The sequence below is a fragment of the Balaenoptera physalus genome (assembly GCF_965194825.1).
Source record: "Balaenoptera physalus genome assembly, chromosome: 18".
NCBI classification, from domain to species: Eukaryota; Metazoa; Chordata; class Mammalia; order Artiodactyla; family Balaenopteridae; genus Balaenoptera; species Balaenoptera physalus.
Window position 1 is genome coordinate 33,596,455 of NC_138899.1, and position 72,089 is coordinate 33,668,543.

Below are 72,089 nucleotides of genomic sequence, written 5' to 3' on the forward strand. Positions count from 1 at the left end.
TTGGCTGGACTTCAGACAGAGTTTTAGACTAGAAAATGGCCATTCCTTTTCATTCAAAACTGAAAATTCATACTTGTTTTCCCCTTAGTAAAGTCTACTGATTTTTGGGGGGAGCCACTGACTTCACACAGCATTGTCAGTGACTACTGGGGAATTGATTTTTTATTCCTCAGATTATTTTTATTCTACTTTATTTACGATGCTCCAAAAATGGGGGTGTGCTTTCCAAAAAGCAACTTGAGTAATCTGGGATAGGTTCTAGTATGGAAATGTATCATTAAATGAATTCAATTTCAGAAAGAAAGCTAGACCTTGGGCAAGTCCAGAAGGCAAGAAGAGAAACAAAAGAAACCAGATGAATTTAACATTAAGGTCCTATGGTCTGATGTAGTTGCAGAATGTTACAGCAATTAGAAAAAACTCTTTTTGTCTTTTCAAAAATCTCCCTTTAAATTTTGCTTCTGGAAATTTGGAGACATTAGGTTGCAGATGAATATTTCATGATTCAATTTTTTGTTAAAAAATGTATATGTCCTGGTTCACATATATGTCTGTATAAGTTTAGGATTGGATTAATGGTATTTTTTTTTTTACATATGTGTGTTTTTCTATAATATTTTCTATAATATTTTCAAATAATAAAATGAATACTTTATTATAAAACAAAAAATAAAAAAACAAATCCACACAAAGAAAAATCCTTTTGGTTCTTGCCACTGCAAACCACCACTAAAGTGTATAAAATGTGAATTTATTTTTGTGAAAATATACTTACATAAAAGTTAAAAATTTTTTAAATTGAAAGTGTTTAATGTATTTTTAAAAACTTCTTTTCTTCTAGCTATTTAAAATTGATTAAAATTAAAAGTAAGAATACAAATTATTAAGGGATCAAAAGTATATAAACAAAGCTGAAATTTTCGATTTAATATTTTTAAAAATTGGTTTAAATCTTATAATTGATATTTTTATTCAAATAAAATAATTCCCAATTGTAGTGTTCATGACCATCTAATAGCCAGTGTAAATAGTTGGTATTTAGTGCAAGTGCCATCTAGACATACATCTATACAAATTTAAAGATAATATAAATTTCTTAATATGGCAAAAATATTTCAACTTCCATGTGCCAACTATTGCAAATACAACACTAATTCATGGAAGTCATTAACTTTAATACAAAGAGAAACAAGAAAATGGCTGATGGGCACTGCTAGGAAACAATACTTCTCATGTAAGGATCTAGTATATTCATGTTCTCTGAGAGGAAGAATTTATAATAATTAGTATGTCTTCTCTGTAACTTAAGTGCTTTTGCTGCAGGTTGCAGCACAACCTACAAAGCTCAGGGCATTGTAACACAGTTGTCTTGTTTTGAGGACATTGGGCAGAGAGACACAGTGAAGCATTTCTGTATTAGGTACAAAGCAGATGTTTAAGACTGTGAGTTGTGCTGTGCCAATGCTAAGTGATGGATCCACATGATTACTAACATGCCCAGGTGTTTTTTTTTTTAATACATTTAATTTTGCATGTGTGTTTGTGGTATGCAAGACCCCATAAAACGTGAGGTCCACCCAGGGCAGAGGTCCCTCTTACTTGGATCTAACAGCAGTACTGTCTTTTATTTCAAATCTGTAAATATTTACTGAGTGTGACACTACAGAAAAAACCTAAGAATATATTTCAAATTATGCTCCTATTGAACAGATTTTTAACATCCTAGGAATGATGTGAAGTAAGAAGTAAGCACTCACATAAATTGCACCAGTGGAAGGTAGACTGGAAACAGAGCCACACTGACGATCCGAAGATGAATTCCAGTTGGGGATACCGTGGACTAATTTTCATTGAAATGGACTTTGAAGAACTGGTAGGATTTAAATAAATAAGGTGAAGAAGGCATTCTAGGAATAGCCAGCTGCTTTTGAAAGGATAAATGTAGCTAACTATACAGTGTGTATTTAAGGGATGGTGGATGGGCCAGCACATTAGGCTGAGGAATTTGTATTTTATTCTATATGCTGTGAGAAGTATAGTGGGTTTTTGAGCAGAGGTATGGTATAATCACTTGACTAATTTGGGTATACACTTAATTGAAACATTCCTGCTTGTTTAAATAATACCCATCTAGTGATGGGCTTGTCAAAGCACAGAATATGGATGGATTTGGAGGAAATTAAATATTTAGTGGCCTCAAGTTCTTGTCTAACGCCATACTCATTTAAGTATAGGCATTTCCCAGAACAAAAGATGGAGTATAAAAGCCAGGTATTTTATTCCTTAATTGCTGTAGAAGCTAGTCTCCAGTTAAAGCTCTGAGCTTTAGCTGATGTAAGAGTGTTTCAGCAAAAGTTAAATTTAATAGAATGCATTAATTCTTCCCCATAACAACCAGAACCTAGCACAAATTTTAGAATGCATTTACAGCATGTTAAAAGGGCAGACATTTATAAGGGTATAACAAACTACCTTGCTAAGTTTTAGCTAGAATATAGGAATATAGGCTACTGTACTGTAAAATAATTGACTTCATAGCTCTTTTCAAGAAATAAATGGCATATGCATTTATGAAGTAACCAATTTTATGGAGAAAATTTCAAAAAGCATTGGCTATTGGGAATTGAGTCATTTTTAGGATATTAGTCTTTAACAAGTTTTATTTTTCAAGTGAAGAACGGAAGATAGAATCCTGGCAAGAACTTTTTTTTTTTTCCTGCTAGGAGAAGCATTAAATACCGGGGTAAAGCGATTAGGTGATAAACATCGGCAGAAAAATAACCATGAAGGTCTAAATAGCACAAAATAAGAAACTGGACAAACTCAGGTAACAGAATATGAGTTATATTTTTGCTGGTTTATTTTTCGTTGAGACCTGTTTGTTTTCTTTCTATGTTCAAGAAATACCTAGAAAGTCACCAAACATTTGTCATTCTTCCAATTTACCTTCAATATTCAAATTAGCTATCTGGTTGATTCTTTTCAGATAAACTACCACTCAGAGTGTTTACAAGTTTAATTTCAAGGAGTTTGGAGACAGAGTAGTCTCAGATGGGAATGAGAGACACTGGGATTAAGCAGCTTTAAAATATTGGGATTAAGAGACATTTCTATGGCAGTAGTCTCCCCAAACCCACAGAAGTCACTCTGTTTTGCATTGAAAATAAGATCTTTTCTCCAACATCTGTCAGAAGGAAAATTCTCATATGGAGTGTGGATCCAGCCATGAGTTTAATCTTGTATGTGGATTGAAAAGGATTTAGTAGGGACATCTGTGATGTATCTTGGGTAGAAACATATGGCAATAATAAATATTATTATACAGTGTATAATCATACTTTAATATAATTTTAGTAATCTGCTTTCCTTATCCAATATTTGTCATTCTGAAGTGAACTCTTACTACTCTGCCCCTTATTTTTCTTTAAAAAGATTAATTTTCTTAATTGCTTATTGCTGTGGTATTTAGTCCCTTGTCATAGCTTTTTAACTAGAGTATATAAAACTATATTGCATTCAGAACCGGGAAATATTAAATGAGATCCAGACCTCAACAAATCAGAAGACTAATTAGGAATTTATTTAATTCTATGAAGAAAAACCACATCTCATTTTTATCGTTCTCATTAAATGAATAATTCTTTAAAGAAGCTTTCATTTTAAGGCATTCGTAAACACAGAAACAGTGGAATTTTAAGCAAAGCAGTGATTGCATTGATTATCTTAAGTTTCTCAAATTCCTGTCTAAATAAAAATTCAAAAATGATTTTACAAATAGTCTAGATAAAATAATTACATCATATAAAGAAGAAATGTATGACTATGGGAATATACTGCTTCATCTTGGATATGGGTGTTACCAGAAAACATACAAAATCTATTTTGTGTAACATAACCTAACTAGAACAAAACCTACATAAAGCATTAAATGAGTGGTTAATATCAAAGCCCCATTTATAACAAGAACTATATTATAAACCAATAAACCCTAATTTATAAGTCAATTTATATAATCACTGGCTATGTACAAATGATTTAAGAACATATATCCTGGTTCTTACTGTGTTCTAGTAGTACATGATCATATGGACATGCATTATATACATATGAAACTCCAAACAGTAGGATGAACAGAGTTTAAACCAGATTGAAAAAGACCAAGGGCTGATACGAGACTGTGCTGCTATGTCATCAGAGATCTTAAAAAGTAATTGAAAACATTCACCTTGTCTTGCTACCTTTGAGGTATACTTGCAGATTATATAGCCATCACTGGTACATAAAACCAAGGTATGAAAGCCCAACATATGCCTTTGTTAGAAGGTGTTAACAGTTTAGCATAATATCTCATGGTGAGTCAAGTAAGTCTCTGGCTCTGAAGCATGGCTTTGCTCCCTGTGTTACCCTGCTGTTTTCTTAGTGGTGTTACCAAAAATCTCTATATTGATTGAGAAGGTTCCATAAAGTTTGAATGTATAAGATCTTCCAGCCTTAGGTCACTGATATTTCTTACCCTAACTCTAAGATACAAAAATACCATAAAAACAGTAGAGTGGGAGATCATAGTTATAGTAGGAGAAAAGAGTAGCTTCTGAAAAAGTTTATGCAACAAAGTTTAAACATTAATTCATTGACTGATTGATTAATAGTAATAGAGATAGATCAATCAGTCAGCATCCACTGGACAATGGCATGGTGGTTTACTCTACATGATCGTGATTGTTCCCTCCCTGAATTTTTATTCATTTTTCTAACACACAAACCACACAAGTTTTAAACATATCATTCTTTAATAACGCATCTGAGGGATTAGAGCCCTTTTACTCTATGGTATTTGTTTGGTATGTTGGCAGTTTATTGAACTGCTACTTGTCTCTTGTAATATATCTAGTCTTTCTTCTGTTTTTTGTTTTTCTTTTCTATTCTGGAAACTTCAAAAGGACAGAAAAAAAATTCCTCTATCAGCAGAGAAAATGTTGAATAAATAATCTCATTGTATCTCAAAATAATTTTGAGATAAACTCTCACTGTCATTCAATGATGACTATTTGTGATATAGCCCTGAGAGAATACTTATATCCTTTTCTGGAAAATATATATGCTGTTTTCTAATTATTATAGACAAGTATACTTTATGCTATCTTAGAGGGATTTTTCTATCATTTAACAACTCTATCAGAAAATCATCACAGTTAATAAAAAATCATATTTTAATCTTATTTTTCCTTCTTCTTTCTTTCCTTTTTCCTTCCTTCCTACCTTATTTTTGCTCATTTGTGTTAGAAAGAGAAGTCATATTTTCACTTTTCCATGTGAAAACTTTTGAAGTAATATAGGTGTTTCTTTGGGGGATCTAAATGAATAATTCTGTGAAATATAGACTAAAGAACTCTGTTAGGATTTTCAATTTCTCTGTTGGAGATTTCCTAAGATCCTCAAGAAGCCGAAGGACAAGAATGTCACACAGGTTAATCTAGAGTGGTCTGAATGGAAAAAGGCTTAAAGAGATTCTATTGGGTCAAATAAGCATCTTAGCTTTTTTTCTTTTTTTTTTCAAGGATAAAATGTTAGATTTTTTTCAAGACTGAAATTAGTTGAAACTCTCCTCCATAATTAAGTAATAATATGTGACACAGCATGAGTTATTGCATAATAATTCATACCTTTTTGCTTTGCTAAGAATGAGGCCATAGGATGAGTGCTTGTTCAAATGCAGAAGTTATGAGTTATTACATCATAATTCACACCTTGAAGTACCATATTGTGATTATAAAATAGCCCTGTGCAAATATTACTAATTTTTAAAGTTCAGAAATAAATTATTAAAAAATAACACATTATGACTTCCAAAGAACCTCTCTAATGTGAATTCATTAAAAATGGAATGAAAACTAAATTAGTGTACATGGAAGCAGAATTATATATAACCTTTCTTGATGAACTATTTTCATTGACATACTGTTGTGAAGTATCCGCTCTATAATTTGTAGCTGTTGTGTAGATGTTTCTTTTCTTTAGCATCCCAGCAAGTAATGTATTCTTACTTGATTTTTTCTCTCAAGGACATATGGTAAGTGGTAAGTCAGTCTTTACAGTCACTTTCAGTATTGTTCATTTTTTTTTAGCAGGGGTGCATGTACAAATCGTGCAGGGCAACTCTCTTCAGCATTTGAGGATTGACCTCCAGTCTTTGAAGCCCATGTTGGCTTCTAGAACAGTGCCTTTTGCTGGTCTCCCTCTACCTTCTCTTTTCCCATATCGTTCACCACTTTCCCTTTATCTTTCTTCCCACTGGCTTTGGGTAGTCTCCAAAATTCTCACCACATTTTATTTTCTTCTTTGTTTAGTCCTACTCCACCAAGATACTATTTCAATGATCCCCTCTATGCAGATAGCTCCCTAACATAGCTCAATTTCTAAATTTTTACTCATAGCCCAAATTACCAATATTTCCTATTATTATTTTAGTTATTCTAGTTATTATTCTGTATCTTGAAATCCAGCATATCAAGAATGGACCCTTGTTACCTCCTCTCTAAAGCAGCCCCTCTGCCCACTATGGCTTTCAGTCCCTGAGGTTAGAAGCCTTTCAGCCATTGTTTACCCTTTTGTGTTTTTAAACTATTAAGCACCTACTCTGTGCCCGCTACTCAGTGAAGAATAACTTAAGGAGAATGTCCTTAAAGAAGTTACATTGTAATAAAAGAACCAATTATGCAAATAAATACATTTTATTTGAGGAAGGATGTGATATGCATAGTAGGGCAAAAAAGCACATTCGACTGTTTCTACCTGCATTTCTCATGACAAGCTTTGTTGAGAAGTTATTCTGGAGGTGGTCTTGAAGGATGAATGGAATTTCTAAGAATAGGTGGGTTACTCCAGGGCAATCAAAACCACAAGCATGCATCTGTAGGTGAGGATACCAGAAGTCCTCACTGTATTTTCGTGTTAAAATACCTTCCCTTTCAGGAAAACATGGCATGGTAGATGTTGTTTTATTATCTTAATGCTCTTACTTGGCAAAATAAAATTTGACAAAAACTGTGTCAGTCCTGCAAAAGTTTTTACAGGATAATAATAAATTTGAAGCTCATGAAATCACAGCTCTGTCTGTATCCAGAGTCAAGAAGTCCTTATCTCATATTCCATTTATCTTTTTTGTTTCAGACTCTTCTCCAAACTCTCCACTTATGTGACTGTAACCTTAATTTAGAAATTCACTGTTTCATTTTTAATTACTCTAACACTCTTTCAACTGATGTCATCCAATCTATTCTTTTTCTGTTCTATGCAGTACTCTGCTATCAGATTAAGCTTCCAAAAATCTTAATTTCTTTCTAGCTCTCCTCTGATCATGAGATTATGGTATCTTTCAATCTCCTCCCTATTCAAAGCTCTGTGTTCAGCTATCAGGCTCCTCTGATATTTACCTCCTAACCATATTTTGGTGACTTTTCATGTAACGTTGCATGATGCTGGCCTTCCAATGTTTTGTCAAAATACCCTCCTGCTTTCATGCTTTTCCAAATCTTGTTTATTATTCTTCAAGTCACCTCTGTATATCCTCTACTCTTCCTCCAATTCCACCTGAAGTTGGACTTTCTCTATGAAATGATCTTTAATCATTGCAACTCCCATCTTTCTCTTTCATTCTACTTTTCAAACTTCTATCGTAACCAATGTAAGTATAATACTATATTGTTACCAAGTCCAAGCTCGCTCTGCTTGCTGCATGACAGGCCAATAAATTGGAGACGAGGTGTTGAGGCAAGGAATACGACTTTATTCGGAAGCCGGCAGACCGAGAACACGGCAGACTAAAGTCTCAAAAAACCATCTTATCGGGGTTTGGATGCCAGTTTCTTTTACAGCACAGAGAGTGGGAGGAGATGAGGAAGTAAAGTAAAAAGGCCATAAGTTTTGCAAATATCACCTGGAATGGCCAGCCTCGGGGAAGGGATGTGTTAATTTTTTTCTTTCTTGTAGCCGTCCACGGGTGGACAGGGTCCGGATGTTTCCGTGAACAAAGGTTTAACATTCAGGCAGAGGGGCAGGGTTCCGGGAAGCAGGCCATTAAGTATAGACAGTACCCTTTTAGTGAACAAAAGCAGCGGAAAGCAAAGGTTAAAGTAAAAGAAACAGATCCAACATGTAGTCAAATTTGGCTCTTTCCCGTTACAATGTCATTCAATATAAATTATTTTAAAATACCTACTAAGTTTAAGGAGTAAAGTAAAGAAACAAGAAAGGGAGAAGGATAAAAAAATTATTATTGTTTTTTATGTATTGACACTGTGGAGTAATTTTAAATGCCTAAGTTCTGATCTTTAAGGAACTTTCAGTCTAGATACAAAGAGCCAATTGCAAATCAGAGATGTAAAGGAGATTATGCTAAGTGTGGGTTGCAGGTCAAAGAGTAGTGACATCATGGAGAAAGGACTTGGTGACTCTTAGCAGTGTGATGAGAAATGCCTTCAAGAACAAGGTGGCATGAACTGAGCCTAGGAGGGAGAGTAGACTTTGGAATGTGCAGAAATGGGTACAAGGCAATCCAGGCACAGAGAATATCCTACATAATTGCAGAGATGTAGAAAAATGTTGAATATATTTAGAGAAGAGTGATTAGTCCCATTTGGCTATAGCTGAGTTTAATTGTTCATTGATCTCTAATTGTTTCATTAGACTGTTTCCTTCTAGCTACATTAAAAGCCTCTAGAAACATGGAATGCTACATCACTTTTTAACAATGTCCTGAAGAAGGTAGCACAGGCTAAGGCTATAGTAGTCACTCAATAAATGTGTATTTAATTAGTTCAATTTTATTAAGCACAAAGCTTTTCCTAATAAATTTTTTTGCACTTTCATTCTTCAGATCTTTATATAAAGTCACTTGCCTATTTGATCTTTCACAGGGCTTGCTTGCTGAAGTTAGGAATCTTTTTAATTCTACTTTCATAGAGTGTTTAAATAATTAGCTGAATGGGCAACAATTAAAATTTCATGCTTCAAATGAAGATGGATTTTACATTGTACAATTCTCCAATACTCTAATTTTTCAGACTTCTGATCCTTTATGGTTACAAAATGTTTCATATTTATTCTTCTTTGCTTAGTAAACAATTATCTAGTGCCTATTTTATGCTGAGTTCTGGCATAGTATTGGAAGATCTGGGGAGAACCAATTTCCAGATGTCTAATGGCAGAGAACAATTCAGAATGTTGAATGTGCATTTGGAATTTAAGAAGCACTAGGGAAAACCATTTATTACCTAAAATAGGTTTCTCAAAGTTTAGTCATTCCTGTCCCATATACATACCTTCAAAATCAACTAAGAACCAACCACTATAATGCATGAGGCCTAACTCCTTGATCTCAAGCAATTCACATCCTTGAAAAGTGTATAATGTAGGTATAATTCTCTCAATATAGATTTGGGACTGCTCTTACCGGGTTCAATTATACATCTTATTATAAATAAGACCTGAAGCTTCTCATGACATAAAAACCATAATGGTGTACATTAAAATGATTTTCTTCTCAAGGACAAAAGGTAAACTTTTATAACTCTTGACGTGTTTTAGTTGGGCTTAATGCACAAGAGGCCACCAGCGGCAACATTATTGGAATCAGCTGGGGTTCATTTCTATAGTTGGACTCCTGTGACAGTAATCTACAGCTTCCAAAACACATGCCTAATTTTGCCTGAAAAATTAACTGTTTTATTGTCAAACTTGTGTCAGATAGCAGATGACAAAGTCAGTCCATGATATGGGAAAAAAAATACCCTGGCTCTTGGAACTGCATTTATGGTTGAGTGAAATGTATCTAACAAGACTTTTTATTTCAGCCACTAAAATTGGATCCTTGCTGAATTACTTTTCCTGCCTTTAAACTCTTACTCTAGATAAGATGATGGAGGAAGGGTGAGAGAAAATCAAAAAACAAACTTAATAACACCATACCTTCGAAGCGGCTTGATTTATAATGAGTTTGTGGGAACATTCTGAACCTATTTCATGTTGAATTACGGTCCACCTTTACAAGTGGCTGCTAAAGAAAGAGTTCATCAACATACTCCTTGCACTACTTTAATCCTCTTCCTGCTCAGGCCCTAAAATTTAAAATGCAATACAAACAAAATGCGTCTATAAATTTATATAGTAACTACACAAACAAATGCAAACTCATTCTTAGTAACCATAAAATTACCTTCTGTTATCTATCACTTTGTGAGTTATAGTTTCATTGGAAGAGCCAACAGCACAGAATAACACTGCTTCTCTTCCTACCCCTGTGTCACGGCTGCTCTCCTGGATAGAGCAGCAATCAATACTCTTGAGGATAAACAAATGATTAAAGGCCAAGATGGACTACTGTAAATAGGGATCACAATATCTGTTTTTGCTCTGAATATAATTTTCAAAAAAAATCAGTGTCGACTTTTGGGCACCTGGTTCGAATCATAATCTAATCAATGTTCTTTTGTTTCTCTGATTTCACATTCTTAAAATCTTCTTTAGAAAGAGTAAGCTTGTAAACAAGTACAAAGTAAACAGTACAATAGAGGTAAGTTTGAATGGATTTATTATTGTAACGTGTAAATTGGATACACATAACTACAGAATAAAACATCATGGGAATTTTAGCTGCAAAGTCACAAGAATTTTAAAACTTTTTCTTACTTAATACTAGTTCAATATCCAAACAGGGTCACTGGTTTGGTGCATATGAGATTCACAAAGTTTCAGAAGCTTGGTATTGTATAATAATGTAGTTCAAGTGGAATAAAGATGAGGAAATATTTTTTTTAATCTTTAATTCCTCATAAATATAAATAAATTAATTTTTCCATAAATTATGTTCTATGTAATATTCAATTTTTATTTTTAGATGAAGAAAATAAATCAGAGAGTAGAAACAGATTCCCAGTGTATTTTATGCATTAAAACTCTGATTACAAGGCTAAACTATTGTGATTTTAGTTTTACTTTGTTAGTTTATTGCTGTTTGGTAATATCAATGAGTAGTCAGTGTGGTTGATGATCATTCTACTTATACTTGAAGTTGAGAAATTTTTTTATGCAATATAAAATATTATAATATCTCATTACACTTGCATGGTAACACTTAACTAGATTCATTTTTTGATTATTTATTATTTAGTCAAACTGGTGGATCTAAATGAAGATACCTTGGGAATGCAATACAACTGCAGAAATTAGAATTTTAATACAAGCTTCAACAAATAAAGGCAAGGAAATTGCTCAGGAAGTAGATTAAAAGGGCAAAGAGAGGAAAGATATTAAATAAGAGATAAAATATATATAAAATCAATACAGGTGGGCTGACATCCAACTAATAGCACCATCAAAGATATAATAAAAGACAGTTTCCTTTAACAGAAGGCTCAATGCCCAGCATAATGTGTGGGGAAAAAAAACTAGGCCCATAATTGTGAAGTTTTCATAACACCAAGGATAATGTAATGACTTCAAAAGCTTCTTAAAAGAAACAAATAGTTCATCTCTAAAGCAACAAAAAACAGATTAACATCAACTGCACATCTGTATAATTGTATGCTAGAAATTAATACAGCAATACCTTTGAAGATTTGAGAAATAATGATTTAAATCTAGAATTACATACCCAGCTTATTTCTTGATCAAACTTGAAGCTAGAAGAGATATATTTTCATATTTGGAAGGCATGCAGATTTACCTCCCTTTCTTTAGAAGCTATTGGGGGATAGACTCCTGGTATTTAAACCAAGGAAGAGGAAGACATAGAATATAGGAGTGTGTTGAAGTGTTGACTCAAGATATCAGTGGTGCAGTGGCCTTGGAGAGCAATGAGTCCAAGTGGGACCAGGACTGGAGAGGGGGTTCTGGGAAAAAAGGAGAGTCCCAGAGATTTAATAGTATCCTTGGGAATTTGGAACAATTTAAGGAAACAATGAAGGCAGTCAATACAAGAAAAAGATGGCAAGTAGAAACTCCAGAATAAAACAAAACAACACAGAATCCAACAAAACAGTAAATCTGTACACAAAAGGAAATGCAATTATAGTACATTATTGTTATACAACATATAATATTTGTATAGTCATAACAATATAACCATTGATATTCTGTACACAAAAAATGCTGAGGGGCATAATTATGCTTTACAGTACAGAACAGAAATTCCACTACTCTCATTAAAAGGGAAGCACATATGGCAGAATTTGAGAGTTGAAATAAGGAAAGGAAAGATACAGGTAAAAAAAGCGAGTTGGTCATCCTTATTTTTCACTGCAGGGAGTTGTTAAGAATTTGGTTTACTTATGAATCAAAAAGTAAAGGTATTTGCACCTTATTTAAAGTTATAAAAGTAACCACTTGAAAGACTAGACAGTAGTGCTACGGGGGAAGGGATGTAAAGTGGTATTAGAGGGTTATTTAATTTAATCCATCAATTATAGAAGAAATTAATATTCTTCATAAAATTTCACTCAATATGTATTTGTTGACTGAAGGAAAAAAGGAAGTAAGAACAATGACTTGGCAGCAGAGCGCCTGGTCTACAAATGATGCTGGCCTGCCAGATCCCTACCTTCCACCGAGAGTTGACTGGCTATTCCAGACCATGCACTGCTGAAGCAGTATACAAAAAATGACTTAATAGAGATCATGATAAAATATGAGAGAACAACATGTTGAATAAGGGAAATCAAAAATACGAGTAACAAAATAGAAGTATGTACACATTGCTGTGGGCTTACAAAGAGTGGAGGAACTGCACCTTGTGAGGAAGAATCATTAAAGTAGCCGACAGCTAGTGACCTTTGAGTAGACTCTTTAAGCAAATCTATATAAATTAATTATAAAAATCATGGTGTGATTGGTGAGGGTGGAGTTTAGGGAGGTTATTCCATGTGTAGGAAACAGCATGTGGAAATATGGCCTGGGGTGCTCATAATTAAAAGTGGCTACGAAGAGTAAACTACAGAAATGAAGATGCAAAGAGAAATGATTGTTCAACGCAAGTCAGGAGTGATAACAGGTCATGCTTTGAATGGCCTTACATTTTATAGTAACAAGCTTGCTGCTCTATTCAAAGCATAACAGGGAGTCACTGAAAGCGCCTAGGTGGAGGAGCAGCAGGGTCAATCTTGTTGTAACATCACGCTCTGGCCGTAGTGTCAGCAACAGGTTGACTAGGGTCCATCGTGGCATGGCAGGCATTTTGGAAGTGATTTAAAGAGAATATCCTTAAATGTTCCCCAGATAACATTTGCGTTCCTAAAGGGAAGTCTTCATGGAGGATTTGACAACAAACTTTGGAAATTCAGAGAGTGAATGAAAATAATTTTGGAAGAGTGGGCAACAAGAAAGGATAGAGAGAGCAAGGCCTTCAAGATGGCAGAGGAGTAAAACATGGAGATGACCTTCCTCCCCACAAATACATCAAAACTACATCTACATGTGGAACAACTCCTACAGAACACCTACTGAACGCTGGCAGAAGACCTCAGAGGTCCCAAAAGGCAAGAAACTTCCCCACATACCTGGGTAGGGCAAAAGAAAAAGAAAAAACAGAGACAAAAGAATAGGGATGGGTCCTGCACCTCAGGGAGAGAGCTGTGAAGGAGGAAAAGTTTCCACACACTAGGAAGCCCCTTCATAGGTGGAGATGGGGGGTGGGGGGGGGAAGCTTTGGAGCCATGGAGGAGAGCACAGCAACAGGGGTGCAGAGGGCAAAGTGGAGAGAGTTCAACAAAGAGGATCAGAGCTGACCAGCACTCACCAGCCTGAGAGGCTTGGCTGCTCACCCACCAGGGCGGGTGGGGCCTGCGAGATGAGGCTTGGGTTTCGGAGGTCAGACCCCAGGGAGAGGACTGGGTTTGGCTGCATGAACATAGCCTGAAGGGGGCTAGTGCACCACGGCTAGCCAGGAGGGAGTCTGGGAAAGAGTCTGGACCTGCCTAAGAGGCAAGAGATCATTGTTTGCGGGTGCGTGAGGAGAGGGGATTCAGAGCACTGCCTAAACGAGCTCCAGAGATGGGTGCAAGCCACGGCTATCAGCGCAGACACCAGAGAAGGGCATAAAATGCTAACACTGCTGTGGCAGCCACCAAGAAACCTATGTGCAAGCACAGGTCACTAGCCACACCTCCCCTCACGGGAGCCTGGGAAGCCCTCCACTGCCAGGGTCCCATGATCCAGGGACGACTTCCCCGGGAGAACACACAGCACGCTTCAGGCTCTTGCAATGTCACACTGGTCTCTGCCACCACAGGCTCGCCCTGCATTCCATACCCCTCCCTGCCCCTGGCCTGAGTGAGCCAGAGCCCCCTAATCAGCTACTACTTTAACCCCGTCCTGTGTGGGCGGGGAACAGACGCCCTCAGGCGACCTACACGCAGAGGCGAGCCAAATCTAAAGCTGAACCCCAGGAGCTGTGCAAACAAAGAAGCGAAAGGGAAGTTTCTCCCAGGAGCCTCAGGAGCAGCGGATTAAATCTCCATAGTCAACTTGATGTACCTGCATCTGTGGAATACCTGAATAGACAATGAATCATCCCAAAATTGAGGCGGTGGACTTTGGGAGCAACTGTAGACTTAGGGTTTGCTTTCTGCCTCTAATTTGTTTTTGGTTTTATGTTTACCTTAGTTTAGTATTTAGAGCTTATTACCATTGGTAGAATTGTTTGGTGATTTGGTTGCTCTCTTCCTTTTTTTTTTATATATATTTTTTTCCTTTTTCTCTTTTGGTGAGTGTGTATGTGTATGCTCCTTTGTGTGATTTTGTCTGTATAGCTTTGCTTTTGCCATTTGTCCTAGGGTTCTGTCATTTCTTTTTTTTTTTTTTTTTTTTAGTATAGTTTTTAGCACTTGTTATCACTGGTAGATTTGTTTTTTGGTTTGGTTGTTCTCTTCTTTCTGTCTGTCTTTATATTTTTTAAATTACTTTTTTATTTTTAATAATATTTTTCTATTTTAATAACTTTATTTTATTTATTTATTTTTTCTTTCTTTCTTTCTTTTCTCCCTTTTCTTCTGAGCCGTGTGGCTGACAGGCTTTTGGTGCTCTGGCCGGGTGTCAGGCCTGAGCCTCTGACGTGGGAGAGCCGAGTTCAGGACATTGGTCTACCAGAGACCTCTCGGCCCCAAGTAACATCAAATGGTGAAAGGTCTCCCAGAGATCTCCATTTCAAGGCTAAGACCTCCACTCAACAACCAGCAAGCTACAGTGCTGGACACCGTATGCCAAACAACTAGCAAGATAGGAACACAACCCCACTCATTAGCAGAGAGGCTGCCTAAAATCATAATAAGTTCACAGACACCCCAAAACACACCACTGGACGTGGTCCTGCCCAACAGAAAGACAAGATCCAGCCTCATCCACCAGAACACAGGCACTAGTCCCCTCCACTAGGAAGCCTACATAACCCACTGAACCAACCTTACCCACTGGGAGCAGACACCAAAAACAATGGGAACTACGATCTTGCAGCCTGAGAAAAGGAGACCCCAAATACAGTAAGTTAAGCAAAAGAGAAGACAGAGAAATACATAGCAGATGAAGGAGCAAGGTGAAAACGTACCAGACCAAACAAATGAAGAGGAAATAGGCAATCGACCTGAAAAAGAATTCAGAGAAATGATACTAAAGATGATCCAAAATCTTGGAAATAGAATGGAGAAAATACAAGAAACATTTAACAAGGACCTAGAAGAACAAAGAGCAAATAAACAATGATGAACAGCACAATAAGTGAAATTAAAAATTCTCCAGAAGGAATCAATAGCAGAATAACTGAGGTAGAAGAACGGATAAGGGACCAGGAAGATAAAATTGTGAAAATAACTACCGCAGAGCAGAATAAAGAAACAGAAATGAAAAGAATTGAGAACAATCTTAGAGATCTCTGGGATGGCACTAAACACACCAACATTTGAATTATAGAGGTCCCAGAAGAAGAAGAGTAAAAAAAAAGTGACTGAGAAAATATTTGAAGAGATTATAGCTGAAAACTTCCCTAATATGGGTAAGAAAATAGTAAATCAAGTCCAGGAAAAGCAGAGAGCCCCATACAGGATAAGTCCAAGGAAAACAGGCCAAGACACATATAGATCAAACTATCAAAAATTAAATACAAAGAAAAAATATTAAAAGCAGCAAGGAAAAAGCAACAAATAACATACAAGGGAATCCCCACAAGGTTAACAGCTGATCTTTCAGCAGAAACTCTGCAAGCCAGAAGGGAGTAGCAGGACATATTTAAAGTGATGAAAGGGAAAAACCTACAACCAAGATTACTCTACCCAGCAAGGATATCATTCAGATTCAACAGAGAAATTAAAAACTTTACAGACAAGCAAGAGCTAAGAGAATTCAGTGCCACCAAACCACCTTTACAACAAATGCTAAAGAAACTTCTCTAAGCAGGAAACACAAGAGAAGGGAAAGACCTACAATAACAAACCCAAAACAATTAAGAAAATGGTAATAGGAACATACATATTGATAATTACCTTAAATGTAAATGGATTAAAGGCTCCAACCAAAAGACACAGACTGGCTGAAAGGATACAAAAACAAGACCTGTATATATGCAGTCTACAAGAGACCCAGTTCAGACCTAGGGACACATACAGACTGAAAGTGAGAGGATGGAAAAAGATATTCCATGCAAATGGAAATCAAAAGAAAGCTGCAGTTGCAATTCTCATATTAGACAAAATGGACTTTAAAATAAAGACTATTACAAGAGACAAAGAAGGACACTACATAAAGATCAAGGCATCAATCCAAGAAGAAGATATAACAATTGTAAATATTTATGCACCCAACATAAGAGCACCTCAATACATAAGGCAAATACTAACAGCCATAAAAGGGGATATCAACAGTAACACAATCATAGTAGGGGATGTTAACACACCCCACTTTCACCAGTGGACATATCATCCAAAATGAAAATAAATAAGGAAACACAAGTTTTAAATGATACATTAAACAAGATGGACTTAATTGATATTTATAGGACATTCCATCCAAAAACAACAGAATGCACTTTTTTCTCAAGTGCTCATGGAACATTCTCCAGGATACATCATATCTTGGGTCACAAATCAAGCTTTGGTAAATTTAAGAAAATTGAAATTATATCAAGTATCTTTTCCACAACACTATGAGACTAGATATGAATTACAGGAAAATATCAGCAAAAAATACAAACACATGGAGGCTAAACAATACACTACTAAATAACCAAGATATCACTGAAGAAATCAAAGAAGAAATCAAAAAATACCTAGAAACAAATGACAGTGAAAACACGATGACCCAAAACCTATGAGATGCAGCAAAAGCAGTTCTAAGATGGAAGTTTAAAGCAATACAATCCTACCTCAAGAAACAAGAAACATCTCAAATAAACAACCTAACCTTACACCTAAAGCAATTAGAGAAAGAAGAACAAAAAAACCCCAAAGTTAGCAGAAGGCAAGAAATCATAAAGATCAGATCAGAAATAAATGAAAAAGAAATGAAGGAAACAATAGCAAAGATCAATAAAACTAAAAGTTGGTTTTTGAGAAGATAAATAAAATTGATAAACCATTAGCCAGACTCATCAAGAAAAAAAGGTAGAAGACTCAAATCAATATAATTAGAAATGAAAAAGGAGAAGTAACAACTAACACTGCAGAAATACAAAGGATCATGAGAGATTACCACAAGCAACTATATGCCAATAAAATGGACAACCTGGAAGAAATGGACAAATTCTTAGAAAAGCACAACCTTCTGAGACTGAACCAGGAAGAAATAGAAAATATAAACAGACCAATCACAAACACTGAAATTGAAACTGTGATTAAAAATCTTCCAACAAAGAAAAGCTCAGGACCAGTTGGCTTCACAGGCAAATTCTATCAAACATTTAAAGAAGAGCTAACAGTTATCCTTCTCAAACTCTTCCAAAATATAGCAGAGGGAGGAACACTCCCAAACTCATTCTACGAGGCCACCATCACCGTGATACTCAAACCAGACAAAGATGCCACAAAAAAACAAAACTATAGGCCAATATCACTGATGAACATAGATGCAAAAATCCTCAACAAAATACTAGCAAATAAAATCCAACAGCACACGAACAGGATCATACACCATGATCAAGTGGGGTTTATCCCAGGGACGCAAAGATTCTTCAATATACACAAATCAATCAATGTGATACACCATATTAACAAATTGAAGGATAAAACCATATGATCATCTCAATAGATGCAGGAAAAGATGTCAACAAAATTCAACACCCATTTTTTCTGATAAAAACCCTCCAGAAAGTAGGCATAGAGGGAACTTACCTCAACATAATAAAGGCCATATATGACAAACCCACAGCCAACATCGTTCTCAATAGTGAAAAACTGAAACCATTTCCACTAAGATCAGGAACAAGACAAGGTTGCCCACAAGGTTGCCCACTCTCACCACTATTATTCAACATAGTTTTGGAAGTTTTAACCACAGCAACCAGAGAAGAAAAAGAAATAAAAGGAATCCAAATCAGAAAAGGAGAAGTAAAACTGTCACTGTTTGCAGACGACATGATACTATACATAGAGAATCCTAAAGATGCTACCAGAAAACTACTAGAGCTAATCAATGAATTTGGTAAAGTAGGAAGATACAAAATTAATGCACAGAAATCTCTTGCATTCCTATACACTCATGATGAAAAATCTGAAAGAGAAATTAAGGAAACTCTCCCATTCACCACTGCAACAAAAAGAAGAAAATACCAAGGAATAAACCTACCTAAGGAGACAAAAGACCTGTATGCAGAAAAGTATAAGATACTGATGAAAGAAATTAAAAATGATACAGATGGAGAGATATATCATGTTCTTGGATTGGAAGAATCAACAGTCTGAAAATGACTATTCTACCCAAAGCAATCTACAGATTCAATGCTATCCTTATCAAACTACCTGTGGCATTTTTCACAGAACCAGAACAAAAAATTTCACAATTTGTATAGAAACACAAAAGACCCCAAATAGCCAAAGCAATCTTGAGAAAGAAAAAGAAAAAGCTGGAAGACTCAGGCTCCCTGACTTCAGACTATACTACAAAGCTACAGTAATCAAGATAGTATGGTACCAGCACAAAAACAGAAATATAGATCAGTGGAACAGGATAGAAAGCCCAGAGATAAATCCACGTACTTATGGTCACCTTATCTTTGATAGAGGAGGCAAGAACATATAATGGAGAAAAGACAGCCTCTTAAATAATTGGTGCTGGGAAAACTGGACAGCTACATGTAAAAGAATGAAATTAGAACACTCCCTAACGGCATACACAATAATAAACTCAAAATGGATTAAAGACCCAAATGTAAGGCCAGACACTATAAATGTCTTAGAGGAAAACATAGGGCTAACAAACACTGCATGACATAAATAACAGCAAGACCTTTTTGATCCACCTCCTAGAGAAATGGAAATGAAAACAAAAATAAACAAATGGGACCTAATGAAACTTAAAAGCTTTTGCACAGCAAAGGAAACCATAAACAAGACAAAAAGACAACCCTCAGAATGGGAGAAAATATTTGCAAGTGAAGCAACTGACAAAGGATTAATCTCCAAAATATACAGGCAGCTCATGCAGCTCAATATCAAAAAAACAAACAACCCAATCCAAAAACGGGCAGAAGACCTAAATAGACATTTCTCCAAAGAAGATATACAGATTGCCAACAAACACATGAAACGATGCTCAACATCACTAATCATTAGAGAAATGCAAGTCAAAACTACAATGAAGTATCACCTCACACTGGTCAGAATGGCCATCATGAAAAAATCTACAAACAATAAATGCTGGAGAGGGTGTGGAGAAAAGGGAACCCTCTTGCACTGTTGGTGGGAAAGTAAATTGATACAGCCACTATGGAGAACAGTATGGAGGTTCCTTAAGAAACTAAAAATAGAACTACCATACGACCCAGCAATCCCACTACTGGTCATTACCCTGAGAAAACCATAATTCAAAAAGAGTCATGTGGGCTTCCCTGGTGGCGCAGTGGTTGAGAGTCTGCCTGCCAATGCAGGGGACGCGGGTTCGGGCCCTGCTCTGGGAGGATCCCACATGCCGCGGAGCGACTGGGCCCGTGAGCCGCAATTACTGAGCCTGCGCGTCTGGAGCCTGTGCTGCGTGGCGGGGGAGACCGCAATAGTGAGAGGCCCGCGCGATAATGAGAGGCCCGCGCACGGCGATGGGGGGTGGCCCCCGCTTGCCGCAACTGGAGAGGGCCCTTGCACGGAGGCGAAGACCCAACACAGCCATAAATAAATAAGTAAATAAATAAATAAACCAAAAGTTAAAAAAAAAAAAAAAGAGTCATGTGCCACAATGTTCATTGCAGCTGTATTTACAATAGCCAAGACATGGAAGCAACCTAAGTGTCCATCAACAGATGAATAGATAAAGAAGATGTGGCACATATATACAATGAAATATTACTCAGCCATATAAAGAAACGAAATTGAGTTATTTGTAGTGAGGTGGATGGACCTAGAGACTGCCATACAGAGTGAATAAGTCAGAAAGAGAAAAACAAATACTGTATGCTAACACATATATATGGAGTCTAAAAAAAAAAAAAGAAATTGTTCTGATGAACCTAGGGGCAGGACAGGAATAAAGACGCAGGTGTAGAGAATGGACTTGAGAACACGGGTAGGGGGAAGGGTAAACTGGGACGAAGTGAGAGAGTGGCATGGACATATATACACTACCAAATGTAAAATAGATAGCTAGTGTGAAGCAGCCGCATAGCACAGGGAGATCAGCTCGGTGCTTTGTGTCCACCTAGAGGGGTGGGGTCAGGAGTGTGGGAGGGAGACGCAAGAGGGAGGACATATGGGGATATATGTATACATATATAGCTGATTCACATTGTTATAAAGCAAAAACTAACACACCATTGTAAACAATTATACTCCAATAAAGATGTTAAAAAAAAAAAAAGAAAGGATAAAGAATAATAAAAAAAATGTCCTGGTGGAAACTAATAACTCAACACAGAATGATTTGCCAGCAGCAGGCAGGCACATTGTCAGGGCCAAGTAAATTAATGTAAAATAATGGTTAGTGAAGTGGTTTCCATTAGAACAAAGTTTTCTCATAACTGAGATTCTCACATACAAAGGACCAAAATAAAAGGGCCTCAGAGGAAGTTTAGTGGGTGAAGTCAATATCAGCATACAGTTAGTGAAATGGGGAGAGGTAAGAAAGAACATTTCATTTTCATTCCTAATGTAGTAATCTGAGATCTTTTCCTTTTTAAAAAAGAAAATGAAGAAAAATAACTTATACATAGGGTAGTAGTAAAGAATTTGAATAAACTTTTGAGTCATTTAAGGTTTTTCAAGTCAAAATCTCAAGGTAAGGAGCAATAATCATCATTTCATACTATTCACAGATGTTTTTTAGGTCCATCCTCTGAAAGATGAGCCACTGTTAGTCTATTTTAGGGATTTGCATAGTACAACCATTTGCTAATATCACTAATTTTTCTTAGTAACTTAGATTCACAGTCAATAAAAACTCTATTCAGCAACTCTGCCAAGGAAATTGATATTGCTACTTCCAAAATTGATTTTTTTGACCCAAGGCTTCTTAATTTTTTTTTAAACTAGAGCCAGCTATTAGACTATGCTTAAGAGACTTTCACAAGAGAGGAGAGGAAACATACAATTCTGTATTTAAAATATGTTATTTTTATTATTGTTATGAAAATGTTAATTTCCTAAGGGAATGGAGTTTAAATGAACACTCTGGAGTCCATTTCCTAGGCCAATCAATAATGACCTCATGTGCATGAAAAAGAGAGTACCTGTGCATTTCAAGGTAAAATTTATGGCACCCATATAAGTAAAAGGATAAGACTTTCTAACATTAGACAGCAAACACAGATTTATGTTGAAATACTTAATTCAGCATCTCATAAGTCCTCATATTCCTACACAAATGTGTATTCTCACTAAATAAAGCTTGGGATCAATCAGAAATCTAGGTCTCCTGTCATTAACGTTTGAGAATTATCTGTTCCAAAACTCTCATAATACTATGCTTTTGAGGTCAAATAGCTGGTGTCTCATTTGCAAAGAGGAGCTGGAATTTTCTGGCTAGGTAAAAATGGAAGTAATTTTAACTGATCCATTAGAAAGTAGCAGAAGTGGTTTAGCATAATAACAAACTAGTTGGTAGGTTGCTAAATACTTTTATTCACAGAGGGGAGTGCCTTGGTTTGGGCAATGGTGTATTGCAAGAACTTCCTTTTTGAATATTTGTGTGTATCCTCAAAATAACTTTTCGTCATCCAGCAACGTTCAATTATACAGGTAAAGGCAGCTTTCAGAGTGTAGGTGTCGATCAGAAGCTAGGTAGAATGGACACTCCCAGTTCTTTTTGGATGGTGTGCCCTTACATGCATCTCTGGTTTGGCTGCATAGCTACTGCACGGTTATTCACATGTATTATCTACACAATAATGCTTCATTTACATAGCTTTTTATATGCATGCTACAACTGCCAACATTTCAGAGTTAAAATAATATTGGAATTAAATACAAACAGAAGGAAAGAAAATTTAATAGTTGAGACAGAAAAAAGATGCTCTCATGTGTGATTAGAAAATGATGGGGATTTGATGAAGTAGAAAGATATGGAAAGCTGTTCTGGATGCCAAATGCTTGCAGAGGATCTTGCATCAATGATAGCGACAAGTGATGACAGTCTGCATCAGAAGACAATCTCTGCCATTTTGATAAGTGTACAAAGTAGGAAAGTCCAAATCCATTGATGAACTTAAAGAAACAGTTGACGGTAAGGGAGGAAGCAAAGTTATTTGTTGTTTTAAAATGGACATGAGGGGGGACTTCCCTGGTGGTTCAGTAGAGGGGGGACTTCCCTGGTGGTTCAGTAGTTAAGACTTTGCCTTCCAATGGGGGGGGGCGGGGCTGTTCGATCCCTGGTTGGGGAACGAAGATCCCACATGCCTTGTGGCCAAAAAACCAAAACATAAAACAGAAGCAGTATTGTAATAAGTCCAATAAAGACTTTAAAAATGGTCCACATCAAAAGAAAAAATCTTTAAAAAAATGGACATGAGATATCTATATTTTGCTGCTCACTTATTAGAGTTGGAAATTGGAAATGGGTCCCTCCAGAAGAGTTAAAATAGAAAGCAAACCGAAGACCAAAATAAATAACTATTCATTTGTGTTTTCTACAACTTGTTATAAGCAAAATTCCTTGCTAAATATTTATTTTCAAATTATTTGAATAATGGTAAATGGTAAGACAGTTTCGAGTGTGGGATGAGTTCTGATTTTATTTTCTTTAGAAATCTCATGTTGGAGGGATAAATGTAAAGATACATGAAACTGAGGCAAGCCACCCATCAATTCGGATTTTATGTGGATTCTGTTGTATTGAGGCAGGAGGTAGATGGGCCCCAGGCTGAGTAGCTGGAGTTTCTCTCCTGTGGACAGATACTTCAAAATAGCAGGAATGAGAGAGGAGCTGAGCCCTGCCCAGATAAGAAATAAAAGACCACATATTCTTCATTCTCGAAGTCAAGGAGGCTTCCCCAACTACACGTGCGCATAAAGGCTCCTTGGAGGTCAAAAAGGGAGGGGACACCACCCCACAGTAAGTGATGTCAACCTACCCATAGGCCTCTTCACTAGAATCCATCTTGGCTAAGAGATGCATGCACACACATGGGAGGACGCTGAGATATACCAAATACAGACTCAGAACCAGGCAAAGCAAGATGATTGGCCAAAGGAAACCCGGAAGAAATGCCCCATAAAAGTGATTCAAACTACCACTACCACGGGGGCGCGACTCTCTCTCTGAGCCCGCCTGTGTGTCTATCCACACGTACTCCTTTTCCTCCTAATAAACACTTTACTTGTTTCACTACTTTCCATCTCTATGTGGAAATTCATTTCTACACAGCTGACGGGCCAGGGGCTTGTCACTGGCCACTAGTCCCTAGTGGTCTAGTGCAGGGGTCCCCAAGCCCCTGGGCCAGGACCGGTACTGGTCCGCAGCCTGTTAGGAACCAGGCCACACAGCAGGAGGTGAGCGGCGGGCAAGTGAGTGAAGTTTCATCTGCCCCTCCCCATCGCTCCCTATTGCTGGCATTACCAACTGAGCCATCCATCCCCTGCCCCCATCTTCCACGAAACCGGTCCCTGGTGCCAAAAAGGTTGGGGACCACTGGCCTAAGTGGTTAGGATTCAGTGCTCTCACTGCCGCGGCCTGACTTCAGTCTCTGGCCGGGAACCGAAATCCTGCTTCAAGCTGCTGGAGGTCGAGGCCACCCAAGGTCAGTATGGCAGTCATAGTGATCAAGGAAACTGTTCACAGAGTAGGATGAGAGAAGGTTAAAGAGTGCCTGTTATTTAGAATAATAACAAAGGAAGGTTTGTGCAATGTGGTGCAATTAAAGATCAGGGGATGTGGTTTAAATTTTACTACCATGTTTAGTAAGGTGATGAAGGTGGGAGATACGTTTCTATTATTACTAAATATCTCATACATGGGAGAAACACATATATAAACCAGTCCAACATCCTATCAGAAATGGAAGTCTGGTGGCCTTCTTGAATGTGAATTTGTATTTTCTTTGTGGAAGATTTCAAATGCAGCACGGATATTGCAAATGGTTTGATATTTTTATAACGTTAATTTTTTAAAATTAAGAAGTAAAGCATTTATGCTTTATAAAAGTTGAACAATTTAGAAAAGAGTAATGAAGAAAATAAATATGATACAATTAGATGAATTCTTAATGTGCTTGTTTTATAAATTCAAGAGAATGTTTTCAGATGGAAATATTGTATGCTTTATAATTTTCACAACTATCACATTATATTCCAAATGGAATTAATCATAATTTACATTGTGCTTATCATTTACATTTATGGTGCTTTTCTTCCAACTCAATGCTTTTCATATAATTTCTATTGTACAGAGTAGTTGGCGCAGATATTATATGATTCTGCCCAAATATCTGAGAAGTAAACTGAAAAAGATATATAAAATTTGTCTAGCAATTTAATACTAATAACCTAACGTATGAGGAAATCAATATGCTGAGGCAAAAAGCAAGCAATGCTAGTAAAAAATATTATGGACATTTTAGGGAAGATATCTCACAGTCAAAACCACATATTATTTTTAGAAAACAGTAGAACAATTAAACATAGTTTACTTCCTTTATAACAAGTCTTTACTTAAGGATCCTACATTTTATTATTAAAATGCTTTCTGTTCTAGTAGTTCATTAATAAAACTGTCTTTTCCTTGCTCTGGTTTGCCAAGCAATTCACATGAAAGGGGTTCGTATATTCAGAAGAAAATAGTTTACATTGAACGACCAAGGCAGAAAAATGGAAATTCAAGAGTAACCGAGTTTTAAACATATGATCCTCTTTATGTATTTCTTTTAGAAGTTTCTATTTTGTAGGTGAGATCAATTTGGATTCCTTTTTAATGTACATCTTGGAAAAAATGGAAAAAATTAACAAACCATAGTCAATTATTTTGGGAAGGGACAAATACTCCTTTTCTATCAATCAGTGTGGCTCAGATTTTGCTGGTTTGAACAAATGGGTACTGGATGCCGACCAGGGCAAGAAGTTGCTTCCCACAGGGAGAGCTGAGGGCCTCTTTGGGAATCCAGCCTTGCTCAGCTACTCAATCTGATTGCCCTGGTCTGATGCTCTGGCGTGGTCGCCCAGCTCTAGTGTGCAAGGTGCCATTTACACGCCTGGACAGCTGGATCGATTGCTCGGCCATCAGCCCCTCCGCTCTGCTCCGAGCGAAGTGCTGCTCTAACCTGGCAGGATTCTGGCTCCGCAGGTAGGGGACCCGCACTTTCCACCTCAACCCTCGTGGGGCACGAAGCCACACCCTTACTGCTCTTTGCAGGAATATTTTCAATAATACATTAACTAGGACTAACTTCTCTGGACAAAATATATGTTGATTTCCGACTCCAGTGAACTACAGCCTTTTATGTGCTCTTTATACCTCACAGACGGAAGGAAAAGGCATGAGAAGAAAACGGAAAAAGTGTGGTTGAAGGATAGGAAAGGAAGAGTTCGTTGTGAGAAGAAGGGATGGAGGAAAGAGGGCGTGGCTGGCTGGGTCAGAGGGGTCCGTTTCCCACACTTGGCTTCCACTTAGTTTCCTAAATAGTTTTCTAAAGCAGGTTGAGTTTCTGCATTGCTAATACTGCTTGCCCCTTAGGGTGCCGTTCAGTGCTGACTTAAAGGTGAGACCCTTTAGGCTTTCTTCTGCCTGGGTGTGTGCCAGACTGTGCTGTTTGCCATTTCTCCTTTTCCTGGCATCCTCGCCAGGAAGGGCCAAGCCTGGTCAGAAAGGGGAGAAATAAAGAGGACTTTTTTGACTCTGCTGTGACACAGCTGCTGGGCAGCCTTTAGGAATATCTCCCTTTTGACCCTGCTCTGCTCACTCCAAGTTGGAGGATGGTAATCCTCAAGTCCAGATGACGATTCAAAACAAAAAAGATCATTTCAAAGTGAGAGTTACAGAAAAAGAAAGACACGCTTCTCTTATTTCTTCTAGAGTCAAACTAAAATACAAATTACAAGGATGGGGAATCACGTTTTTGTCTCTTCATATTTCTTGGGTTTTATAATGGGGAGTGTTATTTTTTTCAAAGTCAAGTTCATATAGGGCAATCATAAGATGCACTTAAGTGAGTGATGTACTTGATTAAGCAAGAAATGAGAGAGGTGAAATATGTCCATTTGTGGTGGTAGAGAGCACTTTGAGATCATGGGAAGGAGTTTGAACTAGGTGCTTAATAAATGCAGTCTCTTTGGAAATTAACCAATATTTAAACAGCTTTATATAACCCTGAGAGCAAAAGCAAAAGAAAGACTGACCAGGAAAAGAAAGAATGCTCAGAGGCAGCAAGGCACTGTGGGTAAGAGTTCAAGGGTCAGGGTCCAAATTGCAGCTTTACCCTTTACTGGCTGTGTGATTGTGGGCAAGTTGCTTAACCTCTCTGTTTCAATTTCTTCAGCTGCACAATGGGAATGATGATGATAATAGTGCATATCTCACGGAGTTGTGAGGATTAAAAACATTCTATATGAAAAGTGCATATAATGTAGAAAGCATCACAAGCAATTATTATTGAAAATAATTAATTACTTTCAATAAGATTTTATTAATCAAAGAAGGTTAGGTTTGTAATAGAAAATTTTTATCTGTAGGAATTTCTATACTAAAGGGTAGTAAGTACAGAGGCAACATGAGGTATACATTATTGGTCAGTGTATTGCTTTTATATCTTTAATTATGCTTCATTTCCTAAGAGTAGCTTAAGTACCCTACTATTATTGGTCCTTATCAATGCAGAGAACACTCTAATACAGGCAAACTTGTCAGAGCAAAGTTGGGCATTTATCTGCTTATGGAAAAGGCTAAGGTAACTTAAACTTGGTCTACACATCATTGATGTTTGTATTTTCTCATTTAGAAATAGGGCATTCATGAAAAAATTAATTAATTTTTAAAAAAAGAAATAAGGCATTCAATTCCTAATCACCTGGCTGACAAGGACTTTTTGAGAACTTTGTTGATAGCCATCATGACTATTCTCCACACCCATAACCTTAAATTTTCTAGTATCTATTAAAGCTCATAAACTATAGGGTGGTGTACACCAATCATTTTTAAGGTGCTATAAGAGCAAGAACACATAACCCATTCCATCCAAAACATGACCACCAGATGCAGCAATGTGCATTATTGCCATTTAGATACTTCAGTGATCTATTAGATAGTTTTAGAAATACTGTTAATGTTTACATGGCTGAACCTATATTTAGTGTTCTGTAGATGAGGTCAAAAGTACGCTTTGCCTTTAAGGGTGAAAACGACAATCAGAGAACAAAGGAAATATTGTAAAAGAAGAATTTGTGTTTGATTTTTGAAGGCCACACTTTGTCCCAAATGAAGACTAGGAGGCTTCTAAATGTCTTTTGTTTACAGAATCAGGGATAAGGCTACAAATTATCAAATATACTTCCTGAAAATACTGGAAATTTTTAGTTTGAGATTGCTTCCTGTGTTAGGGCCCTGCGGAGGGGTGTGATGCCATTTTTAATGCATGTTCTAATAGATATTTGTCATGACTCTAAGTCACCTAATATTATCAGTCAAACTGACTTATTCTCTTGGTCTTCAACGGAAAATAATTTAAACTATTTTCTTCCCTGAAATTTTCATTCAGTATCTTCTGTAAATGACTTTTAATATACTTCTAATATCAGTAACTTTCACAATAGCAGATGCAAGTTCATAGTTCATTCAACTTGTGAGTTTTTATTGACTATTAAATTGACAAATATACTGTTCTCCTGCCCCGCTGCATGGGATTACGCACATGTTAAGAATGAACATTTTTAGGGAATTGAACTCTACATTTCCCTGGAATAAAACAAATTATTTTACACTGGAAATCTTTTCTGTCTTGTTTTTATTGAATTGAAACCAAGAAAGAAGGCACATTCTTTTGAAATGAATGAATGGTGCTCAACATTGACACTGAACAAAGAGAAGAAAAGATACCGCCCTTTGCCCACCATCTTTGTTTCTGATTGAAACCAAAAATGGAGTTAAAGCTCTGCTTTATGGTGTATGCAGGGCTCCAGATAAATGCTGATTGCTAACGTGGATGTCATGCCAATGTCCCTTGGGTACCCTATCACACGTACGGTCTTCTCAAGAATGGGTGTGGTTCTGAGAACTCTGATGGAGGCTATACCAACACTGTCCCTCCATGAACAGTAATTGTCTGCTAAACAAACTCCATGGATACACCCTTTGAAAATGTTTGAGCCCTGATAACACTGCAGAATGGAGTATCAAAGGTCTTTTGGGAGCTGGTGAATGTTGGTTAGATCGTAAGATAGAGGAGTTCTAATCATGAGATTCAGCTCTGGATATTCCAACCATGTGATTTAAATTCTGTGCCATTTCAGTCAAATATGAATTCAAACGAATTGTAAAATTCTGTTCAAAACAATTTCTTGTTGGGCAATCTAATTTTTATGATGATGTAAGCACACTAACTTATCAGAAATGTGTCTACTATGAGAGTCCAAATCAAAAGCTCTACTATCAATTATAAAAAGCTTCCATATGTAAAATGTCTGTAAATCTGCATCCCTTCCCAATAGATTGCTTGTTCTTTGTGTTATTATGGCTTAGATTTCATTTTATGTACATGTTTGTTTCTAGATATGGAATGCCCTAAGTAACTCTTAAAAGAGGATATATGAAAAAGCAAAGGATTTTAGTTAATCTTGCTCTTTGAATGTTTGAAAAGCTACATACAGTCACTTAATTAATTCTTTCAACATTTTATTTTATAGGGAAGAACTCCTAACTTGGTCACCTTGAGCAGTAATTAGTTATTTCCTCATTACCTCTCCTCATCCTGAGGTTTTAAATGTCTGTCTTGCACACAAATTCAGGTCACATTTTGTCATCAGGACCACTTACACAATGTCTTTCTCAGATTTCCTGTTGAATAGTGATCATCCATTGTATGCTAACTGATCACCTATTGGCTTTTTTTGGGAGCTGCCAAAAATGGTATACAAATGTTTCAAACAAAATTTTATAAACATAAACCGAGCTAATGCACTATTTCTCGGTATGGGATTCCACTTAATCCGCTTGACTACTTGTAAAGAATGTGTCTGGACGATGACTCAAAGAACCTTTTTAAAAAAGCATTTGAATCATACTCAATGATTTATTCACATATCTATTTAAAAAATTCCATTGGTCATGCTAAAAAAGGTTGCAAGCCCTTTGACTTAAGTATTTCTATAATGGCTGTTAAAATCAATTCTGGCATTAAAGTCTCCCAGAATGAACAATGCATTGAGTGGAAAATTGATTACATGGTCAAAGAACAGTCCTTTGTGGCCTCATTTGCTTTTTCGATTAGCATAGCTGTCATGGCTGCTGCAGGTGGTCTTCAAAACTTATAGGGAAAAAAAAAAATCTGTCCTTGACACTTATGTTTGTCTATAGATTTTGGGGAAAAAATATGTTTTTATTTGCTTATTAGAACCTACTGATGTAGGTACCGGTGTCAAGTTGAGTTTTGCTGAGATAAAGGAGAGATAAAAAGGGGAATGATTTGTGAGGAAAAACGAACTGAGTAATATAGAAATCCACTTCTAGGATTTTTAAGTTTATGGAAAATACATTCTTTTGTAAGGAAGGTTCTCTGATCCTCACCATAGCCATACCTGTAGTAGAGTAGCTTACTTTTGGTAGAAAATCAGATGATGTAGGAACTTGTGGAAGACAGTAGCTGAAAATGGGAACCGGTCACCTTTTCACCTTGATTTCTATGTTTGCTTTTTCTTTTCCACCATCCAAAAGAAGCTTTCAGGCCAGGTCTCCTCCCTGGCATTCAGGGAGGGACTTAGCCACCTACATTGATCTTGTGCACTTTACCTTGAATCACAGCTATGGGTGTTTAATAAGTGCTTATTGAAGTGTGCTATCGATTTATCTTGGGTTAGTTCACTTACTTTTAAATTTACTTATGTTTAACTTTTCCTTTCTAATGAGCAGGTTTCAGATCAAATCCTCCTAGGGTTCTGGAATGTTGATCTGCTCTGCTTGCTTGGAACCCTCTTTAGGAAAGACTCACATACTCTGTGACTTTTCAGACTAATAGCCAAAGGAGAACCAAAGGAGAACTTTCTACTTCTTGAGTATTGTATTAGTTTCCTATTGTGCTGCTGAAAGAATTTACCACTTATTGGCTTAAAACAACACAAATTGATTATCTTACAGTTCTGCAGGTCAGAGGTCTGGAGTGGGTCTCACTGGGCTGAAATGAAGATGTTGGCAGTGCTGCCTTCTTTCTGGAGGGTCTACTGGGGAATCTCTTTCCTTACTTCTTCCAACTTCTAGAAGCCACCTGCATTCCTTGACTCTTGTCCTCCTTCCATCTTCAAAGCCAGCAATGGCTGCTTGAGTCTTCTTCAGACTATATCACTTTGACACCGACTCTGCTGCCTCCATCTTCCACTTAGAAAGACCCTTGTGATTACATTGGGCCCACCTGGATAATCCAGGATAATCTTCCCTTCCCAAGGTTAGCTGATTAGCAACCTTAATTCCATCTGCAACCTTAATTCTCCTTTGCCAGGTCAGATAACACATACACAGGTCCCAGGGATTAGGATGTAGACATCTTTGGGGGGCCATTATTCTGCCTATTGTACCTATATTCAGTCAAAGTAAACTTACTGCATCTACAGCATTTCTAATAACTATGCCATTATAGCCATGTCTTTGTTATAGGAAAGATACCACGTGTCTGGAGAAGGTGAATGGCTTTCCCACTAGCCTCTATATAGCTGGTCTTTCCACCTGCAGAAAGATCTGTAATCTGATGTTTATTGACTCCTATGAGTTTTACACATGTAGGTCTTTGAATCCTTTGAAATTCTATGTTAAATATTTTGGTAAGTGCATTTTCTATTTTCAAAGAAGTCATGGACAAAGTTTCATGATTATATACCATTCTGCATATCCCTACGTTCAAGTATTATTGTTCTAAAACTATAGTTTTGATTCTTCCCTCCTCAGAAAACTACAACAGTTTCCAATGTTTTTAAATTTATATTAAAACTTAAAAGCATTTGATTCAAGATCTTCTATCAGAATCTATTTAGCATTCTGGAAGGTGAACATGGAGATTCTGATATTCTACTCTGTTCTTAACTTTGACTAAGTACCATTGGTGACTAAATTACCAGTGAACCTTTCAATGAGGTTTTCCATTTCAATAACTTTGAATATCTTGCAAAGCACAAATATATTCCATGGTGGAAGCTAGGAGAACTGAAGTTTTGGGGGAAAGTTTTACCTTTCCACTGTCAATCAGTCCTTTTCTTATTTTTTTTATTCAATTTGATATTTCTGGTACAAAACTCTTAAACTTTCCTAAATGCCTTTTGCTTTTTATGTCTAAGATAGTACTGAGATGGTTTTGATGTCACAGGTAAATAGTGAAGAAAGAAGGAAGTCTGTTGGAGACCAAATTTCTCTTGGAAACTCTCTTCATCTCCCCAAGTAGCTTATCTTCCTCTCACTTGGATGTAAATGAAAACTCCTATGCTTTCTTAGCTGATAATTAAGATTCTGGGTCTTAGAATGCTCAGATGTTAAAGGGAACACAGAAATATAACAAGAAGCCTCTTCATGTTCCCTCTTTTCCCTCCGTGGAGATTCTAGGAGGCTAAGACTTGTGAAGCTTTTGTCCTTCATGTTCTTATCATTCCTCTGCTGAAAGACCCTCAGAACCGTTTCATGCTACAGTGGTCTCAGCTGGGGCAGGTGGGTGAATGATCTGTGAGAATCTGTCCTGCTTCCTTCTCCCAAAGGAGTTTCCATGGGTGTGACCTTGGGAAGGAGTGGATGAATGAAGCTTTGGCACACTCTCTCTAGAAAGATTGCTAAGCCTCTCTCCACGCTACTGTCTAGCTGCCTATCACCTCCCATCCTTCAAATCACAGCTTATCAATTTTATTGTCTTTGCAGATACCTGCCAGGCCTCCAGTATAAGATAAAGTTTTAAATTCACTTTTTTTTTTTTTAATGTGGACCATTTTTAAAGTCTTTATTGAATTTGTTACAATGTTGCTTCTGCTTTATGTTTTGGTTTTTTGCCATGAGGCATGTGGGATCTTAGCTCCCTGACCAGGGATCGAACCCGCACCCCCTGCATTGGAAGGTGAAGTCTTAACCACTAGACCACCAGGGAAGTCCCTAAACTCACTTTTTAATTAAATGACTTTTATTGAGCACTTCCTGGATGCAAGACACAGTGTAGTGTGCCATTAAATAATGTTGCATTGTGGCAGTTTACATAGTACTTGTTCCCATTAAAGTGTAAAATATAGATTAAAAGATAAGGAAGAGAGAGACAGAGAATTGGAGAGTGAGAAAAAGACACAGGGGGTGGAGGGAGGGGGAAGGGAGAAAGAGAGAATGAGAGAGATATTAAATAATACCAATTAAAGAAATATCACAGGTCATTACATGATTAATTACCAAATGAGTGCTGTAAATTTTAAGTGCCCTGGCTTCAGAGAAAGGAGAGATCATTGTGAATTGGAGGGTGAGCTTGAAATAGTTTTGAAGGGTAATTAGGTAGAGAGTGGAGAGTTGGGTTTCTGAGTAGGTGAGCCCAGCATGGAATGAATGATCTGACATAGATGCTTTATAAAAACGAATTTTTTAGTTTTATTCATGCCTTACAAAATCTCATGATTTACCCTTCTTAGATCAGCCTTGGTATAACTCCACACAGTCTAACCATAGAAAAAATAATGATAAATATTTACATTGATTAGAAATGTAAGTCTATATTTTTATTCATATTTACAGGCAACAAACACACCTTTGATTATTAAAATCCATAATTAACCTTGTCAGCGATATTCACAGAGACCCATGCTGAGAATTTTAATTCCAGCATTGGAATGGTTTTGGCCAAAGTAATGTAAAAACCTTCTTTAGAGTGTATTAAGTTTTCACAATCAGAAACTTTTTATGGGCCTCTGTCTGAAGCCTGATCTTTCTTTGATGCTTGTAATTGCCTTATTATATTTACTTGTGATTAAATGGAGCCCTCAGCTAGTTGATAATGACTTTTGACTTCTAAAGAGCAATAAAAGAATTTAAATCATTTAAAGTAGAGAGCTCCTTTGATATTAACTATCCAACATTATTCTAATAAAAGAATGCCTAACATACTTTTAATGAATTTCCTTTTATATAAGATAAAATATTTAGCAAGAGAATTTGAGATGCCCATTAGAGCATCTCATTCATAAACGTCCAGGCTGTTCATCTTGCTGGACCTGATGATTCAAAGAAAGGTTTATGTACTGGATAGAATTATCCAGCAAGTGCATTTACCTTTGGAGAAGTCAGACTCAAAGTCACGCATACAAAGCCTGTTCTAGACTTCTTAATTAAAATTTGACTCTCTAAGAAAAATATCCTTTTTCTCCTCTAACAAATCTCTGTAAAGTATTCAGCGCACCCATTTTTCTTTCTTTCTTTTTTTTCCATAAGAAGCACACAGATGATAAAAAGGAATCTTCAGCTGATTGCTAGTTAGTGACTTTGAAGGAACTTTTAACAGCTGTTCAAGGCCAAAATAGATTACTCTGTTTTATGCAAAACCTATCTGCATTTTTGCTATTGCACATTTCTTTATTTCCTTGGAGTTAATTGCTAAATGTCATCCACTCCTGCTGTTCTAGTGAGCCTGAATTTTCTCAAAATGTTTCATAACTTTCTCCTTAGAGATTTCAATCTCTATCAAATATTCTAATTTTTCTTAAACAGTACCTTTGAAGCAGGAGCATTTCAAATGTCCTTTACGGTAAAGATGAGGAGAAAAATCAATTTCCCTTTGTTATCTTTATTCTGGGTTAGAAATTTCAAGGTTATTTCTATATATTTGAAAAATAGGTTGAAATTTAAATGTTTCATCCATACTCCTTTTGTCTTTTTGTTTCCCAAATTCTCTTTCCTTAGAGTAGCTGCATTTTTCTGATTTTTGTGTTAAATGATCAAATTGTATCCACTATATGTTTCTGCTTAATTCTGAAAAAAATGATGTAGCAGTGAACTCATAGGTTCTAAAATATCTTCCTTTTCAAAAGCTGCTACAGGATGTCATCCTCATGCACTTTAGAGGGAGTCTCTTGAGCTCTTTCAAAAATGTCTGAGACATTTGTTTATATTCCTTACCTAAAGGGTACCTTCCTCTCTTCACAATGTAACTAGGTCCTTTAGTCAAAATGTCACACACCAGCCTGTCAACAAATCATGAAATAGGTAAGTTTTCTCTGAAGGTCATGCATACAATTGCTCATCAAAGAATTATACCAAAGGTCTTGGAGCTTTACCACTTCTGTTTGCTCATTCTGCATTCTTTTTTTCTTTTCCTTTTTTTCTTACCATCATCTTGCCTGGTTGTTTCTTCTACCCTCCTCCTTGTGCTACGTTGGAATTCTTATTCTTTTGAATCATAAAATCTGCTCATCTAATTAATCTCTAGTGCATTCACTATTTTAGATCGATGGATTAAAAAAAAAAATCCCAAAGTGCCTGCATGTCTCTGTTTTCTCCTTGGTTACACTGGGTAGAGTGGGAATTCAGGGCAAAGGAGGGGTGGAAAGAGGAAGGATGTGGGCAACTCTCAGAAAGGAAAACTATAAACAAAATCAGCAAATGCTAAGACCTTAAATAATGACATGATGGAATAGCTGTACATTTTCCCAGGTAGTCTAGAAGGGAAACCTCAGCCACAATTTCATTGAGCTATTCAGGGCAGGGCAAGGTATAGGTGGCAAAGGGGACTATTAAGATACAAATTTTTTTTTAAATTTATTTTTTATACAGCAGTTCTTATTAGTTATCTATTTTATACATATTAGTGTATATATGTCAATCTCAATCTCCCAGTTCATCCCACCACCAACCCCCCACTTTCCCACCTTGGTGTCCATACGTTTGTTCTCTACATCTGTGTCTCTATTTCTGCGTTGCAAACCAGTTCATCTGTACCATTTTTCTAGATTCCACATATATGTGTTAATATACATTTGTTTTCCTCTTTCTGACTGACTTCACTCTGTATGACAGTCTCTAGGTCCATCCACGTCTCTGCAAATAACCCAATTTCCTTCCTTTTTATGGCTGAGTGGTATTCCATTGTATATATGTACCACATCTTCTTTATCCATTTGTCTGTCCATGGGAGTTTAGGTTGCTTCCATGACCTGGTTATTGTAAATAGTGTTTCAGTGAACATTGAGGTGCATGTGTCTTTTTGAATTATGGTTTTTTCTGAGTAAGGATACAAATTTTTATAAGATCTTTTAATGCTATTAACTTTACTAATAATACCTGAATGCAGATTTCTCTACAATGCAGACTTCCATAGAGGCATCCTGTATTAAAAGCTTTCTAGTGTCCTACTCAACCAATCTGCCAAGGTGTCTCAAATCCAATCACTGAACAAAGACATTGCTTCAGATATGTCCTTTTTCCCTGGTAGCCAACTGTTAAAAATGTTACCAGTTACCTTGGAGAAGTAATATGCTACTTGTCTCCAGGGGCATGAATTCGTTAAATAAAATATATGGGCTAGTTCTAAAGTGAGGGCTACTGATTAGCCGAGTACAGACTGCAAAATACAGATTTTAGGGCATTTGGGGGTTAGAAAATGGATATAGTCCAAGGAAACTGAGCCAAAAATTCAATGAACTTACTATCAGCAGTGGTGATAAATTTTGCTTACTTCACAGTTTTTCTAGTCTTGAAATCTCACCCAATTCAAAGTTCTGAGCATACATTGTGTATAATTGGACAATTGAAGGAACTTCCCAGAAAATGATAATGCTATTCCATGAATTCCATGTGTTTTTTCACTAACCTTAAATAAAATGTTAAGTCTTTAAGAGACTCTGAAAAAAAATTACATTGGATCTCAACATTTAAAAAAGATTTTGAAAAAGCATATGTCTAAAAATGAAGGGATTTCTTTCTGGCAGACTGTCCCTGTCCTACTTTGTGTGGTTTTTGTTTCTTTCTATTTGTATCCACTGAAGACAATGCCTAGCCTTTTGTTGAGAGACAAAGAGTCATCCTACAATAATGTTTTCTAGATGAAGCTTTTTACTTGACTTTTCCACCAGCTCTTTTGTATGAGTTATTAATGACACTATTTTAGTTTTCTGTTTTTCAGTTGAAAAAGGCAGTATACAATCCATCATTATTTTTAATACTTGCATAGTATTCCACTGTATAGAGGCACTGTCATTTATTTAACCAATCTTCTATGGTTAGACCTTTAAGTAGTTACTGATTCTTCAACATAACTATCCCTGTGATAAACATTCTTATTCAAACATATGAGGATGTCTCCAATTACTTCTTTGGGAATTATATCTAGATATAGATATAATCTATATCTAGATATTTCTTGGTGAAAGAAAATGCACACCTTAAGCTTTTTGATGCATTCAATTTGCTACCAGTAATAAATTCACTGACAGTGTATATGAGTGCCCATTCCCTCATATCTTCATAAATACTGGGTATTAAAAAAAAAACAAAACCTTTATCCACTTGATAACTTGCATTTAACTTGCATTTCCCTGATTATTACTGAGGTTAAATTTGTTTTACTTGTTTAGGACATGGGTCTACAAACAATAGCCCATAGATCAAATCTGGCCCGTGGCCTGTTTTTTGGCACAGACCTTTGTTAAGAATGATTTTTTACATTTTAAAGGGTAGTAAACAGACAAATAAACAAACAACAAAGAAGAATATATCAAAGAGATTATATATCTTCAAAGTCTAAAATATTTACTACCTCACCCTTTACAGAAAATGTGTAAGATCTCTGGCTAGGAACAAAATAATAATAATTAAAATATCCAACATTATTAATCTCTAACTAGAGTATGACACAGTGTTACAGGTTTTACATGCACTGTTTTATTTAATCTCCACAGCAATCCTACAAGATAGATATCTCTTTATGAATATCTTAAAGCTAAATGAAGAAGCTCAGGTAAGTTAAGTAACTTATCCAATGTCTCACGGTAAAATGTGGATCTGGGATTCTAACTCAGCTGTGTCCAAAGTCTGTGCATTTAACTATTATACTAAATTGCACATGATTTTGTTACATTTATACATAATTTTGAGAAACCTGGAATCTCTCCAGTACCAGGGTTACATATCAGATACATGGTGTCTCAATTTATTAACATCTTTTATTTTCTCAGTAAATTTTATAGTTTTTTTCATAAACATACAATGTATCTTAAATATTTTCCCCCAGGCATTTTATACTTCGGTTGTATCACGAATGGAATCATTTTCCATTTTCATAGTCTCAAAAGTTTTTATCTAGGAAAGAAACTGAGTTGTGTATGCTAATCTTGTAACTAGTCATATTTTTGAACTTCCCTAATAGTTGTAGTCAAATTTCATTTGTTGTTTTTATGTTGTTTAGGTCAACATAATGATAATAATAATTGTTTAGGACAATCATAATGATAGTTTTGCTACCTCATCTCCAATATTCATAATTTCCCCCCATCCCCTGCTTAATTATTTCATTGCTTGTACTTCCCAAATGATGTTAGCAGGCATCCTTTCATTATTCTGGTTGAAGAGGGAGATTCTATTCCCTATTATACAGCAGGATTCTGGATGTTGGTTAGTGATAGATTTTCAAATCATAGTAAGAAACCATTGTCCAATTTTTATTTTACTAAGATTTTTATTCTGGAATTTTATAGAACTTTATTAAATCTCTATGTGTATCTATTTGGGGTGATCATTTTATTTTTATCCATTGGCATATTAATATGATGATTTCTGTTTCTAGACTTCCTAACATCAACCCATCTTTGCACTCTGGAAATAATCCTTACTTGGTCACAATATGCTAAACTTTAAAAATATTCCAGGATTCAATTTGTTAATTTTTTAAAGGGTTGCTTTTTATTTGTATTCCTAAATGAATTTGCTCTACAGTTTTCTTTCCCTGAGATTTTCTTCATTGGGTGACCCACTGTAAAATGGATTGTGAATTTTTCTATGCTTTTGTATGTTTTTAAAAGTAATTTTTAAAACACAGATCGAAATGAATTGTCCCTTGAATGGATAATCAGTAGAACTTATTTGTTAAAAATTTAAGGGCCTAATGCCATTTGAGGGGTAGTTTTTTGATAATTATTCTAATTTCTTACATTCCATGGATCAGATAGCATTTTGAGCCAGTTTTTGTAATTTACTTTCATCAAAATTTTCATCTTAGTGAAGAATTGCCTGAAGTTTTTGTTTATAATCTTTAAAACATTTGTGTAATGATTGTATCTCCAGTGTTATGCTTAATGTTTTACATACATTATTATTTTTTGCCTTAGCAATTCATCTTTTCAAAGAACCAAATCATGATTTTATTTAAAACTCTATTGCTTTTCTATTTTCAAATTAATCAGAAGTTTCAAATTAATTAAAAGTTCTATGCCTTTATTTTTATGAAGTCACATGTCCTTTCTTTTGCTTTTTATTTTCTAGTTTTCTGATTTTATTGCTTAGTTCATTTATTTTCATTATTTCTTATTTAATAACAGAAGCATTTAAGGTTATGAATTTTCCTCTGATGAGTACTACGTTAGTCATATCCATGTTTTTATATGTAGTATTACCATTGTAATTAATTTCTAATTATTTTTAATTTTGTTTTTTCTCTGAGAATTCTTTAGAAGGTGGTTCTTAATTACCATAAACTTCTCATTGTATCCTCACATGGTGGAAGGAGGGCAAGAGATCTCTCTGGAACCATTTTTATAAGAGCACTAATCCCACTCATGAAGTTTCCACCCTCATGATCTAATCACCTTTCAAAGGTCCTACCTCCTAATACTATCACTTTGGGCATGAAGATTTCAACATATGAATTTTGGGGAGACACATTCAGACCATAGCAATTATATACCAACCTTCCCAAATAATAGGTTGCTAATATTACCTAATATCCATTTGTATTCAAATTCCCTCAATTATCTAACAGAAATCTTTTTTACAGCTGGTTTGCTTAAATCAGGATCAAACAAGTTGCACACACAGCATCTGGTTGATATGTCCCTCAGGCTTTTCTTTAATCTTTGTGTCACTCTGCCCTTTCTTATGCCATTTATTTGTTAAGAAAACCTGGCCGTTTACCCTATAGAGTATCCCACTTTCTGCATTTGGTTGGTTGCTTCTTTAGTGTTGTTTAGCCTGTGTTTGTATTCCCCTTATTTAGTGACAGAAACTTTTAAAGAAAATTTTATCACTATTTTACATGTCGTAAAACTTTGGCTCAGAGAATTAAGTAACTTATTTACAAGTGGCAGAGCTGCTGTTTAAATACTCATTTGACTAATTTTAAAGTTCAGACTTTCTCCTACACAGTGATGCACAAATAGAGAGACTTAGAAAGGGCCATGAGGATGTGGAAAGGAATAGTGAAATTAGAAGAGGCTGCCTATTTTACTTTCTATCAGGCAATTTTTTTCATGGTACAATATGAACTAAGGAGAAAGTAGAATACCTCAGGTGTTAGCTCTCAGTTTGTATTTTTTTTTAATCCCATACTCACAAATATTCAGATTTCAGAAGCTCTTCACATTCCCCAGAAATAATTCCTTTACACTAAAGAATTAATTTGCAAGGTAAATTTTACTGAATATTTTGTTATGAAGATGGAACAAAGTTTAACATCCCCATACCATGCTAGGGCTGCCATAACAAAGTACCACAGTCTGGGTGTCTAACAACAGAAATTTATTGTCTTACAGTCTGGAGGCTAGAAGTCCAAGATCAAGGTATCAGCAGGGTTGGTTCCTTCTGAAGACTGTGAGTGGAGAATCTGTAGACGGCCACCTTCATGTACACATGGCATTCTCCCCGTATGCATTTCTGTGTCCAAATTTCTCCTTTTTAGTAATATTGGATTAGGACCCAAGCTAATAACTTCATTTTAACTTGATTTCTCCTATAAAGATCTTCTCTCCAAACAAAGTCACCTTTTAATGTACCGGGGTTTAGGACTTCAACAAATGAATTTTGGGTGGCCACAATTCAACCCACAACAACATATAACACAGCACAGGACTTCACAAAGCTTGTGTATTTCCCCTAGGTCTTTGTAGCCTTGCCACCCCCTTTCCCATGAAACACCAAGCTCTATTACAAATGCACTTTTTTTTTAAGAACATTTTTTTATAGCTTTTTAAAAAAAAAAATTTTATTTATTTAATTTATTTATTTTTGGCTGCATTGGGTCTTCGTTGCTGCACGCAGGCCTTCCCTAGTTGCAGGGAGTGGGGGTCACTCTTCGTTGCTGTGTGCAGCCTTCTCATTGTGGTGGCCTCTCCTGTTGCGGAGCATGGGCTGTAGGCATGCGGGCTTCAGTAGCTGTGGCACGTGGGTTCAGTAGTTGTGGCTCGCGGGCCCTAGAGTGCAGGCTCAGTAGTGGTGGCACACGGGCTTAGCTGCTCCATGGAATGTAGGATCTTCCCAGACCAGGGATCGAGCCCGTGTCCCCTGCATTGGCAGGCAGACTCCCAAACACTGTGCCACCAGGCAAGCCCTACAAATGCATTTCTCTTCTTGTTTACTGATTCCCAGGTGCCAGGCCCTGTCTTCAATTGGGCTTTCAAGACATTCAACCTAATAAGGATCCTCCTTGGGAAGATTTTCATATTAGCGTCTAGCTGAGCAAGAAAAATCTGCCAGCAGCAGGCTTTTAAAATTCAAATATATGAAAACATAGATTGAAGATGAGCTCAAGAAATGCATAAACCTGAAAGTATTCTGTGAGTTGGAAAGAATCCTTCTCACTTGTTATGAACTGCGGTTTAATCAATGAACTTCAATGAACTATGGTTTAATCAGTGTTAGGTTTCTTTTTTATTTCTTTAGATTTTGTTTTACTTCTTAAATGTAGTTCTTGGCAATATTATTCATGCTCAGCTGGATTTATTTATTACGGCCATACTTCTGATTTGTATAAAACTGATGAGTGGAGAAGTTTACTGTTCTATTTCAGCAAACCATGATTATCATTTAAACCAGTCAGTACAAAACTTCTGCTGTGATACCTACCTCTCCTAAGTGTATCTCAAGTCCACTGATTTTTGAAGGTGATAAATATTTGGAGTGCTGAATCAAAAATTTCAAAATAAAGATGATAAATCACACCCTAGTGAAGGAATATAGAGTCACAAATGATCTAATATAATATAAAATTTCAAAATATTTTGGAGTATGTTATACAACTTTTACATTGGGAAGATTTGCCTTCTTAATTTGGATTTACTTAAACTGCTCGTCCCTGAGTTCATGCTGTTAGATAGCCAGGAAAGGGGGTTGGTTCAGAAGTGGGTCCGTGTTTAGGTAAATACTAAGCAAGAATTAAGAAGACTGCCACAAATAACCCACAAATTGGATAATCTATACAGATAATTTAGAGTAGTCTGAAATTAGAATTAGGGAAATCTAGTGACCTGTAGGAAAATCCTACATGATTTGTCTGGGAAAAAAAAAAGTCTCCTGTGAAACCCAGAAATCCAACCATTTTTGATCTATTATTTTATCTCAGGAAACCTTACAAACATCAATGAAGTCCCAGTTAAAAACATTACTCTAGGAATAAAGCTGCTCCATTATCTTGAGCTCTGCCACTATCTTGCATGTCAATACTCAGAACAGAAACCTTTTTCTAACGTTGATGGATGCACTGTGTCTCAGTGTGTATGTGCCTATAGTTAGATTTTTCTTTTAAAAAGGAGCCATTAACCATGCCTATTTCAAAGTGTTTTATCTACACAGTCAAGCTAATGTTTAACTATTTCACAACATATGCTTCCATAAAAAGTAGCAAAGGTAAACCAGAATTCTCCTTAGCACATAGCTTTTGAGTAATGTAGAAAACACCTTTAGTCTGTTCAGAAAAGTAAACTATTGCAGAGGATAATTTTTCCCCAAGTCTGATAACTCAGGGGCAGGAATCTGGGGTCTAGAAAACTGCAACTGGGGTCTAGAGATTACCAGTTACTAAAGCTGGTCTATTTGGCTGAATATAGAATGACCAATATTACACCATTTTCTACCTACAGAGACAGTGAATTCATATGGCTCATAATAATTTTTATAATTTAAAGAATTTTATTTATTTAGACTGCAAGTAGAAAAAATATTATCAGAAGGCAAATAGAACAAAAAAGAGTTAATAACAGATTTTTTCGATTAAAAATAGATATTAACTACTTCTATGATTCAGGCTCATAATTTTAAGAAGCACGCCTTGAAGACAGAGAGCAGACCTTTGTCTGGGTAGCTTAAGTGTAACGTATAGAACTCTGTGATGGCAGGGATTTTGTTTTATTTGTAACTAACAAACAATAACAGATTATTTGGAGTCTTCATTTACTGTTATGAAGAAGATATAAAGGATGATATGGTGGGGACTAATTGGGGACCACTATGATGCAGGTGGTCTGGGAAGGTCTCTCCGAGGAGATAGCAATGCATTGAGACCTTCGTTACTAGAATGAGGCAGTGATGTGAGAATTTGGAGGAAGGAGAAGGGTGCGAGAGCTCTGGATGGGAATGAACTTGGACTCTTCAAGGGAGAGAAGAAAAGACCAATGTGTCTAGTCAACGTTTGTGTACTTGGAGGAACCTCTAAGTAAATGGTTGTGGCCTGGCTGACTGACACTGCAGCCCTGGGCGTGCAACTTAATTTTGCCGCACTGCAGATTCCTCATCTGTAAGTGACAATAATTCACAACCATCACAACAGCTCTTTTGGACAATGATTGCACGTAAAGAGCATGTTCTGGACACAAAGAAAATCTTCCATAAAGGTCAGCTTTCATCTTAGGGCTTTTATTTTTAGGCAATCAATTTTTTCATGAGCACCTTTAGTGCCAAGTGCTAAGCCTCCCAAAGAAATGAATGGTGTAATTTTGGCCTTAATAATGTTTACAATTTTCTTGGGGGTATGAAATAAGTTTCTGGACTATATGGTATCAACAAAACATGATACAAGTGCAGAGGAGGCAGGAACAAGTGGAGACAAGTGGAGATCACCTTGAAGAGATAAAAGACAGTCTTATGGAAGACATGTAATTGAACTGGTCTTGAAAATTGAGTAAGATTTGTTCTTTATAGGGCCTTCCAGGAAGGCATTGCAGAGCAGGAAGAAGCGCAGCAGTGAGACTAAGAATGGCAGTTCAGGGCATTGTGGGAGCAGGAGCTAGGTTGTTCTGACTAGAAGAAACGTGCTTCCATGAATGGGAAAAATTGGCTAGAGGTATAGCTAAAGAACTTGATAGTGAAAGGAGCTAGGAAGCTGAAACCTTGAAAGTGAGGTTGAAGAGTGTGAACTTGAAGGGGTGGGAATGAGTATTTCTCTAACAACATCCCAGGAAGTTGTAGGTAGATTAATTAGAAGGAAAGAGATATTGGAGTACATTATATACTGCTTGAGGAGGTAAAAAGGATTTGGTAGGATAAGAGTCTTGGTTATAAAATGGAAAAAGTAGCTATGAAAGATAACTTGAAGGATTAAGCAACCTTGAGTAGCAGAATTTTTATTTTGACACATAGCTATCATGAATTAACGTTATTGTTTCAAGAACTAGACTAACTGTTGTACACTTGTCATTTCTATTCATCTAATGACCTAGAGACAATTATTAGGGTTTTACAGATGAGGAACTAAAGATTAGGGAGATTAAGGGATTTTTGGTTTTTTCATTAAGGAATATTTGGTTTTTCCTCATTGCTAATGGTTACCTACTGCTGGCTCTTAGAATAGACCAAAATGCTTCTTTGACCCTCAAAATCTTAGAAGATTCAGGTGGTTTTTGGGAAATTAAACGTAGGATATAGAGGTTACAACCACAACCCCAGGAGAGCTGGGCAATTTTATGATACCCTGCTCCCTCTTGTGATTGGTCAGATCTTCCCTCTGGAGCTCCTTTCCTCTGACTGGTGACCACGAGGAGAGAACACCACTGAGAGGTGATGTCAATGGATGTGGTTTGCTGAGCCTTTTCTTAATTACTTTGTGGTCAAAGTTTAAATTATTTTATATTGGTAAATATATTGATAAAAATATATTGGTAAAAACATTATTTTATTGTTAAAAATATTAATAAGAATATATCTTAGGTAGTTGCCATTGTTTAGGTTACCTCCTTTATCTTAATCCTTTTCTATCTAAATGTGACAACTATTTTATAAGATTTAAAGATTCTTTTGATGGCAGGATACAACACCATGACACTTGGCTAGATGAAGACAGAACTTTTTGTTGCTTACAGCTCCAAACAAGAGAAGGCTGGGCAGAGACACACAGGAGGTTGTATTGGGGACAAGGTAAGAGCAAGCAGCGGCTCTAGGGGGCAGCTTTATGTGTGGTTCCCTGTTTTCAGTTCCCTGTGGATTGGCTAATTTGAATAACTTTGGAGGTTCCAGAGCATAGGAGCTCTGCCTAGTTGTTCGGTACCTGGTGGTTAAAGGAATCAGTGGTCCTGGAGTATGATTCCCATGCTAGAAGTGGTTGAGGTGTGGATTCAGCTCCTCAAAAGGGAAACTGATGGGCCTCCAGCCAGGACCTCAAAACTGGGTCAAGGCAGCATTAAAAACAAAAACAAAACTGTATTACAGCTACCACACTATTCAGTGCAGTTATGAACATTTATAACCCTTTTTATCTCCAGGCCAAGGTGAAGCCTCTCCTGCCTTCCAGCTGATTCTCTTTTGGGTAGAATTTCTTTTGGCAAATATCCAATATGGATGTCCTGCTATGTTCTCTTTTCTACTCTGTATGTCTGTCCCCATCTGTTTGTCTCTTTACTTTTATTATTTAACTCCTATTTTCTCTCCCTTACAGCTTTGTCTACCCTTGATTCCATTATATTTCTCAGTATTGGGTTTAGAGAATAACTTTTCTGTCTCTAGGTATTAATTTTAAATGCAGGTAAGTTGAACACCTTAAGTTTCTTCTAAAAAAAAATTATTGCATTAAGTTACTTGATAGACTTTTTTCTGTCCATTTAACTTTGATTTTAAAAAATGCTTTCTTATCTCTGACTAACATTATTTGAGGTTTAATTTCCAGATATTTTATCTTTTCTTTTCAATTAGTTATGTCTAATTAACCCAATCATAGATACATAGACATACATAGAAATCCCAAGAGTGTTAAACTAAATTTTTAATTTTTCTGGGCATTCAGCACAGCTTGATTTAACTTTTTAACAAACCTCATGGTGTCCTAGATCTTATTTTAGAATAGGCGATTTATAATTACTAATTAGCTAGAGTAAGAAGATAAGGAAGATGATTAGCCTACGAAAACTTTAGTTTTTCTTTTCCAAACAAAGATTGAAATCACAGCAATAAATATATGTAATGTAAACACGTTCCTGTATAGTAAAGCTCGTTTCCCCTTCAGTAGTCCAGACCTTCTTCATTATTACAAATGAATTAACCCTGTCAGAAAATTCAATCATCTCATTAGCCTACTAAATTTCATCTCTTATTTTCTGCTGATCTCTATTCTTGAGCAGTGAGTTAGTTCTAACAGACTTACATTTAATTCACATTGTTTAGTTCTTATATCAGAGTGTTCCCATAAAGTCAGACATGTTTTTTAAAGGAGAAAATGGGTATTCCACAAATACCTTTACTGAAGATGTCGAAAGTATTGCCTCAAAGCTAAGAGAATGTATTTCTCCAAAAATAACCCCTTCAAGCCTTGCTTAATTTTAGACTTAAAATTTATATAACTTTTATAGCGATTTTAGAAGGAGTACATATGGTGGGGTGCTGGCAAAAGTTAAAACCCCCGAAACTCTGATTCATACCGTATGCTCATTTCTGTGGTATAAGTATTCCAACCTTGCCTGATTTCAAACTACCAGTGTGAAACCACTAAATGCAGAGTTTGAAAGAAATGCAAGGTAGCATCATTATAAACTATCTCCACCATACAGATATAATAGAGAAATAACATTAAGAGAGCAAATGATGAGTTTTGATTATTTAATCCCTTGGTTTCAAATATAAGTTATCTAATTGTGAATGTATGTAATTTAATTTTTCATAATGGCTATGTTTAGCAGCTTTTCACAAAATTCCTGAAAAATTAACAGTCAATTCTGTGAGCTGATATAAGCCAGCTTCAGCACACCATTGAATCAGAGTGTTAATATATTTGAATGATGCCAGATACAGAAACGACAGATTTGTACATTTGTTTCTAGTTCTGCTTAAATGCTCAGAAAACACTCTCAGTGACTTGGACAAAGAAAGAGAACAGATAGATTAAGGAAAAAAGGAAACACAATTTAAATTAAGAAAAATGGAAGACATCTGGGAAGGTAAAGGCACATCAGGAATCTAAGATGTGTGAATGAGATGAGAAGATTATAAGAGAATCTCTAGATATTTTCTTTGAATATAGTTCATCTCTAGCTCATGGGCTTATCATTAATAAACTCAGAGAAATGCTGGAGTGTATTTCTCAGCTGATGTTGTGTTAACAAAAGGTCCCCAAATCTGAGTGGCTTACAGCTTAAAGGTTAATTTCTAACTCATATAGCATGTCCATGGTGGTTGGCTGTAGCTCTGCTGTATACCCTTCACATTCCAGGATCTAGGCAGATGGAGGACCCTTCATCTGGACATTGTCTCATGGCAGAGGGAAAAGAGAGATGGATGAACACATGCTAGTTCCAACAATGACACTTATAACATCTGATCATATTTTATTGGCCAAAGCAAAGTACACACCCATGCCTGAGTTCAACAGGGTGAAGTTATAAAATCTTCCCTCAAAGAGAAATGCCACAGGGAGGAAGTTGCAGGGAGGAACAGCAAATACTTTGAACACAATATAATCTCCCATGTGGAGAGAGAGGATCAAAAAGATGACTAATTGTTGTAGCAGAGAATGGTGGGTTCACCAACAACGTGTTCTCTTCTTTTTCCTGATGGTAGAGCTAGACATTGTTTGGCCTCCCTTAAAGGTAAGAGTGGACACATGACTGAGTCTGACCAAAGCCAGAGTTGTTTAACCAGAGTTGTCACCTCTGCTTACCTTTTATTGATCAAATCAAGTCCATGGCTGTGCTTGAGTTCAACAGAGTGAAGATATACAATTGTCCTCTAAGAGGGGCGCCAAAAGGTAGAGCATCCCAGGGTGGGGCAGTGAATATTTTGGACAATAATACAGTCTATTACGTGAAGAATGGAAAAGGTGCCAAAAGATATTGTGTCAGGGGCTGCTGGTGTGCTGGTGATCCCCTCTCTCTTTCCCATCTGCCAGCTAACTGGAAAGGGTGCCAAGGACCAAGTAGAGAGTAAATCCCCAAGATGGAAGTGCCTGAGTCCTTGAAGGATGAGGTGGAGCAAGTCCTCCCCTCCACATTGAACTGGGACATGAATGGGGGATAAATTCTCATACTTGAAGCCACCAAAATTTCAGGTGATTTTGTCGTTGCCACAGAATAACCTAGTTTATCTCGATAAATACAAGTTGCTGTAAATATTATAGGTTAATATATATGATGTCAGCCCTTGGAAAAGATATTTTGAGCACTGTGGTAGGCTGAAAAATTACACCCTCCAAAACATTTATGTCCTAATTCCTGAAATCTATGAATATTACCTTATATTAAAACATGGTCTATTCATCTGTCAATGGACATTCGACAGATGAACAGATAAAAAAGATGTGGCACATATATACAATGAACTATTACTCAGCCATAAAAAAGAAACGAAATTGAGTTATTTGTAGTGAGGTGGATGGACCTAGAGTCTGTCATACAGAGTGAAGTAAGTCAGAAAGAGATAAACAAATACCCTATGCGAAGGCATATATGTGGAATCTAAAAAAAATGGTACTGATGAACCTAATGGCAGGGCAGGAATAAAGATGCAGACATAAAGAATGGACTTGAGGACATGGTGAGGGGGAAGGGGAAGCTGGGATGAAGTGAATGAGTGGCATGGACATATATACACTACCAAATGTAAAATAGATGGCTAGTGGGAAGCAGCAGCATAGCACAGGGAGATCAGCTTGGGGTTTTGCGATGACTTAGAGGGGTGGGATAGGGAGGGTGGGAGGGAGACGCAAGAGGGAGGGGATATGGGGATATATGCATGCATATAGTTGATTCACTTTGTTGCACAACAGAAACTAGCAAAGCATTGTGAAGCAATTATACTCCAATAAAGATGTATAAAAAAATGGTCTAAAAAAACCCAAAAACCAAACAGGGTCTATGCAGAAGTGATTAAGTTAAGGACGATGAGATGAGGTGATTATCCTGGATTATCAGGGTGGGCCCTAAAGGCAATCACATGTATCCTCATAAGAAGAGGGATATTTGAACACAGACAGAAGAGGAGAAGGTGCTATGAAGACAGAGGCAGAGATTGGAGGGATGTGGGCACAAGCCAAGGAGTGCCAGCATCACTAGAAGCTGGAAGAGGCAAGGGGTGGATTCTTCCCTAGAGCCTCTGGAAGGAGCACAGCCCTGCAGATACCTTGATTCCAGCTCAGTGATACTGATTGAGGACTTCTGGCCTCCAAACTATGAGAGAATAAGTTTCTATTGTTTAAAGCTACCACATTTGTGGTAATATGTTACAGCAGTCACAGGAAACTGGTACAAGTACCAAGATTAAGTGATGACAGGGAACCAAGTGCCAATGCTCAGCTTCAACAAGGGTATGTCCAAAGGAAAGCAACCAGGGAGGTGCTGGATATAAAACTTCAATGACTCAGAAGTCATGCAATTGATAAACTGAATTCATATCGTTGTAAACCATCCTAAAGTTTGAGAGCAGGAATAAAGATCATCAATTACCTTGTTGAAAATCTCCAGCATCCTAAGTCTGCATATAAAAAGTAACCTGAGACTTGAAGATATTATGAGACTTACTCCCAATTAAACAGCTTAGCCTTAAAATTAGTGCTAGAATACAATTTTTTTCCTAACCCCCAATCCTCAAGGGTATCAAAACTGCAAAAACAAAGCTAAGGGGGTGTGTGTGTCTATTGGTTACTGTGATGAGTCATCACATCCTCTTCAGGACTGAAGTAGTCACTCCTCAGGGGCTGAGTATTGGCAACAGACACCTTACAGCCCCATGTGCCTTCCCTGCATCTGACTGGTCCATGTGATGGTACAAAGTCCTACTCCCCTTGCCCCAAGGTAGGAAAACTCCGAATATCCATCCCAGTTTCCGGGCACACCGTGAGATGCCCAGGGCCTTTGTTGTGACCATATCACAGCCCATATTCCCCTCTTGTTCCTCCCCCTGCTTTCTTCAGTCCTCTGCAAGTGTTGATTCCTGACAGCACTCCCTCACAGACTCCTTCTATCCTAGCATCCACCTCAGAGTCTGCTTCCCAGGGAACATGACCTGTGACATCCATGAAGGATGTGGGCAAGAAGTTAAATGCATTCTTCATGCCTTCAAAGGGTAGAACTAGGACCAACAAGAAGATGTCCTGGGGAAGAACATCTAAGTTTAATATAATCAGGAACTTTCTGCCAATTATATCTGTTCAAAATGAAGCAAGAGAACTTCTAAAGTGGTGATCCCCTGATAAATATCCATTTTGGGACATTATTATCTGTCAAACATATTTCACAAAAGACGGCTGCATTGTACGTTAGTTTTTTCAGCAAGTATTCATTGAACACCCACTATTGGCCAGGGACTGCTTTAGGTACTGGATGTATAGCAATAAACAAAAAAGGCCCAGTTCCTGCCAAGATGGAGTTTATATTGTAATGGAAGGAGATAGACAAGGAACACCTGGACAAGGAAATACACATCCTAATTTCTGATGGTAAGTTTTATGAAGAAAATAAAGATGATAATGTTAGAGAGTGGAAAGTGGGTAAGGGGGATGAGCTAGAGTCATGCCTGAGTCCACTTGGTCTGCTATCACAAAATACTATCGGCTGGGTGGTTTATGAACAACTGAAATTTATTTCTCACAGTTCTGGAGGCTGGAAGTCCAAGATCAAGGCGCCAGCATGGTCAAGAGAGGGCCCTCTTCTTGGCTCACAGCGACCGTCTTCTTGCTGGGTCCTCACATGGTAGAAGGGGCTTGAGAGCTCTCTGGGACCTCTTTGATAAAAACACTAATTGCATTCATGAGCACTCCACCCTCATGACCTAAGTACCTTCCAAAAGCCCCACCTTTAGGAGTTAGGATTTCAACAAATGAATTTTGCGGGACACAAACATTCAGACCATAGCAGGGGGTCTGAGGTGGTCTCAGGAAAAGATTTGAACTGAAATCTGAGTGATGAGAAATCCATACAAAGGTCTCAGAGAAGAGTGCCGTTGGCAAGAGAAACATGTTTAAATGCCTTCAGAAGGGACCAAGCCTGGTGCTAATCACTGAGATCCCTTCAAAGTAAAGGGGTGCTCTTGTATTGTGAGGCTCTTCCTGAGGTGCAGGTGTGGAGGTGCACTGGGGCATGCGACAAATCATCCAGGGAGAGTCGGCAGTGAAGGCGGGGAAGGCCAGCTTCACCCTTGCTTCTTGGACTCTCCTCTTGATCTTCCTCTCTACCCTCTCTTAGTCATTCCCCAATATCCCAGACTCTGTCATCACAGTAATAACAACAGCCTGGTAATCTCATACTTAAACATACCACTTTCCGAGAAGCCCTCCTCTCTGATGGCACTGCTTCCTATTCCACTGAGTTAATAGAATCCATCCAAAGAGAACTTCCCTACCTCCTACCACCATAGCCGCCACCAGATCTGGATCCATTGGCTATGTTCTCTTTCCTGTGACTATGGATGGACTCTCCATTCTCCTGGAAAACACTACCCCCTCCATGTGTTTACTCTTTTCTACCCAAAACACTGGCACAGCAATTCTCTCCTCTTCTGTAATGAGTGTTTTCCTTTTCTCCTGGATCTCTTCCTTCAGCATTGAAAAGTGCTGCTTTCCCACCTATATTAAAATACCTTCTCTTAACTATAATTTGAAAAGATACATGCACCCCAATGTTCACAGCAGCACTATTTACAATAGCCAAGGCATGAAAACAACCTAAGTGTCCCTCGACAGAATGGATAAAGAAGTTGTGGTATACATATATATATATATATATATATATATACACACACACACACACACACACACACACACACACACACACACACACACACAATGGAATATTACTTAGCCATAAAAAAGAATGAAATAATGCCATTTGCAGCAACATGGATGGACCTAGAGATTATCATACTAAGTGAAACAAATCAGACAAAGATAAATAGCATATGATATAGCTTATATGTGGAATCTAAAATATGATACAAATGAACTTAGTTAACAAAACAAATAGACCCACAGACATAGAAAACAAACTTATGGTTACCAAAGGGGAAAGGAGGGGAGAGATAAATTAGGAGTTTGGGATTAACATATACACACTTCTATATATAAAACAGATGATCAACAAGGACCTACTGTATAGCACAGGGAGCTATACGCAATATTTTGTAATAACCTATAAGGGAAAAGAATCTGAAAAAGAATATATATATATGTATATAAAACTGAATCACTGTGCTGTACACCTGAAACTAACACAACATTGTAAATCAACTGTACTTCAATTAAAAAAAAAAAATAAAACAGAAACAAAAAACCCCAAAACCCTTCTCTTGGCCCCAATATCCTTTTGAAGATACTTCTCTGAAACCCTTTACTATAAAACTCCATAAAAGTATGGTCTATATTCTCTCCCTCCAACTTCTATTTTCTCATCCTCCCTTGAACAATGGGGCTCCCCGCCTCCTCGCCCCAAGCACACAGACACCAACTCTATTTCTGGTTGCCAATGCTGCTCAATCCAGATAGACAATTTTTTAGTTCTACTCTTCCTTGACTTTTCAGGACCATTTAATAAAGACCGTTGCTTCTCCTCATTGAAATACTTTTTCACTGGGCTTCCAGGACTCTACGTGCTCCTGGTTACCTCTCTCCTCTCTGGCCCTAGTCTCTTAGCTCTGGGTTTGCCCGGGAACTAGACTTTGGACTCCATCTTTTCTCTATGTTTTCCTCTTGATATTTCCTTTATGCACATGACTTTAAATATCATCAATATGTAGACAACTTCTAAATACATTTTAGCCTAATCTTTCCACTGAAGTCCAACTGCCTTTGCAGCATCTCTACTTGGACACCTAATAAGATTCTCAAAACCTAACTTTTTCAGTACTAAACTATTTTCCCTGCAACGTGCTCCACCTTCATCTCAACGAAATCATGCTCGACTTCTCCTTTTCTCTCACATCCCACGTTCCATATAATGGCAAATCCTGTGGGCTTACCTTCAAAGTATAGTTAGGATCTGACCAATTCTCAATACCTTCTATACTCCTGTCCTGATCTGAGACACCATCTTCCTCTGGATGACTGCAGTAGCTTCCTACATTTATCACTGAGTATGCCCTTGCCCCACGGCAGCAACCAGGGGTCCTTTAAAAAAAGGTCAGGTCATATCACTGTTGGAGAAGTCCCTTCAATTCTTCCCATTTCACTCAGGCAAAGCCAAAATGGTTATAATGTTGTATTTGGGCCTTACCTGATCTAGTCCCCAGTTACATTACTGACCTCATCTCCGCATACTCTGTACTGACTCTTGACTGAAAAAAATGCACAGCCTAATAGTTGAGAATTATGTTCTATTCAGCAGACTTTCTGAGGAATTAAGCCTGGAAGACAGCCTCGCAGATAGCTTGGAGGGACCGCTCAGAAGAGGTAAGGGAGGAGCCAGGATATATAGGAGTTTCTGAAACAAAGACCAGGTAGTCAGAACATCAAAAGATTACTGTTAATTAAAGAAAACCAGATGTCTCAAGTTCATGGATTTAGCACTTTTCTACATATGCGAGAATGCATGGGTCTGGGCTTATTGAAATGATTCCTTTGATATGCACCTTAACTACCTAGGGCCAGTATCCTGCTTTTCTCCATCCTGAGTCCCCTCAGGGTGCACCATTGGGGGACGACTGCAGTGACTGCCGGCTTGGTGGTTGGCAGCCTGTTTGTCTCCATCCTGATTTCCTTCAGGGCTCACCATCCAGGTGGCTGTAGTGGCTTGATGGTTTGATGACTGCAACATCTTTTGTTTACTAATATGACAGGTGATATTTTTCCTCCACATTACTTACCTTGATTCTGCCACACCAGCCTCTTTGCTGTTACTCAGACACGTTATCACACATTTCCTCATGGCCTTTGTTCCTGCTATTCCCACTAGCTCTTCCCCAGACAGAGTGTGGAACATCATGTCACCTTTCTCACGCAATTAAGCAAATGCTACTTTCTCAGTGGGGCCTTCTTGGTCTGCTTCATTAATTAATTAATTTATTTATTTATTTTCAATAATATGGCTAACACTAATACTGCTTTTACTATGTGCTAGGCATTGTCCTAAATATATTACAAATATTAATTCATTTAATCATCACACTAACCCTGTGAGTCAGTATTATTATTATCTCCATTTTACAAATCAGAACCCTGAGGTGCAGAGAAGGTAAGTAGTTCACTCAATGTCACAGAGCTGCAGTGTAGGGAATCCAAGATTCATGGTAGAGCAGAGGAAGGGCAGTTGTCATTTCTCTGCCTATTTTACTTCATTTGTTTATTAGGGAATAACATGCCAAGTTCACATGGCTCTTCTGACAAGCAAATAAGAGGCCATAAATACTTTGCAAATATTGGGCATCATTATCAGGAATTGCAGTTCACACTTGGGAATGCCTCATTTTGGGGACATATCCTAGCCTGAGTTTTTTCTGTTAAATTTTGAATGTTGTATTTTTTGTTACAAAAGTAAACACAGCGAAGAGGGATATAACATTGTGTAGACTACTTCTACAGCATCATGTGTTCATAATCACATATTTTTGACGGTAAATGTAATGAACAAACTAGTGTGCTGGGTGCTTCAGGGAGTACTGAAGAAGTTCAGAAGTGTTGAGAAAGATGACCTGAAGGTGGTTTCACTCTTGTGGAGAGCAAGACAGTAATATTTTAGCAAGATGTTAGGAATTGAGTTATTCAAGGCAGAAAAGGCTTAAAGAAAACAGAGATAATAATGCAACTGATTGCTTCTTCTATTTATGAAAGTCTGCTGTTTTTTCATCCTTGCAATGACTACTAATAGATTTGTACAGAAAAAGAAGATAATTGTGTGGAGTAAATTGTACCTTTCTGGCAGCCATTCTTCCTTATTTATGGTGCTCAGATTTCCTTTTGGGAATTACTGCCATCCCCTGGTGTGGAGTCTTGGCAGCATTTTAATCAGAATACCATGCCCATCCACAGGGCAAACAAGTAGGGTGGACAAACACAGAGGGGCAATTTCCCTCAACCGGATACTTCCTCTCTTCAGCCTGGTACAAGGCAAGGGCAGGCACCTGACAAAGATGGAGCCAGGGGGACTCTTAGGACCAGGAAACTTGCACAGAGTGATGCCAGCAAGGAGACATGGCTGGAGTTCCATCGTTCCCATGATGCTGGCCAGAGAAGGTCAGTGGATCCTGCATCCCAGACTCCTGAGGAGTGAGTCAACTAGGATACAACTAGATCAAAACACGACAAGAGGTTATCTCTATAGATCACTCAACAGTCCCAACTGTTTTGAACACAGTCACAGGTCATCCTCGGCTTGTTCTGTCAAGATCTTTTCCTCCTCCAACATTATGCAGCTGATGTTTTTATATCACCAACACACGATTCCTACTTTACATGGTCCTGAGACAGATGTTGTAGAAATGTGTTCATAATAAATAGAGTAAAAGGGCAGTACGTTTTGTAGGTGACATTTTGCCAGGAAAGGAAGAAACTATGTAGGGGACCTATAAGAGTCACCATTCTTCTCTGCCCCATCTCTTCACCAATTGCAAATGTGTTATTAATCAAAATACAGAGGTAGTACTGGGAATATGGCTTTGTTAATATAAAGAAAAAAATCAGAGATAGAACAGGGAAACTAATATAAGTATAAACAATATTTTCTTATCCCTGTTTTCAAATCTAATTTTCTGTCTTTTCCTCTTTGCCATTCAGAATCCCATCATCACATAGAATGTGCTATCAACTTTAAGTACTGATGCTCAAGTAAAAGTGGCTTAGACCTTAAAGTGAGGGCATACAAGATTACCTATTTATTCCTAAAATTAACTAAAATGAAAATAAAGGAAAAAGGGGGTATAATTCTATAAGAACAAAGAAAATATAAATGATAAAACAGTAGAAGATATACTAACTAAATTTTGAAGACGAGAGTTCTGGATAATAACTTTTTAAATCAGAGAAAACCAACAAATGCAAATTAATTTCCACTAAAGGACTCTGAAAAGACTCAAAATGAGAGACACCAGATAATTCTGCAGGTGGGCGGCATGGATAACACTGAAAAAGAATGTTGGTTAAAAGTCTCTAAGCAGCAGTTAAACTCTCCAGACCCTCACTAGAGTGGCAAGCTTAGCTTTTTGTCCACAGTAGACAGTGGACAAATGTTTTTTATTAATTGAAATGACACAGCATTGTAGTAAATTTTCACTGACATTTGAAAGAGTCCTTTTTTGAACCAAAGAGACAATAACATTTGATTAAAGGTTCATTGGGGTTTATAGATTCTATGCAATGTCTAAGATCTAATGGTGGGAAAGATTGGGGGAGAGAGGAAACATAATTGGTAAAGCTGTCTGATAGGGCTATGGGATTCATTTTACTATTCTCCTTACTTTTTCATAAGTTTGATTTTTTCCATAATAAAAAGACAAATCTTAGGTACTTAAAGAAAAGCTCAGAAGTTGGCAAAGTCTACTTATTGTTATGCCTCTTCTTCTCTGAAAGTAACCTGAGTTTTGGCCTTAGATGAGAGGCCCATTTAAGAGGACAGCTAGTTCATTCCGTCTGGCGCTATTATTTCTCATGGATCAATATTTCTCATGCATTGTTGAGGCTGTGCTTAATATGTCTCACAAGTGGTTTAACACAGAGGTACTTGTGGGTACACCTGAGTGGAGGATGGTTACTGAATGATTGAAAGAACAATTGAAAGAATGCGAGTCTAGGAACAGAAGAGAGGAGAACAAAAAAGCGACATCTTCCAGCAAGTGATGGAGTGCTCTTATTAGAGGTCATATGAAGATTACAAATTATCTTTGGATGTTATGTCTGTTCATTTCGGAATTGTGAATGGCCTTTCACTTTTTAAGATACACAGGTGTTATTCATCATTACCCACCCGACTCTTTAGAGAACTGAAATCTGGGCTTAACACCTCAAATTACATTTAATAAGAAGCATAAGCATTTCAAGATTAAGGTATGAATCTTGCTTCCTTAGAAAATTATAGAATAAAGGTAACTTAAAAAGAAGGGTGGGAATGAGAAAGACAGGCATCAAGTAATAGAGACAAAAGACGGATGGAAGTGAGATGGTAGGAGAGGGAAGGAAATGACATATTTTCCTTTCAAGTCTGTGCCTGGCTCTTTATTTGAGTACAGTAATCTGATTCATGCTTATACTCTGTGTCTGATTTATTACCGATTTCATCATGAGTGCCCAGTTCCATTGGCTCTTGCCCATTTGTCTCCAAGGTAGTGAAACCACCGTCCACAGAATGACTGTACCAGCTGACCCTGTTAGCACGTTTAACTCTCAACTTAAACGTCTCCTTTTGCTAGTTATTTTTAGATTTATTGTTGTATGGGACGTGTATGTTGTATAGCAATATGATACCTATGGAATGTTCTGAACTGTGTAAATCAATCACCATAATAGCATCTCTGGGTGAAACCAGGGGCAGCGAGGACAGGATGAAATGGGACAGAGAATGGAATAGAGGAAATGGGCAGCAAAGAGTGACAGAAAGGGGGAGGAATACCACTGGAAAAAATACTTAGGAATTAGAAACAGAGAGTGATAAGGGAGGCAAGAAAGTGAAGAAATGAGAGAGACAACTGAAAATGAAGATTTAAGCATGACTAGAGACAAAAGCATAATTAAGGGAGCAAATTAAAGATCAAGGAGCATCGGAAAATAAACTCAGTGCATTGGTAAATAACAGTACCTGGGCTTTAAGAAAATAATAGAATATTAAATCTTGCTAATTCACAGGGTAATAGAAATGCATCTGAATAAAGACGTTCTTTATGATGTACTAAAGACAGGCACAGAAAATCATAGAAAAATTTGTTTGGGGAAGTAGAGTCTTTTAGTTCCCCAGGAGCTGGTAAAAATTGGTTAGAATTAAAAATGGAAAAAATGAAATAGTGATCAAATGTCCTGATGAAGAAATAGAAAATGAACAGATTTTTGAGGCTTTAATCAGGGTAAATAAAATGCAAAAGTAATTCTCAAACTGAAGTCTTGGATGAAAATGAGTTTTTCTGAATTTTCACTATCAATTTGTTAAACGTTGGACCTCATTGTCTTATTCTCATTGTTTATGAGTGACGGGAAAACTCCTTTAGGTATGTGGTACCCATTTCTTCATGTATTTGGTATTCTCCCTAAGCATTCCTTATCTCTACTATGTCTCCTATTGAGTTAATAATGAGAAAAGATTTTGACCCTCTCCACCAATACCTTGTTGTAGAGTATGCCATGCAGTGCCAAAACCCCTTTGATGATTTATTTTATCTCTTCAGAATAACTTGATTTTAAAGGAGCTGCAATTAAAGTTTAGCCTTAATTATGGAATAATCTTGCTTTGTCATTTTCTTCTTGAGACATCCAATATTACTAAGTGTGTTTGACTACCAAACTTTCATGCTTGGTTTTAGGCAGAATTTATAGTAATTGTTTCGGAATTTTTAATTGGATGTATAATAATTGAGGTGAAGGCTTTTTAGCTAATTTCCCTAAGAGTTCACTTGCTACTAAATAAGCATGAAAGATACTTTCTGTTTCCATTATATTTTTATATTAGTAATTATACCACTTAAAGTTTAAATAGGCTTCAAGAGCAAAATGTAACATGAAAATCAAAAAGAGTTAGCATTTTTCCTTGTCATCAACTTTCTTTATTTTAAATGCCTGTCTTGCTAATCTCCAAATGAATTACTTTGTTTTAAATTCACATTTAAAAATCAAATGAGATTACAAATGTAGTATTTAAAATTATGGACATATGGCTATAGATATCTAAGATAAAATAACTGGGTAATCCACACTGAAATATGAGTTAAATAGTGTGCTGATAATCCTTTGATCTAAGAATGATTAAATTGATTTTTGATTGTGTCTATCTTTTTTCTCCTCAATAACATAATCCCCTGTAGAAAACAAATGAAATAGAATTGAAACTATATCCTTATGTTTGCAAATTTTCTTTAACAAAAAGCATAGTTCAAAGTTAAATTTAAATTTAATTGTTGCTGTACTTGAAACATCAAGTGATTTTTTAAAGCCAAAATTATTCATAAAGTTGATCTGCTTTTGTCCTGAAGCCAGATTTTACTGAAAAACTGTTGTGGAATGATTGTATTGGTTGAAATACAAATTACAAAAATGAGCCTTGACTTTTTCAAAGTTTAGTTGTATTAAACAACTTCCTGTAAGACAAGTTTCAGCAGATCAGCATAAAATTTTCTTAATTTCATTACAGCCTGTAAATTAAAATTAATGAGTCTGACACCCACAATTAACAATGAAAAATGCAGATTGTTATAATTACTTAAGCAATAACATTGCTTTACATAGAAGACTTAAGGTGCTCCACAAATTATTTACAAGTGTTACATAAAACACAAAAAATGACAATTTCAATTTATTTTGTCAATGCAAAAAACCAAAATCCTTACTAAAACCTTTCTCGTTTGGGAATCTCTCTCCATGCATAATTAAGCAAATTTGATTGCAATTAAGCCTGGCTTCTACAGTAGAGTTTTAATTAATGCAAATCTGGCATCCACATCTATAAGATTAATTTTAGTGAATTAAAAGAAAACAACAAAGCACGTTTGAAAGTGCAGTCGTATTGTTGAAAGGACAGAATTTCAAAGCTGGTTATTTTTCAGTCTTCCATGTGTATAGCCTTTGACTTAGACTTTAAAGAGTGGATATTTTATTCTGATTTGTTTTTTTGTTTTTAAATGCCTTATTAAACAAGACCATCAAATGTACACAAAATCACTTCAGAAAGACATCTTAAAAATTCAATATACATTAGAAGCAAGGTCTACTCATATTATATATAGGTGTATGTATGTGTGTATATGTGTATAAATGTGACTATATATACACACACTCATACACACACAATCCCTGCTACCTTTGCAGAATTAGATGTGAAACTCATCCACCAATACACGTAGATTTTGTTTTACATGTTTTTAAAAATAGGTTTAGTGTTTATACCTCAAATTTTAAAATACTGACGGAGAGTATTACTGTTGAGGCCATATTCTCTTTAATAAAAGTGCTTAAGGTGGAATACCAGGTAAAGCATAGAAATCACTTGTATCATCATGTACATATTTATTGTTAATACCATTTGATGTAATTTTATTTAATTTACAATAGAAATTTTCTCCCTCCTTGTGTTCTATTTGACAGAAATATAGATGTTGTTGAATACATATTAAAATAATTAAGTATCCTAAATACATGACATAGTTTGGAAACAAACTTGAAGATCTTGATTATTTATTTATTTATTTGTTTTTAAAAAAATTTTTCTAATTCAATTTTATTTATTTTTTTAGACAGCAGGTTCTTATTAGTTATCCATTTTATACACATTAGTGTATATGTATCAATACCAATCCCCCAATTCATCAGTTCCTGATTATTTAGAAAAAAATCACTTGTTTGGAAAAGATGTTGCTATTAGCAATAGGATTTCTTGATATCCGAAATTTCAAGTTCTTCTTTCATAGGATGAATTGATGAGGTGGTTGTAAACATGTAAGGGTTTCTACTTCCATTTTGGCCAAGGCCTTAATACCATGGATGTCAGGTAAAGTGGGACAGCACAGAACTTGCCAAGGAGCAGGGGGGACCACCAGTTTTAGAAGCCTCAGCCAACAGCCACTTCAAACATATGAAAGTGTCAAAGTTGGAAATTAGGCTACTATCTTTGGTGTGACATCTTCTCCACTTTCCTACCCCCAACATGGACAAGGAAGGGTCTCTTCTCCTTTATCCCCAGTCTTGTGGGAAGCAGAGCTTTGAGAAGGTATTTGAGGAGATTGATAATGATCCTGATGTTGGAGGCTGGGGTTGACCCTGCTGAGACCTCAAAGGTAAGAGGCTGCTATGGAAACCTGAGGCAGATGAGTAGAGAGAGAAACTGGGCTGGACCGAGGGCTAATTCCAGTTAACATGTTGCCAAGAGAGCCACCAGGAAGCTTCCACACATGGGAAACACACAGATGTCCCCATGAGGAAGAGAGTCAGGTTTGTCCATTTGCAAAAAGTCCAGAGAGTGTTGCCTCTAAAATCTCTCCAATCCCGGAAGAATCCATTGTCTATTTACCATGTCACCCATTAAGTAAAGACTTTGTTCCTACATTTTATGTGCTTTGCCTCTCTCTTTTCTACTTTTCACCAATCTAGAAAATCTAGAAGTCCCTAGGGGAGAAAGGAGGGCAAGGGATGTGAGTAGAAGCTTAGTAAATAGAAAACAAGTCTTCCGCCCTCTTTGCTGCAGGCCCAAGAGTGGGGGAAGTTTTGACATTAGGTGAAATTTGGCATTTTAACGATTGCACAGACTGTGCATATTGGCTACTCAATAGTTACATGAATAAGGTAATTTTGACAGGTCAAGGGCAAGTCAAAATAAGTAAAATTGTAATAGTAACTAGTTATGGAGCACTTACATGCCACTCTGATTTCAGTCTACAACGGTGTCAAAGTTATATTGTCTTTTTAATGGATTTCTGTGCATTTATTCTTAACAAAAGCTTTTAGGTTATAAATAATACTGGATTCGTAGGAAGTTGCAAAATATAGTACGGATAGATCCTACATACATTTAATCATATTTCCCCTAATGATAACATCTTACAAAATATCAAAGCGAGGAAAATGACATTGATAAAATCCACAGACCTTATTCAGAATTCGTCAGTCAAAATTACATTCTTTTAATGTTTCTTGTATCTTCTGTGCTTTAGTGCAGCAGTCCCCAAGCTTTTTGGCGCCAGGGACCAGTTTTGTTGAAGAGAATTTTTCCAGGAACCGGGGCAGGGGATGGTTCAGGCGGTAATGCAAGCAATGGGGAGCGGCAGATGAAGTTTAGCTTGCGCGGGCTGCTCACCTCCTGCTGTGCAGCCCAGTTCCGAACAGGCCGCAGACTGGTACCGGTCCACAGCCCGGGGGTTGGGGACCCCAGCTTTAGTGCATCTACCACCCACTGAAGTAGACAATTTTTAATTTATGGGATGCATATGTATTTTGTACTGTGGGAATTAGAGTATCCAAGGCATTCACAGTCTAGAAGGAGAGCCATATCTGTAAAGAACTACTGTATTTCATCTAATCTAAGATTTCATCAATTGTACAATAAGATGTACCATTATTTTATGTGACACTGAGAAATAAATTGTGGGAAATTCCCTGGTGGTCCAGTGATTAGGACTCCATGCTCTTACTGCCGAGGGCCTGGGTTCAATCACTGGTCAGGGAAAGAAGAAGAAATAAATTATGTCAAATAATAACATTTTTGTCATTATAACACACATCCTGATTTCAGAGATATTAAATGCAAAAGATAGTGCATTTTGAAATTGACAGTATATAGTAAATACTATAATAGCACTAGTTAAATAATTAATGGAGTAATTTATTTCCTGGGGTAGGGAATTAAACAGTTGAGGGATGTCTAAGAGAAAGGCACAGAGAAAATAGGGCACAAGAATAAGAATTTAAAAGACAATAGGTTCTTGCCAGATAGTAAAAAGTATGAAGGACACTGAAGGCTGGAGAACAGCCCCAGGAGAGTGGGCCCATGAAAATGGGCAGGGCATTCTTCAGTCATATGCAGTGGTTAATTGGGAGTATGTATGGAGGGATAGACACAGGGTTAGGAATGAGGCTAGAAAGGAGGCTGGAATCAGTTGGTGAAAAGCCATGCATGCTACTCTAAAGAGAATGGACTTAGTTATGTATTCACTGGGGAGCATTTAAGCAAGAGACTGGCATAATCTATGTTTTAGAAAAATCCTGCAATGATGTAAGGATACATTATGGGGAAAAAACTAGAGGAAGGACATACATTACCAACTGGTATTGGGTCTGCAAAATGCCAATAGGAAATCTTGATTAGACATAGGCTTTTTTCCTTGAGGAAAAATGCTTAAATATTTAAAATATATTTTAAAACTAATATATCACAACCTAATTATGTTAAAATGAAAATCTTCCCTAACCTAACCCCTCACAATTAGAGATGTCTTCCTTTCAGGTCCTAGAGGATATTATTTAATCACTGATCTAAAAAGCTTTTCAGTCTAATTCATTTTAGCCTTTTTTTTTTTTTTTCCTTCTACATTCCATGTAGATTGTAAGCCTCTTGATGCTGGAAAACCAGTCATCACTACACCTGTGGGGAACCATGTATGGGAGAGGAACAGGGCAGAGGAAGTATAGGTGGGAAACTGGAGTTAATGCAGTGGTGCAGACAGGAGAAGATGGCCATTTGATGTAGGTGGTAGGAAACAGATTAGAAAGAAATAGATGTCTAAAGATGCTTTGGAACTGAGATTCAGAATCCTTGAAGATTGATAGCCTATGGTAGGAGGGACAGGCAGGGGTCTAGAAGTCTTTTTCTCTGGCATGGGGAGCTAGGTGAAAAGCTGCCCTTTACTGATCCAGGGAACATGGAAATGGAGAAGTTTGGCGTAGAAAGTTGCTGTGGGCATGTTATGTTTAACATTACTTTAAGAACAGGACTGAATAGCCAAAGTAACCCTGAGATAAAAGAACAAAGCTGGAGGCATCATGCTTCTGAATCTCAAACTATGGTACAAAGCTATAATAACAAAAACACTGTGGTACTGGTGCAAAAATGGGCACGTTGACCAGTGAGACATAATAGAGTGCCCAGAATTAGACCCTGGCATATACAGTCAACGAATATTTGACAAGGGAGCCAAGAATATCCAATGGGAAAAGGATAGTCTCCTTAACAAATGGTGCTGGGAATTCAGAAACAAACATAAGTATAAGATGGAGATGGATTCTAAATAGTAGGGGAAAGGAGAGAATGTTTATTAGATGATGTTGGGAAAGCTAGATTACTCTATAAAAAATTACTTATATTTTTATGTTCTAAAATATTAAAAATAAATTCCAGATGGATTAACCTGAAAGATAAATTCTAAACCTGGACAAGTGTAGAACTCTTGACACAAAATGACTCCATCCAAATCTCTGCACTGAGAGACAACCAAACTCTAGCATAACTTCTACCAGAATAAAGCTGTGTCCCTAAGATGACTCCAGCCCCCTCTAAAATGCCTACCTGAGAAAGCTCAGCATTGTCAGGAAAACTTACTGTTTGTTCCAGCCAAAACCTGGTGAGAGGCAGATAGACCCCTGTGATGGTTAATTTGATGTATCACCTCGAATGGGCCATAGGGTACCCAGATATTAGGTCAAGCATTATTCTGTGTGTATGTGTGAGCGTGTTTTTGAATTAAATTAACATTTGAGTGGTAGACTTGAATAAAGCAGATTGCTCTCCCTAATGGAGTTGGGCCTCATCCAATCAGTTGAAAGCATGAATAAAACAAAAAGGCTGACCCTTTAAATAAGAGGGAACTCCTCCTGCCTGACTGGTTGAGCTACAACATTGTTTCTTGCTAGCCTTCAGACTCAGAGCCTTCAGAAACATTGGCTTTTCTTGGGTCTCAAGCCTACCAGCTTTTGGACTGGAACTGTCTCCTGGTTCTCAGGCCTTCACACTTGGACTGGACTTGTACATTGTCTCTCCTGGGTCTCTTGCTTGTCTGCTGCAGACCTTAGGACTTCTGAAACTCTATAATCATGTGAGCTACTTCTTTATAACAAATCTCTCTCTCCCCCCCTCCCTCTCTCTAAATATATCTATATCTACATCGACATCTATCTATCTATCTATTTCCTATACGCACATCCTATCAATACTGTTTCTTTGGAGAACCCTGACTAATACAGTCCCTGAATCAGCATGTAGAGCAGTGACTTTAGAAAGCTTTCAATTATAAATCCTTTCTCTGCCCTTTGAGATATAAAACTCCTACCCCAAACTGTTTCCTCAAGGCTTGGATAACCATCTCTTTAAAATACAAAAACATTCAGGGAGAAAACTCTGACCCTCTCTCCCATTCCCTGTTGGAAGGTAAGGGCCTAACTTCCGTGGGCACCTTGCTTCAGTTTGTACCACTACCTCCTGTTGTACAGATATGAGAGGTATTTTTCTCCTCTGGATAATATGCCAATGAACAAATCCAGGTGGCCTAGTCACATGGCCTAAGTTCCCGTCATGTTCCTCAGTGCCTTTCCCTTAGCACCCCTCAGCTTTTAAAAAGTCTAGAGACTTTTGTTTCAGTGAAATTGAGTTCAGTTTATGCTGAACCCTCTTCCTTATTACAAAAGTATTACTGACTTTAGTCCATATCTCTTTCACTAGTGTCCAGGTTGTTTCCACTGGACAGGCTAATGGAAGAAAATAAAGAAAAATGTTTTTGTGACTTTAGGTGGGGGTGGGAAGAGTACTTCTTAAACAATAACTCAAAAGCATAAACCATAAGGAAAAGTAATAGATTAGCTACATAAAAATAAAATCTTCTGCTCAATGAATAACAGCATAAATATGGTCAACATGTGGATAACTGACTAGGAGAAGATATTTGCAAGGTCTAACCTAGTATTTCAAATATACGAGCAAAGCCTGTAAATCCATAAGAAATGGAGAGGGTATCCTATAGAAAAATTAGCAAAGGATATGAATAAGGACTCCATGGAGATAGCAGAGAAGTATGAAAGCAGAAATCAAGTTCACTCACTAGTGATCAGAAAAATGTGGAATAAAAATACAATGCGAAATCTCTTTACACTTAGAGTGGCAAAAATGAGAAATGGTTGGGTAATGGCAAGGTCGATGAGGATGTGAGAAAATAGTACAATCATTCTAGAAAGCAATCTAGCCATATTAGTGCAATTAGTTACGGTGTCTCCTTCTACAGGAATCATATTTCCAGGAAGCTCTTATTTACAGTTTCACAGGAGAACATGAACAAGTGGTTGAATTGGTAGTAACAGGACGATGAAAGTTATTTAGGTGACTATCTCTAGGAGAGTGGATGCATGGAATATTATGCAGCAGTCAGAGACAATGAACTAAATGTACACACAGAAACACGAGTAGATTTTATCAACATAGTGTTGACTCAAATACGATACACTAAGATCTCTAGTATAATATCATTTATGTAAATTAAGAATGATACATGCATAAAACAATTCAATATTTCTTTTCAAGACTACTTACATACAGAGTAGGCACTGTGTTTTCATGTGTTGGATAATCAGAGAAAGAAGGAGAATAGGATGGAGAAATTAAATGAGACAAGAGAGGGATCTTCTAAGGTCTTAGGGGGTCATGATCTGAGAATGATGAATTCAACACCAATTGAAATCTAATTTAAAAAGTAGAGAAGTCTAAGTTCAAGTATCTTTGATGGACTTTTTCTTATAGTTTTACGTTGTTTTATGTTTGCGTCGTTCTTTATTTTGTAGATTTGAGAAAATTTTAGCCTGAGAACTAGTGATTTCATACTCATGATATATCTAATTATTTTCATAAAACTGGAAAAGATCCCTAGTATAATAATGGATATTTATTTTTTACAATGAACCGACACTCTCAATAATTTACACCCATTACTCCATTTTATTCTCAAGTCAGCCTTATAAGGTAAATTCTATCATCTTTACAGATAAGCAGACTGAGGCATAGCGAGATTAAGTAGCTTGCCCAAGATTAGCTAGTAAATGACGAAGACAATAGTAGATGAAGTTATAGACTCTTTGCTTTCTAAATTCAAAGATGATGTAATTAAGCTGTACAAGACAGGCATCCGGCCACCACAACTATTCAGATTCTACATGAAATAATAGTTAAATAATACCAAAACCAGGCAGACTGTACTCCAATTCACTCCATAGGTATGGTTTTCTTCAAAAAGGTAAAAGTCTGATGAATTCTGTCTTTAAGCAGTGAACTTTATTCAAGTTTCCAGATTACTCTCGTATCAGCTTGTTAACTATTTCTTCAACAACCATCTCTCCTCAACAATTTGTAGGGTTAGCTTTCTTTGTTACTTAAGCAAAAGAAAAATTTTAGGCATAATTGTTCCACTTACTGATTACTTTTACTACTTTTATCTCTACTTCATTTCTTTGAGAAAACATTTCAGATCAAATTAAAGCTGTTTGCAGCACCCATCCATCTGTCATTATTTGAACACATTGATGAATACTTTTCAGGTGAAGAGATAAGGCTGACTTCTTATGGAATGATGAGATGTAGAGAAACTGAAATTACGGCATGATTTTGTTGGAGCTGATGAAACAAGACATTAAGCTAACTTCTTAAAATATCTTTCTCCCTACCCCCCTCAGAAATTTGAAAGAAAAGGAAAATTAGGTCAAATTTTTAAAGGTTAGAATGCAATATAATGAAACAAAAGAGAGCTAGATAAATAAATAAACTATATTAATTCAAGAGAGCCACGGAATAATGACAACAATAACAATGGCAATAATGGTGACAATGACAGCAGCTAACCCCTATATGGCACTGTGTTGAGTCTAACATAAATTACCTTTCCCATTATCAGAACAACTCTATGACTCAGCAAGGGAGGTGCGGCTTTTGAATCAGTCATTCACTTGAACTTCATTTGCTGGATGGGAAAGGGAAACACATCTCACTTAGCTGGAATCTGGGAAGCTTGGGATTAGGGCAGAAGCTCGAGTATCAAAGGAAACAATGCAGGTCCAACTGAAAGAATGAACACTCACCAAGATCCTCCTGGGCTGGAGACCAAAGCTCTCTGCCTTGTTCACGTGAAGGTCTTGGCCCTTCCTGTGCCTTGCTTTCTTCACCCAGCCCTCAACAAAAAAACTGCCATTGGTTAGACTTTGGTGTCTGATGGAAAGGATGGAGCTTGTAACACGGAATTGTGGCAAAAGAATTGTTTTGTTATATGAGTTGTAGTTTAAGCAGTAGTGACAACATCTATGTTTCAGGAAAACATGAAAAGCCAAGTTAGCTTTCTTTCAATTGTCACTGTGGACAGAGAGATAAAACTTCATTTGGAGTGGGAGATGAAAGTCTATTCTGTACATATTAAGAAGAAAGACGAAAATTACTGTCTTGGGTATTTAGAGAAAGTGAAGCAATAGCTGTTACTCTAAGAGATACGGATTTGTACCTCACCTGTCTAGGAGTGACACCATGATTTGAAAACAAGAACACACGAAAATATTACCGATCCTTAATGTCAAAAGTCGTCCACAAGGCAGGATGTGTGAATTGAGAATGTGGGACGTTTGGGGCCTTCAGGGAAAGGGTAAATTGCTTTTGATGCAGCCTGTCTCTCTCCCTAGGGGAAATTCTACCACATATTTGATTTTTAGCTGCAATGTGTTACTACATATTTATGCCCTTGAATATGTATTTATTGCAATTTTATGCAGCCCATTTTCATGACGTGAATTGTTTGTCTCTCTTAAGGGATATCTATGTTTTTTCCCAAGATCACATCAAATGAAAAAAATATGGAAAATAACTCCATTTGAAGCAAAAGCAATCCTGTTCTCCCACAAATCAAACCCAAACAATTAAACACGACCAGGAAAAAAAAAATGAGGAAGTTTGTACCTGTGATTTGGGATTAATTTCTTTACAAATTTTTGGGGGTTCATTTCTGGTCATGGTTACAAGCTCCTTTTGACAAATATCTCCTTTATATGATGAAATAAATTCAAGCTTAAAAATACTTTATAGATACAAGAATGTAAATATTGGTAATTTTGAACACTGCTGGGAGACACCTGACATAGTATTAATAAGGTTTGCATTATAAGTGACTTCTCCCGGTCCCCACAATTTGGTTCAATCATCACCTCCGTTTCATCATTTCTGCTTCCACCTCTATTGTAGCAAGACTAAAATGAGAAAGCTTTTTTTGAACCATCTTGGAGGAAAGATAACTTCAAAATTTGGGGAAGTTATTGCATCCTGTCCAGAGTCCACCATTTCCTCAAATGGGCAGTGAGGTCCAGCCCCACAGATCCAACAGTGATGGCTACAGTAATGAAGAAAAGAAATGGTAATTATAGTGACTGTACTGTCCTAATCTGTTCCTTCATTTTCATGGCTGTCATATCCACAATCAACATTCAGCATGATTGCTGGGCACTTAGTCTTTAGCCTAAAGTGGCCAGAACAAAGTTTAGGCCAACTATTGCAAAGCCAAAGGTTTCAGATACTTGTGTTCATACATCTCAGAGCCAACAGCAACTGCAGTGAAGAGGGCTTCAGATGTTTGCCTCCAGAGGCAGCAAGAGAGGGCCATTTCATTCCTAATAATTTGGGCCAGCGATCTGTTCAATTGCTACAATTCTTGCTGTCCTTCAGGGGTTTTTGCCTGCCAACTAGAAGGCTTGAAAACCAGCAGTGCTGTTTGGTACCTGCACGGTACTAGTATAAGCACAGAGAACACAAAGGGCACTAGATGGAGAGCATCACACCGGGCAGAATGTACGTTTCAGACCCTCAGGGCCCATCATTGCAGAAACCTGCAGTGACTCTGAGTGGTAGAATGGTTAGCCCATTCGGTGCTGGTACTCCAACACTGGAAGCAGCCTTTGCTTGGCATTACTTTCTCAGGAACTTCAAGCAACGAGGGCCTCCCATGGCATCAGCAGGAGCCGGGTGCCAGGCAGCTCCCCCAATACTTTGCCTCTGCTGTAGATTCCCACCTACTCCTGGGGAAAAGAAGTGAGTCTGGGATTTTCTGGTCTGGGTAATCTCTTCTCAGGAGCTCTTAGTCTGTGCCATGTAGACAGTTGTGGGGCTGACTGTTCACCAGTAATTTAGGCCTTGCCTTTTCCCTTACTTAGACCCCGCTTATATTTCTCTTCTGCAGCTACTATCTGCCTCATTCTCTACATTGAGAAAGGACCCAGCCTGCCCTTCTCATATTGGTTGCTCTTTTTATAGTAATTAGATTAACAATTATTAGACTGTAAATATAACCACAGGCCACAGGTCTTGCAAGCCACAAGAGCTTTCACAAAGATGTCCTTGATTACAACACTGGTTGACATTGGGGTCCAAATCAGCTGTATGCCCAAGCCTAAGATTGGAACCTATACATGGGTTGGACTTGAGAACTTGCCCTAGTCCAGAGCCCTCTGCCTCCTGGTATCTTGAAGGGTGTAGAGACCCTGAGGTGTCCAGGCTCCTGGGCTCTTAGTGAGTCCAATGTCCGCTGCTGCTCTAATGATTTATGCAGCCTCTCATGTCAGACTGTCACTGCCCACCTTACCCACTCCAGTTCTGTCTCCCATTTAGAGTTTCTAAACTTTCCCATTCTTGACAATTCACACTTTCAAATGTACACTTACTCTTGTTTCCGTTAGCTCCAGTTCATCAGAAGCTAGCCCAAGAGGATCTGATGGTGTTAATGGGCATTCCACCTCAAGAGACCACACTCCAAATGTTCTCATTTAGTCACAAAAGTGCTCCCATGGTCCACAGACATCATGTTGAGCAACGTTTCAATAGAATAGAAGTTGTATGGATCAGTGATCAAGAACTGTGAAGGATCTGAGAAGTTACCTGACCTGAAAGCTAACAAATTAATCCCTACCATAGTTTCATGGATGCTGGCAGAAGACACAAAACTCATTGGTCAGAGACCAAGGAACATTATTACAGTAAGTAGAATAAACATCTGCCCTGGTTACCTGAGCTCTAATTCCCAAAGGGTGACATGAAGAGTATCAGATGACACATTGCAGAGGGACATCAAACATGCCTGTCCTTTGCTCCAGAGAGAAAAACAATCTCTATCTTCTAAGAAGTTAACCAAACCTGTTCTTTGCTCTGGAGGGAGATACTGTCTCTGTCTTCTAATATTGTTCACTATATAAGCATCCTGGAAAAGACAGCTTGGAACAAAGGACAGTTATGACCTTGTTCATGAGATGTGCAGAAATGTGTGAGATCCATGGAGAATTGTCTGTCAACAAAACTTACTAATCACTAAAAAAAAAAAAAAAAAAAAGAGAGAGAGAGAGAAAGATAAAGATGAAAAGACAATTTCTAAAGAAATATAATATAAAAAGTCAAAGTAGTTAAAAACATGATAGTGTATAAACTTGCAATTTTGTAGGATGAAGAAGTCTAGAGGTCTAATATACAGCATGACTACAGATGATAATACTATATTGAACACTGGAAATTTGCCAAGAATGTAAATTTCAGGTGTTCTTACCACACACACACACACACACACACACACACACACAAATGGTAACTATGTGAGGAGATGTATATGTTAATTATCTTGACTGCTGTAATCATTTCACTATATATATGTATATCAAATCATCATGTTGCACACCTTAAATATAATTTTTACTTAAAAAATTAAAAAATATATAAAAAAATAAAATTTTAAAAGTGATAAATGTAAAGGTTAAAATTTTACTAAGTTAAAAGGATATCAAACTTTGTAGAATAAACAGAATAAATACAATATGTGATAATTTCAAGAGACACTTCTAAAATCCAGTGATGTGGAATATTTGAAAAGAGTTGCCAAAAAAATTGTGTTAGGCAAATATAAAATGAAGAAAGAGATACAAAACTGGAACACCGGAAAAAATTCTAATGAAAATCATGTTTTGTATTGATAAGAGTTAAAAATCTATCAAGAATATATGAACAGTCACAAGCATTTGTTAACCTCATGACATACCTTTGAAATATAAGTCAAAACTGCTAGAAACTTAAGAAGAATTTCATAAATTCAAAATCACTGTGAGAGATTTTAGCACTCATCTCATAATTTACAGGCCAAGAAAACAAAAAAGGGAATGATATAAAATATTTGAATAGTTTAATTAGCATACATATAGAAATATTTTTCTCAAAAATGGGTAATATATGTCTTTTCAAATATGATGAGACAGTCACAAAAACTTTCCACATATTCTACATCAAAAAGACAAATCT